At 44.1% G+C, this 63,082-nt stretch overlaps 2 protein-coding genes across 2 annotated transcripts; one reads left to right on the top strand and one right to left on the bottom strand.

Annotated features, from left to right (window-relative positions):
* Window positions 1-2,596: 2,596 nt before the first annotated feature.
* Window positions 2,597-44,262, top strand: Ccdc38 (coiled-coil domain containing 38). Its single transcript, XM_052165508.1, has 16 exons — window positions 2,597-2,633; window positions 6,871-6,971; window positions 7,980-8,145; window positions 13,356-13,420; window positions 22,097-22,260; window positions 22,584-22,664; window positions 25,416-25,567; window positions 27,331-27,423; window positions 29,438-29,440; window positions 30,041-30,095; window positions 31,320-31,392; window positions 34,573-34,724; window positions 36,497-36,632; window positions 41,591-41,796; window positions 43,425-43,518; window positions 44,149-44,262. The coding sequence occupies exons 1-16, from the start codon at window positions 2,597-2,599 to the stop codon at window positions 44,260-44,262; spliced, it is 1,692 nt and encodes a 563-aa protein (XP_052021468.1).
* Window positions 44,263-45,180: 918 nt separating this feature from the next.
* Snrpf (small nuclear ribonucleoprotein polypeptide F) lies at window positions 45,181-51,055 on the bottom strand. The gene is made up of 4 exons (XM_052165511.1): window positions 50,920-51,055; window positions 49,355-49,480; window positions 45,844-45,908; window positions 45,181-45,316 (listed from the first exon to the last, which is right to left on the bottom strand). Exons 1-4 carry the CDS (start codon window positions 50,920-50,922, stop codon window positions 45,250-45,252), a joined length of 261 nt encoding a protein of 86 aa, XP_052021471.1. The 5' UTR covers window positions 50,923-51,055; the 3' UTR covers window positions 45,181-45,249.
* Window positions 51,056-63,082: the final 12,027 nt, after the last annotated feature.

The raw sequence follows: 63,082 nt of genomic DNA, 5'->3' as shown, positions 1-63,082 counted from the left end.
ATTAGGCTGCTCACAAGTACCTGTAACCCTGGAATCAAGACACAGACACTTCACTCATGTATACACACACACACACACACACACACACACACACATGCACCATTGTTTTAAGATTTATTTATTTTATTTATTGTTATATGTAAGTACACTGAAGCTGTCTTCAGACACTCCAGAAGAGGGCATCAGATCTTGTTAGGATGGTTGGGAGCCACCATGTGGTTGCTGGGATTTGAACTCAGTACCTTCGGAAGAGCAGCCAGTGCTCTTAACCACTGAGCCATCTCACCAGCCCCACACACACCATTTTAAAGCACCAAAATTCTTGATACTCTCCAGCAACTCCCTAGTACTGGCTTTACACTCCCACATCACCAGACTCACATCAGGACCCCCCTCCCATCAGCCTCCCTTTTCTTCTTGACCCTTGACCCTCAGTTAAGTTTTTCTTCTTTTCCTTTGGTTTACCAAAGAGGCCATCAGGAACATCAGCAGAAAGGTCCACACACAGTGGCAAGCCTGATGCCAGCGGGGAGAAAAGAGGTCAAGTGGACAGGTGTTTCCTCACCCTTCTGATCGACTTCTGACCTAATAAAAGAGGCGGGCCATAGAGTAGGCCAAGGACCCAGGGGTCCCTGGCTTGTGGGTAAACAACAAACTGCTGACTCAGATAGCTCCACACCGTTGAAGGCCACAGTTCACAGCTTTTCCTCCTAGTATTTGTCCAAGGTGGGTGGAGATGGGGAGAAAAATGGGAGAAGAGCACTGAGGTCAGGGAGAACTGGGCCCTAGAACAGTGTTTCTCTGCCTTCCCAATGCTGAGACCCTCTAGTATCGTCCTTCGTGCATGTTGCAGTGACCTCCAAACATAAACTGATTTCTATTGTTACTTCCTCACTGTAACATTGCCACCATTGTGAACTGTAATGTAACTATTGGAGTTTTCCAATGGTCTTAAGCAACCCCTGCGGAAGAGTCGTTTGCCTCCCCCCCACCCCAAGGGGTCGAGAGCCACAGGTTGAGAATGTCTGCACTAGATGCTGGCTATGAACTGAAAACCTAGCTTTTGTTTAAACACCACCACTGAGGCGGTGTTTTCTTATGCAGAGGGCGTTGCCCAACTGCCTTCTTCTGGAGGGAGCTAGGTGACTCTCTACTCTCTCCCTCTCTTCTTCCACAGACCTCCTTAGTCGGGAGATAAATACAAAAGGAAAGACAGGCATCTCAGGACTCCCAGACTGCAGCATCAGTTCGTCATCAATCTTCCTGTACTAGTGTGGAATTTTTAAAGATTTCACTGACCTGTTATTTACCTTCGCAGCTGAGTTGTTTTCTCAAACTTCTTGTTTTCACTTTATTTTATTCATACACTTTCATTTATTTATTTTGGCAAGTCTTTGAGCTTTACGGCTGAAGTAAGTACGCCACCTCCCAGCCTCACCCCGAGCCTGGCCAAAGAGTGTGCCAAATGTGTGGCTACAGGTGCCAGCCTGCCCACCAGCAGCTTTTGGGAGCCCGGGCATCACATGCCAGTTTCTCTACCCGCACTCTCCCTCCACTTTGGAAATACGTGGATCGATTGGTTGGTTGGTGATTCATTGATCTTGCCTGTGTACACGTGTGGAGGCCAGAGGCTTCCGAGTCATCTCAGCAGCTCTGTTTGTGGTTGTTTTTTTTTTAACTTACAATAAGTGGACACCAGGTAAAGAGTGACCCCAGCATCACCCTAGCACGCTGGCAGTTTCGGGTATGGTGTGCCAAGGCTCACAGTCAGCTCCCAGGTTATTAAACGCCACTGAACGAACACTATTGTGCATACATTTTTTTGCTCTCAGGATTGATTATTTTCTGCAAGTTTGTAGAATTAGAAAAATTGCTGGGTACAGGAGTTTGTGTGCTCCTGGTTTTGTAAAGCCAGAACAGTTGTTGGGAAGTCACTGACAGTTGAATTTGGCCATGTTTGTTTTATATATATATTTGTTTTTTTTTAATTAAAAAAGAATTTATCTTATTTTTCACGCTGAAGAGATGACTCATCCACTAAACGCTAGGCTCACAAGCAAAATGTCAAAAGATTTCTTTTGTTTTTAATTATGTGTATATGTGTGTGTATGTGTATATGTGTACATGTGTATATATGTGTATATGTGTGTGAATATGTATAGATGTATTTGTATATATGCTTGTGTGTATATGTGTATATGTGTATGTATATATGTGTGTATGTATATGTATGTGTGTATGTATATGTATATGTATATATGTGTATATATGTATATATGTGTATGTATATGTATGTGTGTATGTATGTATATATGTGTGTATGTATGTATATATGTGTGTGTATATGTGTGTGTGCCTGTGAATGAAGGTACCTACAGAGGCCAGAAGAGGGTGCTGGAGTTCCCAGAGCTGGAGTTTCAGGTCCTCTGAAAGAGCAAGTTCTCTTGCTCAGTGGATGAGTCGCGTCTCCAGCCCCTCTATACAGTTTGCTTACGGTTTATTCTAGGTATATAGTTACTTTGCACATACTCAACTTGTGTCTACAGGATCTTTGAAAGATGTATTTCCTTTTCTCTGGACAGGACCAGGAGACAAAATGACATCCCAGGTGCACACGTCAAGGAGTTCTGGAGGTAAAAAGCACCCAGCCGATGTATTCTTGCTATGTGCTGGTCTGTTTGGGGACCGTGGTGGCTTTAGGGGGAAAGGTGCACACAAGCATAAAGGACAGAGTGCATCAGCTCGCAACTGTCCGCGGGACTGCTTCAGCTTCTCACAGCTAAGACGTTAACCCAGTTACTGTCGTGATGAAGGACAGGAGGAGCTGAGCTCGGTGGGAATCTGCCAGCTTTCCTCCTCCATTTTCTCCCCTCATCCTCCTGCTTCATGGCAAGACGGGGAATCGCTTGATTTTAAGCTCCCAATCTGACAAAGCTTAACACCTAACGTGGGTCATGGGCGCTAAGTGGGTCATGGGCGCTGAGTGGGTCATGGGCGCTAAGTGGGTCATGGGCGCTCTCTCTGCGTGCTCTTCATTGGAATTAATTGTGTGCAGTGCAGTGGTGGCGCACGCCTTTAATCCCAGCACTTGGGAAGCAGAGGCATGGGGATTTCTGAGTTCAAGGCTAGCCTGGTTTACAGAAATGAGTTCTAGGACAGCCAGGGCTACACAGCGAAACCGTGTCTCAAAAAACCAAACCCAAACAAAAACAAAATAGAAAACAAAACAAAAAAATAGAATTAGCAAGTTTGACTGCAAGTGGCAGATACAGAAAACAGTCAGCTTCAGTGTGATATAGGTTGATTCTCTTAGAGCCAGAGAACTGGGAGAAGGAAAGGAGAGAGGGGGGCAGGGAGGGGAAGAGTGTGGGTGCTTCTGGGAGATGTCCAATAAGCAATCCCTTTTGAAATCCCATTGGCTTCCCCTTCAAAGTAGTCACAGAGCCCAGCCACTTCCCCAAGCTCTGCTCCCATTGTCTGGGCCACTCTGGTTTCGACGCTAGGTCTCCCACTTCTGCTTGCTTCTTACTCACCTACAAAGAAGTCCACTAGCGATCCGTCTTACTGGGAGTCAAGCCATGCGAGCCACTGCTCCTGCCTCGCTACTGCCCCCCACCCCAGGCCCCATGCCGCCTCTCTCTCTTTCCTGCCTCAGGGCCTTTGCACTTACTGTCACAGTCAGAACTGCTCTTCCACAGATCTGTCACTTCGTCGATGGATCTGTCCCTCCACTCAAGTGGGCTCACCCCGACCTCGCCACTGTATTATGAAAATGTTCACTTGCTGTGTTTACTTTTATTATCTGTCACCAGTCCTCCACCTCTGTCCCTTGAGCTCAGTGTAAGGGCAGAGTCTCTGTTTTGTTTATTAATGCATATTGCCTGGTATATAGCTGAGGCCCTCCCTGGGTATTTATTGAATGAGTAAATAAGAACTAGGCAAATAGAAAGGGGTAAAGCTAAGAAAGGAATGAGTCTGTGTGTCACAGGTAGAGTAAGAGTCCCCAAATATATGTACATTATATTCCTTGAAACCTGCAAATATGTTACTTGACGCAAAATAGACTTTTCAAGTGTGATTAAGTTAAAGAGTTTGACATGGGAGGAATACTCTGGATTATCTGATGGGCCTGGGATAACCTAAAAGTCTGCACAAGATGGAGGCAGGTGTGTCTTAGACAGGGAAGCCAGTGTGCCCTTGGAAACAGTGAACGGATTTATTCTGAATATGGATGAAGAGGCTGCAATCCAAGGGCACATAGGCATGCTCTAATAGCAGAGGATGGATGCAGTTTCTACCTAGTGCCACGTAGAAACACCCTTCTTTTGGCCATTGTCCAAAGACTCATTTTCAGGCTCCTGGTCCCTAGAACTTCAAGCCAGGTGGGGCTTGTGGCGCTGTCACAACTTCCACAGGACACTAACGGGATCGCACTGAAAGGTTGCTTATCAGCCACGATGTGAATCTTCAGAGCCCAGAGGGAAATATGGCTGAGCTTGGAGCAACCTTGGTTCAGCCAAGGACTCGTGCCAAACTGGCAAACTGTAGATCTCAGCCCCAAGGTTCGCCTTGCCCTATAGCCTGCAGAAGGATCAGGCAGGAAGTTCAGGGTAGATTCTCGTATACACTGTGAGTATAAGGTGTTATTCAGAGGTACAATGTTAGTATTACCCCCTAAGGATCAGTCTACCCAGAACCTGAAAATAGGAACATATTTTCAAAAAGGGTCTTCATAGAACTAATTAAAGGATCACGGATGTATGATCCATCTTGAATACAACTAGTGGCCATTTGTGGGCTGTGCTCCTTTGATCCCTGCAGAGGCAGGCAAATCTCTGAGTTCAAGGCTAGGCTGGTCTTCATGGTGAGTTCCAGGATATCCAAGGGTTACATAGTAAGACCCTGTCCTCTGAATCAAAACAACACCCCCAGTAAATGCAACTAGTGCTTAAATGCATTGAATGCAACTAGTGCTTAAATGCATTGAATGCAACTAGTGCTTAAATGCATTGAATGCAACTAGTGCTTAAATGCATTGAATGCAATTAGTACTTAAATGCATTGAATGCAACTAGTGTTTAAATGCATTAAATGCAACTAGTGCTTAAATGCACTAAATGCAACTAGTTACAGGAGACTAAAGGAGGAGAGAGGGCATCCCTCTGAGGGTACATCCCTCGGAGACTGTCAGTGGCCTTGTTATCTGGGATAACATTCTCATTTCATGGTAAGGGAGGTAGGATGGATTCAGGCAAAGTCTTAAATCTAGAAAACAGAACCAGTAGTGAAGCTATGTTCTGTGACAAAAGGGCTCATGGGATTATAGAGATAACCCATAAGCTGGAGACTCAGGAAAGCTGGTGCTAGAGTCCAGCCCGGGGCAAAGGCCTGAGCTCAGGGGAGCGGACAGGATCAGCCCCAGTCTGTTGAGCATGGGTAACTATCTGAGAGGAAATGACCCAGCTTACAGCAAGGCACGCATATGGGGGGGGGGGAGGGGGAGGGAGAGGGAGGGGAGATGGAGACAGACAGACAGACAGACAGACAGTGGGGTGCATACTTCTACCCCTCAGCCTATTGTCCTACACAGGCCCTCTGTGGGTTGGTTGATGCCCATGCATATTGGGAGGGGCAGTCTTCTTTACCAGCTCAACCAATTCGAATGCTGAAATCACTTAGAAACCCCCTCACAAACAAGTCCAAAATAACGTCTAATTTTGGCAAACCATAGCCCCAGTCAAGTTCTGACATGAAATTAACCACCACAGCTGCACTCTCTGCTGAGCCCTAACCTGTCGGCCATGTTTCCCCACATCCTTGCTCTCCCCAGGGCCCAGCCTCTGCCATCTAGCTGTCTCTCCTCCATGCATCATGAGCTGCCTGTCCTCCATGCATCATGAGCTGTCTGTCCTCCATGCATCATGAGCTGTCTCTCCTGCATGCATCATGAGCTGTCTCTCCTGCATGCATCATGAGCTGTCTCTCCTGCATGCATCATGAGCCGTCTGTCCTCCATGCATCATGAGCTGTCTGTCCTCCATGCATCATGAGCCGTCTGTCCTCCATGCATCATGAGCTGTCTGTCCTCCATGCATCATGAGCCGTCTGTCCTCCATGCATCATGAGCCGTCTGTCCTCCATGCATCATGAGCCGTCTGTCCTCCATGCATCATGAGCTGTCTCTCCTCCATGCATCATGAGCTGTCTCTCCTCCATGTATCATCACCTGCTTTCATGACATCTTTACACCCCACAGGGCCAACCAAGAATCACCCACAGTCTCCCTGCTTCTCCCCAGACATGGCCCTCCCTGGCTGACACCCCCTTTCCTGGACCAGGCGCATCATATACTCAGCCTTCAATGCATCCACTTACCTATTGCGTGTGGCACTCTATGCTCAACTGTCTAAGGAGCTGGCAGGTGTGTTCTAAAGTGGCCTCACCACATCAGACCTCTGCTACTGATCGCTGGGGCCAGGGTCCTCTCCACATCTCTATATCTCCAAGTGTGACTCCGCAATAACACAGACTCCTTAGCTCTGGTTCATGACTCCTGAGATGCTGAACCCTGAAGTTGTGCCGTAGAGAGTGGGTAGAGAAGACGTGGCTCTTACCCAGGAGATCCAGGAGCTGTATTGCCAGGTTCAACTGGAGGGCAAGTTCCATCTGAAACCCACCTTCTCAGAGAGCCCTGCACCCCACTTCTCTACTCCAGCTGGTGGGGGCTTTATAGTTCTGACCAATAAAGGAACTAAATCACTCCCTCCCTCCCTCCTTGCCTGCCTCCCCTCCTTGCCTCCCTCCCTCCTTGCCTCCCTTCCTCCCTCTCTCCTCCCTTCCTTCCTTTCTTCGTTCCTTCTTTTCTTTTAGATGAAGGAAAAGATGCTGGACTCAAAAAAGAAAGACCCTACAAGATCTTTTTCAAAGATCTCTTCCTTTTCAAAGAAAATGAAATCGCTGCAAGGAAAAAGGTAAGGTTTTCTTAAGATCAGAATCCCCAAAGAGGTTAGACCCGAGTACTTTTAGACACAGATCTCACTAGTTAAGACAAGGTGACAGATACTGACACACCTTGTTCTGGGTTTGGCATCATTCTGGGAAGACAGTACACAGGAACCTTCAGAGACTGCCACCTAGTGGGAGAAGGCCGCTACGCCATCACCAACTAGCTCCACAGATAGTATGTTGTACCTCACCGGCTGAGCCCAAAATATAAATACATCTTATCATGGGTAGGGCAGAGATCTGCTCTGCGGCTGAGAAGAAAGAGTGGGAAGGGGAGTTGAGGAATTCACTGTGGTGACAGGAGTTGAGTCCTTAAGAATAACTCAAAGTGTGTCAAAGTCGTTACAGATAAACGAGTTTGGCGAGAGAGGAGAAGAATGAAGGGCAGTGGTGGCACGGAGAGGCAAGGGGATTATTTTTAGAGTAATTTGAAATTAAAAAAAAATAGCACTAGGCCTGAAATTCAGTTTTTCATCCCAAAGGTAATGGATTAAAGGACTTTTCTGGCTCTTGGTAGGATGAATAAAATAGCTAGAAACGTGAAGTGCTTTCATCCGGGGGTGGCTCTTCTCTGGGCACTGCATGCCTTGCTGAGCCTCACACTTGACGTTACACTGAGAGAAGTTGAAAGCGTCCCAAAGGGTGGGTTTTCGCTGCTTTCTATGGAAGTCTGCCTTCCCGTAAGTTTTCAGCTCCAGTGAGCTAAAAACCGTTGAAATTTCCATATTTTCTCTGCATTTAATCTGGAGAGACATTTTCCCGTCTCCATCTCTGAGACAGTTGATATAAGGCCCACCTTTGAAACATAATCCTTGTCTCCAAAGAAGAAAGAAAAGGATGCTGGGCACATTTCTTCCCGGGTGAGCTCGGAGCTGCTTAAGGCCAAAGGTCTTTGCTATTTACAAGTGAGCATCGTTATAACGATCTAATTTTGGTGCATTGAAATTCTTTTTACGCTTTTGCACCATGGGCAGGAAAGAATGAAGAACCACAACATGAAAATCTACCAAAAGACTACGTTTTCATCCCGAATGAAGAGTCGTTCACACCTTGGCCAGCTAGCTTTTTTCGCTGACGCAGGTGGCAGCTCCTATGAACGTCTGGGGCTAGACCCCACTCTTATTCTCAGACTGACAGAAGGTAAGGGTGATGGTTTGAAAAGATTTAGCCTCTATAGACTCGGGTGTTGGAATGCTTGGTTCATAGGTAGGTAGTGTTACTATTAGGAGGTGTGGCCTCACTAGAGGAGGTGTGGCCTCACTAGAGGAGGTGTGGCCTTACTAGAGGAGGTGTGGCCTTACTAGAGGAGGTGTGGCCTTACTGGAGGAGGTGGGGCCTTACTGGAGGAGGTGGGGCCTTGCTAGAGGAGGTGTGGCCTTACTAGAGAAGGTGCGGTCTTATTAGAGGAAGTTTGTCACTGTGGGGGTGAGCTTTGTCCTCTTAAATGTTTAAACTATGCCCACTGTGAAACAAATCCAGCCTCCTCCTGGCTTCCTGCTAATCAAGGCATAGAACTCTCTGCTCCTCCAGCACCATATCTGCCTGCGCGCTGCCACGCTTCCTGCCTTAATGATAATGGACTGAACCTCTGAAACTATAAGCTGGGCCCAATTCAGTGTTAGAATTTATAGGAGTTGCCTCCCTCTTCTTAGTCATAAGATGTTGTTTTGGATATTTGCTATTCACTGTAGGTTTGGGAGATTTTTCTGGTGCTGAGAGAGACAAAATCAATGCTGCTCTACTGTTGTGGGAGATAAGTCTACCAGAGACCACAACACGAACTACTTGGGTTTTGGTTTTGGTTTTTTTGAAGGTTTATTTATTTATTTAATGTATACACATTACAGATGGTTGTGAGCCACCATGTGGTTGCTGGGATTTGAACTCAGGACCTCTAGAAGAGCAATCAGAGCTCTTAACCACTGAGCCATCTCTCCAGCCCCATGAACTACTTGTTTGATTGTTTATTTTGTTTTTCTGTGTATCCCTGTCTACAATTGTTACAGACCAGGATAGCCTGGAATTCAGAGATCTACCTGCCTCTGCCTCTGTTGAGATTTAAGGCATGTGTCACCACTGCCAGGCCAACACAGACGTTCTTAAAGTCAAAAGGAAAGTCTTTATTGCTGGACAATGGCTACATGCAAAACTTACCCAAATCATGCGGCCCCCCAAGTCTCACAGCCATTTGTTTTTTATGTAAAAAACAAAACAACACACACACACACACACACACACAATCTTGATTGGTATACTTCAGTTAGCAAGATGCAAAACTACAGAAGCCCGAAAAATGAAGAAGAAGAAGAAGGAGGAGGAGGAGGAGGAGGAGGGGGGGGGAGGAGGAGGAGGAGGAGGAGAAAGAAGAAGAAGAAGAGGAAGAAGAAGAAGAAGAAGAAGAAGAAGAAGAAGAAGAAGAAGAAGAAGAAGAAGGGTTAGAGTTAGTATATTTAAGGACTTTTTGTTTGTGGGCTTTTCTAGAACTATGGACTAGGTCTTTTTTTCCCCATTTTGGTAGGGTTTGGGGCCTGTGTGCTTGTTTTTAAGGTCAAAGCGATAGCTCTAACATGGTGTCGTTCATGTTGAGTCCTGGGGCCTGCTACAATATGGCAGCTAAGATCTTTGCCATAGGATTGAGAAGAGTAAGGAGGTAGCTTAAGAAGACACGTTCCCAAGAAGATCCTTACTTCTTCTCCTGCCTTTGAGAAGGAAGGAAGTCAATGCCAAATAAAAGTGGCGACGCTGTCAAAGCCGAGTTATATGACAGTGGTAGCCCTAGCTAGCTGGACTCTTTGATGTATGGAAGTATAGACACTTCCCAGGGTTGGAGGAGCTTCGATGGTTCAAAATCGGACTCAGACATACAGCATCAGGAAGCTGATGGGGTGAATAAGTTTGTCTACCAATGCAAAAAAAAAAACGTGCCTGGTTTAGTGACCTGGTCATCAGAAATGTCATAAGCATTTCCTGGGCATCACAGGTCAAGGCGCACCTGCACATGAAAGTGCTTTGCAGCTAACTAAGGCCAGAATGGCTCCTGAGAAAAGGGACTTTGAGTTCACCAGCTCCCAAAGAGAAAGCAAGCTGGAGACATGGCTTAGTCAAGAGCCCTTTGCTACTCTTGCAGAGGACTGGGGTTTGGTTCCCAGCGTCCTCACAGTGACTCACCGCCAGTTGTAACTCCAGTCTGAAGGGAGGTAGTGCCTTCTGCTGGCTGCCTCTGGCACCAGGCACACAGGTAGTGCATGTACAAATATTCAAAAGCATAAAAATAAATGAATCAATCTTAAGAAAAAGACGGGCTGACTATATAGCTCAGCAAGCAACGGCAATGACTGCTCTTCCAGAACCTTCCGCGTCTGTTCCATGCACCCACGTGGAGGCTCACAACCACCTGTAACTCCTAAAGGATCAGGCTCCCTCTTCTGTCTCCTTCTGGAACAAGGCTCATATGTGGTACTCAGACATACACGCAGGGGAAAACCATGTCATACATAAAAAAAATGAATCTTTCTAAAAACCCTTGGGCTTATTTGTTTTATTGTTTTGTGCATATGAGTGTTTTGCCCCCAAGTGTGTACATGTGTGAGATCCCCTGGGAACTGAGGTTAAGAGTTTTGAGCTGCCAGGTGGGTATTGGGAATTGAACGCGGATCGCCTGAAAAAGGAACAAGTGCTCTTAATCGCTGAACCAACTTTCCAGACCCCGAAAACATCTTTAAAAGGAAGAAGCAAACAGCATTAATGGCTTTAGACCGTCTTCTAGCTGTATACGTGACTGAACAGCAGCAAACGGCAGGCAAGACTTGGGTCCAGCTACAGCACCTGCTCTAGGAGACCCCTGGGTTCCATCTTATGCCTCCACGTTGAGTTCTGGGCCAGCGAGAACATGTAAAGCCACAAGTGGCATGTCTACAGTTCCTTGAAAAAGAGATGACAACCCTTGCCACCCCGGCAGCCCTTGGATAACTAGAAATCACACCTCTGCAGGTGACAGCCCTCCTCTACGTCATTGCTGAGGAGTGAGATAGTTCCGGCCTCTTAAGACTGAACACCATGGCACAGGCTCCTCCAGAGGAAAAGAGTACAACTTTTATGCGTTATCTGAAGCTCTGTCAACAATGTGGCAGGTTGCACAGACACGCGATATGGAATTTTCACTTAAAGGAATCTCCCTCTGATTGCAACTCAAATCAGGAACTGATCTGAGTAAATCTCTTTTCCTCAATCTTACAGTCTAATTTTTAAATACATTTTATATATTTATATTTATATATTTTATAATATATTTATATAAATTACATGATATATTACATATACTAATAGATATATAACACACACACACATACACACACATACGTGTGTGTGTGTGTGTATGTGTGTGTGTGTGTGTGTGTGTAAAATAAGCCAGTGGTCCCACTTGGGGAGTCTCGGTTCTTGTATTTTTGTTTTTTACTAGTGGTGAATGGCTAAGTCACCATCAAAGGAAATTTATAGATACCTAAACGCCAGCGGCAGATTGGTTTCTTAGACCTACTCATTCCCTACACGGCGACAGTGAGATTTTGGCTTTGCTTTTAGAGGACACACCTCTAAATCAGATATGGAGGGTCACTCCTGCAGTGCCAGAACTTAGGAAGCAGAGGCAGGAGAATCAGAGCTCAAGGGCATCCTCTGCTCTAGAACAGCTTTGAGGTCAGCAGCGGTTACAGGAGAGTCTATCAAAAAAGGGGGCGGGGCAACAGTGCTAGCACCGCCCACACCTTTAATCCCAGCACTCAGGAGGCAGAGGCAGGAAGATCCTTGAGTTTGAGGTCAGTTTGGTTTACAGAGCCCAGGACAGCCAGGGCTATGCAGAAAAACCCTGCCTGGAAAAACAAAAACAAAATTAAAGAAACAGAAACAAATATAAACACATTAAGAACTCTGAATACGCTGTGTTGCCGGCTCTATCAGCCCAGATATATCTCACTGTGCTTCAAAACACCAGTGCATGATGGGATGGAGGCGTTTGGGAAGACAAACTCAGGCCGGACAGAAGATGGTGTTAAGGAATTGTTGGTTTGTTGGGGGTGAGGATGGTGCCAACGTTATTGTTTAAACTTTCTGATAAAGTTACACATTAATGCTCAGAGGTCAGCTAGTCCAAGATGTTTTATTGCTTTTTCAGAATATTCTAGTTGGGGGAAAGTTAAGGAGAGGTATCAACAGGCAAGATCTAAAGTACATCAACATGTTCGGGATGCACTGTCATAAACTTCAGGATGCACTGTCATGAATGTTAGTGGTTTCCAGTTTGTGCAGTGTTTAAAGTATTAAAAATATAGCTGTTTCTAAGCGATAATCACTCGGGTGTGTTATATTTGATCTGTAATACAATGCGGTTAGATGTCTTTACCTCCTCTTCGCAGAAGAAAATGGTTCCGAGATGGAGTCATCTCACATCTCTAAGCAAATGCAGAATTCAAGTCAAAGCCTGCCTGACCCCGAGGTTCCCTCGCAATGAACATTTTGTTAATGATTATAACAATTACTGTGGCTTTCATGATTGGTGGTAAAATGAAATGACTCATCCCAAGCGTCTTTGCTTGTAGCAGCTAGCAGTGATTGAGAAACTACTGTGTGTTTTATGTTCTACGGCCTCATTTCCTTCTCCCGGCACCATTGTGAAACAGAGGGATGTTCCTAAGTAGGCTACCTTATGCTTTCATAATAAGCCACATTGTGATGGCAGTGGCTTCCGATCCCAGGGGTTTAAATCAGGTTTGTTGCCTTCCGCTCTGGGCCTCTGCTAAAGGAGCAATCCCTGTCCAGAACATCACAGGGGTTACAGCTAAGGGCTCTTGAAGTTTCTTGGCAGTCACATAGCTCCACATCTGTCCTATGACCAGCGTGTGGACAGCCATGAGCTATGGGTGAGAGAACAGTCTTCACACAGATGGGGAAACTGAGGCACGGAGAGAGCGAGGGTCTCTCTCCCAGCTGGTCTGAGGCAGAAACCCCGTGCATCTACGGGGAGACATGAGCCTCCCGGCGCAGCACAGGCCCTCTGCTTGTTTGGGAAGTAGTATTTCCATTTACGTGGGTAGCGAGAGACTGTACTCTATACCGCACTCTGTCGGTTTCACGCAGAATGAAGAGCGGTTTTTCAAAATGAAGAAAATGTAAATGTTTCTTGGAATCCCCAGTCAGTTTCCTGCAGGGTAAAACTGGTTTACTCCTTTCCAAACTAGTTACTTTACTGGAGGGCACAGCTCTTTTGCTAAGTCTGGATCCACAGTGTACGTGATATCGCTTACTCTTTGAAAGCTAGCAAACTAAACGTACGTCTGTTTCAATGTTTTCTTCAGGTGCGGACAGAAAGAGGACCGTCCATGAGTTTATTAATGACCAAAGAGACAGATTTCTACTTGAGGTATTAAAAGCAATTTATTTCTCCTATTAGCCAAAAGAATTCTTGCATAGTTTTGCCAGGTACTTGCCTCGGCGTTAGATTTTTCCACTAAAGCCCCCAAGTCTATTGCCTGAACAGAGTGTCTCATTCCTGTGTATTCACTTGAACAATATTTATTGAGTACTTATTTTTTTCCTTTTGTATTGAAAAAGGAAGTAAAAACATTTTATGATAAAATTGACGATTTTCATGGAAAATATATCTGACAAAATTGAAAAAATACAAAGAAAAACATGTTAAAATTGACGATATTCATGGAAAATTAAAGAGTAAAATGGTAGACATAAGAACATTGCTAAATTAATTGAAAAAGGAAGTAGAAACATTTTATGAAGGAATGGAAGATTTACGTGGAAAATATTTCTGATAAAATTGTAGAAAAATGTAGAATAACATGTTAAAATTGAAAATTATCATGGAAAATTGCACAGATAAAATGGTAAGCATAAAAGTATTTCTAAGTTGATTGAAAATAGAATTATAAACATTTTCTGATGAGATTGAAGAATTATATGAAAATATTTCTGATAACATTAAAGGAATGTATAGAAAAACATGTTAAAAATGAAGATTATCATGGAAAATTATTCAGATAAAACGGTAGGCATAAAAATATTTCTAAGTTGATTGAAAGTGGAATTTCTGATAAAATTGAAGATTTACATGGAAAATATCTCTGATAAAATTAAAGAAATATGTAGAAAAACGTTAAAATTGACTATTTCATGGAAAATTATACAGATAAAATGGTAGGCATAAAATATTTCTAAGTTGATAGTGGAATTAAAAACATTTTCTGATAAAATTAAAGATCTACATGGAAAATATTTCTGATAAAATTCAAGAAATATATAGAAAAACACGTTAAAATAGACTATTTCATGAAAAATTATACAGATAAAATGGTAGGCATAAAAACATCAAATTAATTGGAAGAGGAATTACAAACATTTTCTGATAAAATTGAAGATTTACATGAAAAATACTTCTATTAGTCTGTGCCTTTTTATTGGGGAATTGAGTCCATTGATGTTAAGAGATATTAAGCAATAGTGATTGTTGCTTCCTGTTATTTTTGGTGTTAATTTTTATGTTTGTGTGGCTTTCTTCTTTTGGGTTTGTTGGAAGAAGATTACTTTCTTGCTTTTTCTAGGATGTAGTTTCCCTCCTCATGTTGGTGTTTTCTATCTATTATCCTTCGTCGAGCTGGATTTGTGGAAAGATATTGTATACATTTGGTTTTATCATGGAATATCTTGGTTTCTCCATCTACAGTGACTGGGAGTTTTGCTGGGTGTATTAGTCTGGTCTGGCATTTGTGTTCTCTTAGGGTATGTATGAGATCTGCCTAGGATCTTCTAGTTGTCATGGCCTCTGGTGAGAAGTCTGGTGTAATTATGATAAGTCTGCCTTTATAAGTTACTTCACATTTTTTCCTTACTGCTTTTAATATTCTTTGTTTAGTGCATCTGGCGTTTTGATTATTATGTGATGGGAGGACTTTCTGGTCTGGTCCAGTCTGTTTGGAGTTCTGTAGGCTTCTTGTATGTTCATGGGCATCTTTTTTCTTTAGGTTAGGTAAGTTTTCTTGTATAATTTTGTTGAAGATATTTACTGGCCCTTTAAGTTGAAAATCTTTACTCTCTTCTCCACCCCCCCCCCCCCCCCATAAAGGGTTTCTCTGTGTAGCCCTGGCTGTCCTGGAACTCGCTCTGTAGACCAGGCTGGCCTCGAACTCAGAAATCCGCCTGCCTCTGCCTCCCAAGTGCTGGGATTACAGGCTTGCACCACCACTGCCTGGCTTCATTAAGTTTATTCTTGTATTCTGTTGTTGATGCTTGCATTTATGACTCCTGATTCTTTCCAAGGTTTTCTATCTCTAGACTTGTCTCCCTTTGTGATTTCTTCATTGTTTCTACTTCCATTTTTTAGATCCTGGATGGTTTTGTTCAGTTCCTTCACGTGGTTGTGCTTTACTGTAATTCTTTAAGGGATTTTTGTGTTTCATTTTTAAGGGCTTCTACCTGTTGACCCATGTTCTCTTGTATTTCTTTAGGGGATTTTTGTGTTTCCTCTTTAAGGGTTTTTACCTGTTGACCCATGTTCTCCTGTATTTATTTAAGAGAGTTATTTATGTCCTTCTTGAAGTCCTCTATCAGCATCATGAGATACAATTTTAAATCCAACTCTTGCTTTTTCAGTGTGTTGGGGTATCTCTGTGGTGGGAGAACTGGATTCTGATGTTGCCAACTAGACTTGGTTTCTGTTGGTATGGTTCTTGTGCTTGCCTTTCACCATCTGGTTATCTCTGGTGTTAGTTTGTCTTGCTGTCTCTGGCTGGAGCTTGTCCCTCCGGTGAGCCTGTAAGCCTGTGTCCATACTCCTGGGAGACCAATGGTCTTCTGGCAGGGTTTATGCACAGAAGGCTGTGGAGCTGCCTGCCTCCCTGGTGCAAATGGCCACCAGAAGACAGCTCCACTGACTGTGTGTCCTGTGTGCTCCTAGCTATTCCCCTTATTGAGTAGTTATTATGTGCCAAGTCAGTACAAAATTCCCTCCCTTTGGAGAACTTACATTCACATAATCTATACCAGTAGTCTGGGAAGTGGTTTGGTTTTTATAGAGGATGACATCCATTGGGCCCAAAGATCCCTATTTTTCCCAAGCATGTCTGCAATAGCCTCAATAGCCCTTGATAAGCCTAACTTAATTTAGATTTTTGCTAATATTCTGGTTGACTGTGGTGGGAGTCAGAACATTCTAGAATCTTCCCACTCCCTCTATAACCACTCAGACCAAAGAGACAAGGAAAGGAAACACTAAAATCAGCCCAAAGCATCTACGAGGCGGAGTTTAGAAGCACTCCAGAGCAGAGCTTCTAGGGCTCCCTTTCCATGGAGTCAGACTGTGACACCATTCCTGTGTCACGATGAACACACAGTACAGCCAACCAGGGGAGATCTTAACACATCTCATAAGATAATAGAAGATTTGTCTTGTCTTCAGGCCATATGACAATATGTTACTTATCCTTGTGTGCATATTAATCTACTATGGATAGAGTAGAGACACTGTGCGTGCAACCCTGGGAGAGCAGTTGCCAAGAGAATCAATTGGCTGCTGTTTATACCTCTGTTGTCAAGTCCTAATCACTTAAAGACAGTCTGTTTCTGTTGGGTTCTCGAATGCCAGCAAGTCAATGAAAATGTATTCGCTCTTTCCTCATCTTATAGCACACATTTTGGAATACAGGCCAAAGTTAATGTTTGCCCTCGAGGTCAGCTCCATCCAACAAGAAAGAACTCAGATCAACCCCACCATACAGTTGTAAATAGATCCTCGTGCCTTTGCCTGCTAATATTATTAGATCCTGGGTGTGATTTTGGCCTTTACTGCGGAACCTTGCTGATGTAACTAATGTCTTGGCTAGGAGAAGGTAGTTCTTGGCAGATTCTGTGGGATTTGAATGCATTTGAAGGAAATGTCATTCTCCCCTCTGGTATTTTTCCAGTCCCCCCCAAGCAGGTTGATATCATGTCCCAAATGATATAATTAAGTCAATTTATCACTAAAAACCAGAAAAATTGACCTTGCCCAAAACAGTGCCTGGCTCTGGCCTTGCCTTCTAGAAGGCGACCTATGTCTCAGTTCATAAGGATGTCTTCAAGGTGAGGCTGACCGTGCCTGCCAGTCTCAGTATGGCCATGTCAGAAAAATCACTAGTGTGGCAGTTTGGGGGGTACGGGGGTCATACTGAGAGCTTCAGGGACTGAAGAGGTGTCAACTAATCGTGTCTACAAAATGAAGCTTCATTGGTAATTCTGGCCAGTGAACCTCAGTTGATCCCATGGTTGTCTACACTGTGTGTTTACTGTTACAGATGCAGGAATGGAACCATGGGCTGACTCCATGGGGAGGGAGTCCCAGAAACTTTGCATCTGGAGAGCAGATAAGCAGGACTAGTGGCTCTCAACCTGTGGGTCTCGACCCCTGTGGGGGTGGCCTATCAGAGGGCCTGTATGTCAGGGTGTTTATATCACGATTCATAGCAGTAGCAAAATTGCAGTTATGAAGTAGCAACAAATTTTTTTTTTATGGTTGGGGCAGGGTCACTACAGCGTGAGGAACTGGATTACAGGGTTGAACATTAGGAAGGTTGAGAACCACTGCTCTAAACCCTGCCTCCTGGGGCTCTTCTGGCTGACTTTAATGTTTCTTTTCCTTGGGATAATCTGTACCCAGGAGTTTTGTGAGACCTGCAGAAACCTGCAGCTGTTTGGGGTGGTCATCAAATTTGCCCGTGGTGTCCGTGTAAGGGCAGATGTGGGATGAGTCCCTCAAATTTTGCAACTTGAGTAACTTAATTTTTTTTTTAAACCTACTTGGTCTCATAGTACCCTGCCTTGTTTCCTTCACCCCTTTTGTTTCTCTGCTCCCCCACCCCTTTCTTTTTAAAAGTTTTATTTGTGTTTTATGTGTGGGATGTGAAATTCTCACCTAAAATGTAAATGTATTGTGAGTTTAATACCATGAACCATTTTTTATGCCAATAATTTGACACAGATAGAAGGAATTTCTGGAAAGTTACAAACTATTGAAGCTGATCCTAGAAGAAAGCACATAATAGCTTTATATCACTGTATAAACTGAGCTTTATACAGTGGAAAAAAATCCACATCCACTTGTTACTTGTAGCAGACATGTGAAGAGAAAACCATTCTAATCTTACATAACCCGTTAACACCAAGAATGTTGTCCTGATCTCTGAGTAACATACAGGTTTTAGAAGGAAAGAAAGCACAGACCCTACGAGATGACTTCGTGGGTAGAGCCACACGGCTCCAGGCCTTATATACGAGTTCAATATCTGAGACCAACATGGTGGAAGGAGAGAACAGACTATAAGTTATCCTCTGATGCTGGGCGGTGGTGGCACACGCCTTTAATCCCAGCACTTGGGAGGCAGAGGCAGGCAGATTTCTGAGTTCAAGGCCAGCCTGGTCTACTGAGTGAGTTCCAGGACAGCCAGGGCTACACAGAGAAACCCTGTCTCAAAAAAACAAAAAATAAAGCAAAACAAAACAACAACAACAAAAAAGTTATCCTCTGACCTTGTGTCCCTGCCCAATTGATGATAGCTGGGACACGCACTGCACTAACTAACAAGCTAACTAAAATAAATCTTTAAAGAAGAGAGTGAGAAGCAAGCATTCCAAACAATTTTTAACAAATCAAATAAATTTCAACAAATCAAATATGATAATACACGAAAAGGACAACCCATTTCGGCTAACTGGGGCTTATTCTACACATGCGAAAGCAGCTTAGCGTTTGAAACCGGGGAAGCACAACGCACACCAACAGATTAGAAACGAAAAGCCGTGTAATCATCTCAACCGATTCAGGAAGAGCATCCGTCTCTTTTTAATAGTATTATTTTTATCCTTTCATAATTTCACACACAAGCCAACTCATTCCAGATCAACCACTTACCTGCTCTTACCCAGCCACTGTCTTTTCTTTACTAGCAATGTATTGTATATTTAAATACATTTTTAAAAACTTTTTATTTATTCTTTGTGAATTTAACATCATGCACGCCAATCCCGCTCCTCTCCTCCTCATCCCTCAGAATCCACCCTCTGCCCTTGCAACCTCCCCCCCTCCCCCCACCAAGGAAACAAAAATATAAATATCACAAAACAAGATGAAAATCTTTTTGTTTGTTTGTTTGTTTTTGTTTGTTTTGGTTTTGTTTTTTTGAGACAGGATTTCTCTGTGTAGCCCTGGCTGTCCTGGAACTCACTCTGTATGTAGACCAGGCTGGCCTCGAACTCAGAAATCCGCCTGCCTCTGCCTCCCAGAGTGCTGGGATTACAGGCGTGCGCCACCACTGCCCGGCCTTTTTTTTTTTTTTTTTTTTTTTTTTTTTTTTTGTAAGATGAAAATCTTATCGTGGAGACTGCAGCGTGTCCCGCAGTATACCCTTGTGTTCATACATGGTTACTTGCAAATGTTTATTGCAGCGAGTCATCGGTCTGGTTTGAGACCTCTGGCTTCTGCTACAGCATCAATACTGGAACTCCTCTCAGTTACCCTATTGTTGCCCTGTGTCGTGGAGATCCTGCAGCTTTGATTCTGTAGGACCAGCCCCTTTCACTTTCTCTCCAGCACTTCATAGATGAAGTAGATGTTGGGTTGGGCCAACACAAAGCCCCGGGAATGGGCGGTAGCTGTGTTGGTCAGTCTGCCAGCTCTCCTGCGCCCTCACCATTATGGCTTCCTCTCCAGCACTGCCCTGGATACCTCACCAAATGCTGCAGCCTGCAGCCCACAAGGGTCAGGGCCAGCTCTTCCTCCCCTCCTCCCTCTCCCTTTCCTTCACCCGCCCCCCCAGCCAACTCACCAGTGCCCCCACCACCAGGGCCAGCTCTACTGCCTAGGAGAGGTACTAGAGTCATCAGAGAGAAAAAAAGCTTGCATCAGGTCTAGCTGTAGGCAAGTCTGTGGGAATGGTTTCTTTATTAGCGATTGATGTGGGAGGGCCTGGCCTGTGGTGGGCGGGACTACTGTGGAGCTGGCGGTCCTGGGTTTTAAAGAAAGCAGGCTGAGTAAGTCTCTAAGCAGCCTTCCCCCGTGGAATCTGCACAAGTTTCTGAGTCCAGGTTCCTGCCTTACTTACGTTTCTGCCTTCTCTGCTTTTGATGATGAACTGTTGATGGAACTGTGAGTGGAATAAACCCTTTCCTCCCCAGGTTGCTTTGGGTCATGATGCTTCATCACAGCAATAGTAATCTTAAGACAAGAGTGGTTCTAATGCTATGCCCACTTAGTAGAATACTAGCCATAGGTTCTCCACTAGGGTCCAGGGCCCACCTAGCCACAAATTGTTGACCCTAATACAGCGCTAGGTTCTACCCTGTGGATCAGTATGTGGTTGTCTTTATTGCACCATTGAGCATATCTTGCCAGGCCGGTCATTATTGTAGCTCACAGAGTTCCCAGTTGGATGAAAGTGACGACTACCTCTCTGCCCGTAGTATGAACAGCGCTTGGCAGCGCTGTGAAAGCTATTCGGTGGGGGCGAAGCTTCTGGGTCGGCGTCACCTTAATTTCTCCATGATCTATGATTCAATATGTGGTGTCTTCAGCAATACATTGTCTCAGTTAGGCTTCTAGTGCTGTGGTAAAATTCCATGACCAAAAGAAAGGAGAGGGGCATATTTCATCTCACGCTTCGAGCTATTGGTCTGTCACTGTGCACGGAGGGAAATTAGGTTGGAAACTGAAGTAAGGCTGGAACCTGGAGACAAGAACTGAAGCAGAAGTCATGTAGAGGGGCTGCTTCCTGGCTTGCTCCCCTTGGTTTGCTCAGCATGTTTTTTAATATCATCCATGACCACTTACTCCAGGGGTAGCACCACCCACAGTCGGCTGGCACCACCCACAATCAGCTGGACCCACCCATAGTCAGCTGGCACCACCCACAGTCAGCTGGACCCACCCACAATCAGCTGGACCCACCCACAGTCAGCTGGACCCACCCATAGTCAGATGGCTCCGCCCACAGTCAGATGGAACCACCCACAGTTAGATGGCCCCGCCTACAGTCAGATGGCCCCGCCCACATCAATTAATCAAGAAAGTGCCTTACAGGCTTGCCGATAAGCCAATGTTATGGAGGCATTTTTTCCAGTTGAGACTCCCACCTCTCGATGACTCTAGCTTGTTCCAAATTGATAAAAAAAAAAAAAAAACAAGCCAACCCAAGGTCTGAGTGTTGAGTTTTGGAGGGTGGCCAACAGCGATGTCAATAGCCAATAATGTTTGGAGGTCAATGGAACTCCACTCATCAACAACTCAAAAAGAGCCGTGTATTCTTGGCACTGGGCTTTTATTTTCTAGCATGGGGTGTCTAGTTGGGGGCCTTTCGAGGAAGTCATGCCGAAAACTGCTCCCGTAGAAGCTACCCTATATACCTGCACACACGGGAGGTGATGAGGCAGAGAAACAAACGCATGTGCTCTCAGATCTCATATTCTGCCCTAAAAAAAAAAATAGGTACTTGTCAAAGTCACATTTGAGGATCTAAACAGATCTCTGGGTTTGGTTAAATAACCCACACCCTCAGGCCAACCTGGAGAAATCCACTACTGCACCCAGAGTTGAAACTGATTTCTATCAGAGGAGAAGATGGGAGGCTTGGTAGCTACAGTCAGAAAACCAGAGTGCATCATGGGTAACAGGCCTTTTCTTTTTTCTCTTTATTTCTTCCTTCCTTCCTTCCTTCCTTCCTTCCTTCCTTCCTTCCTTCCTTCCTTCCTTCCTCCCTCCCTCCCTCCCTCCCTCCCTCCCTCCCTCCCTCTCTCTCTCTCTCTCTCTCTCTCTCTCTCTCTCTTTCTTTCTTTCTTTCTTTCTTTCTTTCTTTCTTCTTTCTTTCTTTAGTAGGGAGCAACCATTTTAGAAGAAAGCTAGCGGGAGAAGTGGGAGACGGCGTCACTTCCCTGCTGAGTGTCCCCTGTATCATGAGATCCCCCTGCTGCAGGACTCAATCCCCTCTATGGTGATTCCGTTGAAACCTCCTGGTGACGCACTAGGGAATGTTCTTGACCCATTCTTGTTCTCAATGCTCCCTAGTACGCGGTGTCGACCAAGAAAAACACAATCAAAAGGTTTGAAAGACTCATAGCCATGAAAGAAAATCAACTCAAAAAAGCGGAGAAAAAGCTCCAAGATGACGCCTTGTCCTTTGAAGAGTTCCTGCGAGAAAATGACCAGAGATCTGTGGATGCTCTCAAAATGTCAGTGTCACGCTTACCACTGTCTCTCTTCCCTTCTCTGATCCTTCTCTCCCCATTCTCCGCTCCCCTCTCTCTCCATGTATTCATGGCCAACCTATACTCCTCTCCCCCCTTTCTCTATCTCTACTCCCTCAACTCCCTTTCCCATGCCCTAAATAAACTCTATTCCATTATATATATATATATATATATATATATATATATATATATATATATAAAGAATGTTAGAGTCTCTATTCTGGTCATACCTTTCCCCCCAAGTCTTTGCTTGCTTGTTTTAGTTTCTTGGAAAAACAAACTAACTGATCCTTGTTCCTTTTTAGGGCAGCACAAGAAACAATAAACAAACTCCAAATGACGTCCGAGCTCAAGAAAGCAAGCATGGAAGTTCAAGCAATAAAGAGGTGAGGGGAATTGAATTCCTCTGCCAGTTCCCACACCCCATTAGGACTTTTATGCCCAGCAAAGTGTGGTGGGAATAGCTTTAGCATCCTGGTGCCTTACCGTGAAAGGCTTTACAACCAGTAACCGGTCTATCAACTGTGTCCGCCTGGATATCAGAACATACGGATCTCAACTGGGATGCATTTGATGCTCGCCTTACATTCATCATCGGCAGATGTTGTATTCAAGCCCCTTAGCAGAATCTCACGTCATTGTTAAAATTAAGATCTATACTGAGAAAAATCACAGGAGCGGGGATGGGTTCATATTATGACCTCATCAATCACCCCTTTCCCACACCTGTGTGCTCCTTCTGTGTTCAAAGCGACTCAGTTGAATGACTTTCCGTGTCTAAAATGGAAAGGAGCAGCTTTCCATGAGGCACTACCTTCATAATCCAAAATATGAGTTTCAAACAGATTCTTAGCTTCCTCTATTTAAAAGTCTAAGACTGAAGATACTTCAAAATAGGAACTCCCCTCCCCCCCACCCCCATAACGAAATTCTTGGCTACATCCCCAGCATGTTTTACTTTTGATTTTTTTTAAAAAAATATTTATTTTATGTATACGAATGCTCTGTGTTCATGCACACCAGAGGAAGAAATCCAATTCCACTACAGTTGGTTGTGAGCTAATGTGGTTGCTGGGAACTAAACTCAGGTCCTCAAGAAGAACAGCCAGTGTGCTAAGCCACTGAGCCATCTCTCCAGCCCTGACTTTTAATTTATAGATGGTGCTTTGCTATATTACCCGGGCTGGGTTTGAACTCACTCTGAAGCTTAAGCATCTTGCCTCAGTTTCCCAACTAGCTGGGAAGGCTACAGGTGTGCATGACCATGTCTCTCTAGAGCAGCGGTTCTCAACCTTTCTAACACTGCGACCCTTCAATACAGTTCCTCGTGTTGTGGCGACCCCCCCCAACCATAAAATTATTTTGTTGCCACTTTTGCAATTTTGCTAATTATGAATCATAACGTAAATATTGGATATCCAGGATATCTGAGATGTGGCCCTCACAGGGGTCGCGACCCAAGCGTTGAGAACCACTGCTCCTGTCTGTCTGCTTCCATGTATGAGCAGAGCAGTGGACCTGGGGCTTGCATTCATGACTATTCTCTGCCCAGTGTCCACTTGGTGACACCGCTACACAGCCTTGATCATTGCTTATGTGCCTCACCAGTCTGGAAGGGTCAGTGAGACAACGGAGTGCATGCTTGTGTAGAGCCAGGGAAGGGGCACCTCTTCCCTTTGTGGTAAGACGGCTCGAGAATGTATTTGAAAAGGAGAAATGACTTTCTCTGGAAACCTTTCCGAGGAAGCCTTGAATTCGACTTACCTCGTGGTTTCTGTGACACATCTGGGAGGTGGAATGAGGGGCTTCCACCATCTCCCAACCACTGAACATGAAGAACTGTGTACTGACCCCTTGTGTTGGTTTTGTGTGACAACTTGACACAGGCTGGAGTTATCACAGAGAAAGGAGCTTAAGTTGAGGAAATGCCTCCATGAGATCCAGCTGTGGGGCATTTTCTCAATTAGTGATCAAGGGAGGAGGGCCCCTTGTGGGTGGTGCCATCCCTGGGCTGGTAGTCTTGGGTTCTATAAAGAGAGCAGGCTGAGCAAGCCAGGGGAAGCAAGCCAGTAAGAAACATCCCTCCATGGCCTCTGCATCAGCTCCTGCTTCCTGACCTGCTTGGGTTCCAGTCCTGACTTCCTTTGATGATGAACAGCAGTGTGGAAGTGTAAGCAGAATAAACCCTTTCCTCCCCAACTTGCTTCTTGGTCATGATGTTTGTGCAGGAACAGAAACCCTGACTAAGACACCCCCTGAAGACCATTCATACTGGGTTCCAATTTAAGGGATTTAGGCTGAGCACTTGAGGTGGTACAGCAGTGGTCAGGCTACTAACGAGGTTCTGACTGAGGAAGACAGGCCTGGGCCTTCCTATTCTGTTTTCAGCTTGCTAATGGGTCTGTTTGAAACATGGTTGGGATAAACCAACATGAAACCAGGGAAAAAACATTCAGCTCAAGTCTCTAGGTATTGTTGGTGAAAACAAAGGCATCTGTCTAAGGTCCTCCAAAAGAGGGGAATAAGAACATCTACGGTTTCAAGATTTATATGTAATTATGTGTGTCTGTGGATATGCACACTGGTTCAAGTGCCTGCTGGGGTTAGAGGCATCGGATCTCCCTGGTGGTTGTGAGCTACTTGACTTGGGCGGTAGGAGTTTAACTCGGGTCCTCTGCCGGAGCAGTATGTATTCTTAGGCTCTGATCCATCTCTCCAGCCCCAAGGACACCTATTTTTAAATGCTGGACTGAGTGAGCAGGCATGTGGGCTTTCTGCACACTGCTCACACGTGTCCGTCCTTTGTGACATGGTCGCTCCCGTTCTTTCCCTCGTATACCTACCATCCTTCTTACCTTTTAGATTCTTCATATGCCCAGAGCTTAATGGAATATAAGGTTTCTGATAGAAATAAACTAGCTGAGTAAGTCTGTCAGCAGCCCATGGTATGTGAGCACGCCACTGGGTCTGCTTACTCAAAGGACAGCCTCTGGGTGTGGTGTGTTCTGCTCGTATCTTTCAGAAGTGTGTAGTCTTGTGGTTGTGTTTGCGAGTTTGACTAGGTGTGCCTCTGTGTGAGCAAATGGTGGAGACAAGGCGTTCACAGCGGTGTAATTACATCCTTATTTCTTTTGAAGTGAAATAGCAAAAACAGAGTACCTCCTCAAGGAGTACATGAAATATGGGTTTTTCCTGCTGAAGTTGTCTCCAAAACCATGGCAAATCCAGCAATCGCAAAAAAGAGCCCAGTCATCCAAAAGTAACCACATTCTTCCAAAAATCTTGGAAAGTAAGTCATGGGTCGTAAGTCAAGTTAAGCAATACCCCTGGTTATCTAGAGTGTTCTTCTCAAAGTTTGCTATCTATGACAACAGTCAGAATGCTTTTTAATTGCATGTGCATTGGTGTTTTGCCTGTATGTGTATCTGTGTGAGGGTGTCGGATCCCCTGGAACTGGAGTCACAGATAGTCGTGAGCCACCATGTGGGTGCTGGAAATTGAACCCTGGGTCCTCTGGAAGAACAAACAGCCAGTACTCTTAACCACTGAGTCATCTCTCCAGTCCACTTCCTACCTTCGTTATCATATATTATTAATTTGGAAAGCCAGGTTAATTTCAGATATAAGCAATAAAAATGAACACATCAACAAATAAAAATACATTATTTATAGATGATATAGTAGCATCTCAGAAACTATTATTAAAGGCCTCTAAAGTATGATCAATGGATACAAAATCAATTGTACTTTGTTAACCTAATACACTAATTTAATAAATTAAATTTATTCGTTGGGAATGGTACAAATACTTTGAAGCTGGGAAAAGAACAACTTCAATGTGTATGACCTGGGGGCTGACAAGTAGAAGAATATGTTTGTAGACCATATCAGAAGAATCGATTCTGTAAAGTTAACAATTTTCTTAAAGTGTATTTGGTAAAATTATAATAAAAATCCTGTTACTAAGGGATTTTCAGGAGTTGAGTATCAGAGTGGAGAGAACTTTGTACCTGATCCTGAGGCCCACATAGAAAAATAAACACTTTTAGCTTAAGAAGGTGATGGGGGTGGATGGGTCACTAACAGTACTGTAAGTATTCTATATTTAAATATGTCATAATCTTATATGTAATTATATGGTTGACTATTTAATCAGATAGTCTCAATAAGTAGAACAGTGCTGTGCTGGTGTCAGTGTGTCAGTTATAGAGCAGAGATAGAGCCTATTATGTAAGCATTTCATATATGATCCAAGTGGTGCCATCAAAACAGAAGATTTTATTCCCAGCAACACTGGAATAGCTAGGCCCCGGCTCACTTCCTCCTTGAAGAGAATTCTGAAACACTGGATAGGTGGACATTGGTCGACAAACACATAACAGAGTTAACCCCCTAGGAGCCGGCAAAGCAATCAGGTGAGAGCCAAGATTCTCAGCTACTTCCTGAAGCACTTCCAGGATTCCATACAAGGGCAGGGAGTCTAGAGGGAGCCCAGCTGATCCAAGCATTTACACTACAGAGACTGGCAAAATAAAGAGCAGGGAGACCTTGTCTTGCGGGGAGCTCGTTGTCAGGGACATCGGTGGTGGCACTTGGTCAAGGCTCACTAAACGATGTTGAGCAAGAGAGAAAATGGAAGTAAAGCTGAGATGTATTTTCATAAGAGAGTTTCAGATTTAGTTTTTCCTAGACTCCTCACCTAAACGAGGATACTCAGGAACCCGTAGGCTCTCAGAAGACGAGTATCGATTGCTACAGCAGGGTTTCAGGAACTGTGATAGGCTGATGTTGGAAATGGAGATCTCCTTGGCCATAAAGAGTTTGTTCTCATCTCTTCTCCCTGTGTCCACGAGCAGTCCTCACCGTTGCATAGTTTTCTTTGCGGGCTGCAGGGTCTCCGCTCCACGTCTCCATCCCCGGACCCTTTGACAGTAACTCTGCCTTCACGCTGAGGCAAAAAGCTCTCGCTCTCAGAAATGTATCCCCGCCCCACCCCTCCTCCCCCTCCCACAAACTCTCACTCTTCCTCTCCTCTTCATTTCCCATGTTTAGAATTCTCGATAAACACCGGTAAAAGAGATAACAGCATCGACTCGGACGGGTTGTCGTTTTCAGAAGATCGCAGTTCAAAGCGAGGAAGCCAGGGTGAGGCCTGGGAGTGCACTGACCAGAGCCTCCCAAGGGAAGATGTGCTTCTCAGGCTGCTCTGCTGGAAAACCAGGGGTGATGCCCACATCACCACTGACCCCGGGGAGCTAGGCATTCTCTCTCTTTTTACTTTGTGATATTATTACGATGTCCAAGGGGCCAAGAATCTCGCTCTAAATGTCCACCTAGATGGGCTCCCTTGTCCTTTGGTTCAAGTCTGCCTTCTGAAATGACAGTCCCCTACCTAGCCTGAGACACGAGAGCAAGTGTGGACGCTCTACCAAAGTCAGCCACTGGATTCTCTATCACCACGGTAGACCAGGGATTACAGTGTTAGTTAACATTGTTGGAAATCAACACTTAAAAACCATTAGATGCCATGAAAATATCTGAATCCATCTTCTCTTGAAAAGTCATTGGGCCTGAGGTCCTGGCTTTAAGGCTTCCTGTGCAGACAGTCTTCCCACAGGACCTGAAGTCCTGGCTGTAAGGAAGTTTCTTGTGGGGACAGTCTTCCCACAGGACCTGAAGTCCCGGCTGTAAGGAAGTTTCTTGTGGGGACAGTCTTTCTACAGGGCCTGAAGTCCTGGCTGTAAGGAAGTTTCCTGTGGGGACAGTCTTCCCACAGGACCTAAAGTCCTGGTTTTAAGGATGTTTCCCATGGGGACAGTCTTCCCACAGGACCTGAAGTCCTGGTTTTAAGGAAGTTTCCCGTGGGGACAGTCTTCCCACAGGGCCTGAAATCCTGGTTTTAAGGAAGTTTCCTGTGGGGACAGTTTTTCCACAGGACCTGAAGTCCTGGCTTTAAGGACAGTCTTCCCACAGGACCTGAAGTCCTGATTTTAAGTATGTTTCCCGTGGGGACAGTCTTTCTACAGGACCTGAAGTCCTGGTTTTAAGGAAGTTTCCCGTGGGGACAGTCTTCCCACAGGACCTGAAGTCCTGGCTTTAAGGACACCCTGTGGGACAGTCTTCCCACAGGACCTGAAGTCCTGGTTTTAAGGAAGTTTCCCGTGGGGACAGTCTTCCCACAGGACCTGAAGTCCTGGTTTTAAGGAAGTTTCCTGTGGGGACAGTTTTTCCACAGGACCTGAAGTCCTGGCTTTAAGGACACCCTGTGGGGCAGTCTTCCCACAGGACCTGAAGTCCTGGTTTTAAGGATGTTTCCCGTGGGGACAGTCTTCCCACAGGACCTGAAGTCCTGGCTTTAAGGACTCCCTGTGGGACAGTCTTCCCCATTAGGTGATCCCAGTCCCCATCAGGCCGCCTTCCCTCCAGTGCCCAGCACCACCCAGTGGTCATTCGAGTTTGTGATTCTCCCAGTACAGGTTGATTCTTGGGACCCCTCGCTTTCATTTTGCCACTAAGCAGCAGGTATATTTTGGGATTGGGGGAGAAAGTATCAGTTTTCCCAGAACTGACCATAATATATGAGCTTCCTGCCTGGCGGTTCAGCCAGCTAATTAAAAGTGGATGCTTTCTATTTTTCACACTTAAGAGTCAATCAGTTGGAGCCTAGACAGCACATCTTACTTTGCCCATTGGGACATCTGTGGTAGCAGGTAGAGATGGAAGGAAGAATAGGTAGGTGTCAGTAGTGTTTTCTGAAATGAAGCATTGCTCGATTTAAATAGCACCTCTTATAAATAAATGGTTTCAGTAATATGCACTCATCTTAAAAGCAAAGACAGTTTTGTACGAGTCGCTCCATCCTTTCTCTCCCCCTCCCTTTACTCTTTCCTTCACTCAGTTCATATTTATCAAAGGCATACAATGCATTTCAGGCACCTTTGACGACTAGGGGTACACAAAGACAACTGGACCCCAGTTCTGCACCCCAGTGTTACACAGGACAATGAAGAGAGAGCACCAGAATGGGGACAGGCAGGGAGGGCTCTGTGGAAAAGGCCCAGCACGTGACCTCTATCTGATGCATTTACAGGAATCTCTGTAAGCCAGGTCACAGTGAGGCAGGGTTTTGAAGACTGCATAGGAACCTGCTAGGTAGAAGGGGGTGGCAAAGGTGTGGGTTCAAAGTAGACTAGAACAAATGGCGGAGAACCATAAAGGTGCTGGTGTGAGCTGGGCAGGTGGATAAGGACTCTCAGGGCCAGCATTGGTCCAATGGTTAGTTTCAGGCCAGGGTTGGACCTGATCTTGATGAGCGCACAGATGCAGAGAAGTTAGGACAAAAGGCCCCCAGCTGGAAAGCAGGGCTCTCCGTGTACTGTTAAGAACGGAGGCAGCCATTACCTTTGTTTTCTACCTTAATTCTTTTGAACCTGTGATAGAGATGCTGATACGGGAAAATCCGAGCCATGGCTCGAGCGCATCTCATCATCTTTACCCGTCATACCTGAGTCTCGGGACCACATCCCTCTCCACGGACACTTAGGCGTGGCGTCCAATTTCAGTGGAATGACAGGGCCCCGCGTTCCATATGATCCCTATTTTGATAATAAAACTGTGTTGCTGTTTTTTTTTTTAAACAAACAAACGAAAAAGATCAGGCACATAGTAGCTGACATGGAGCGACAAGGCCTCACGTCTAATTGTGTTCTCCATTTCCTCTCCCACCACGCATGGCCTGGGCCTCGCCTGGACATCGGAACAGGAAGACACAGGAAATCTGTTTCCGGCCAAGACTCTAGGAAGTCATCTGTGATCGCGTATGATACAAACTTACTGAATTCTGATGAAAATCATGAATGGGTTTTTAGAAAATAAGTCTTTTTAGCTTTCGGTCAGCATAAAGACCTCACCTCCAAGCCCGTTGTCACACACAGTGGAGTATGTGGTAACCCAAGGGTGTTCACTCCCGGGATGCCCCAGAATCCTGCTCTCTTTGTAAGGACCCACCGCCCCCAGTCACTAGAACCACCAGATCCCAGACCCCTGGGGTCCCCTCCTAGCTGTTCCTATAGCCCGTGCACCCACAGACTCACCCCCTCATTTACCTATTGCAGTCGGACCATAAAGCATTTTTTTATTTACTTTTTTGCTTCTTCCCTAACTTGATTACGAATTCATTATTTTTATAAACTGTTCATCATCAATCCTAGCTACCCAGAGGTGCTTTGAGAAGATATGCGACTGTCTGGGTCAGGCATGACAGCCTGAAGCTCAGACTGTCATATCCTGTAACAGTCGTCCCATGCCAAACCATAATGCAATGCCTCAGTCAGGGATATCAACCTCAGCCCAAGCGAGTGCAAAATGTCACCCCTGGGTTCTTCATGACCCTTAATGGTCATCCAATTCCTCCTTTCCCTGCCTGGCCCTACTCTGTTCATTTCTCTGATTTTGTCATTTCAAGAATGCAATATAAGTAGAATTATGCAGTATGTAATCTTTGGGTTTTAATGATAATTCCCAAGAGATCCATCCACATTAGACCGTGAGAAGTTGGTCCTTTTGTAGAGCTCTGTGGTCTGAATGCTGTGTCCTTGAACCCACTACTATGGCCCTGGTTTCTAGTGTGGGGCTATAATGAATAAAGGCACTGTAAGTATATTTGTTAGACTTGAAAAATGTTTTATGTATCTGGGTGTTTGGCCTGCATGCACGGTGAACTCTGTAATAGGGGCTGGTGGCATGGCTCAGGGGTTAGATCACCATTAGCTGCCCATGCAGAGGATGTGGGTTCGATTCCCAGCATCCACCACGTTTGCCCACTACTCAAGAGGATCTCATCTCCTCTTCTGTCTTCCACGAACATCAAACATGCACACGGTGTATTGACATACATGCAGACAAAACACTCGTTGCATAAATAAAAATTAAATGAAAAAAAAAAAAGAACTTGGTGATAGGGTTCTATATAGGAGCAAAGACAAACATGTTAACAGAAAGTTGCTCAGAGATGACTTTCTTTCGCTGTTTTTCTCTTACAGTCGGCCCGAAAGCATGGCCTCAGAGGACAGTTTGGAGTACTTTCTAGAGGACGAGATCGTGGAGTTTGATCTGGTAACCAGATTGTTTCTTGATTCTGGCTATATGTGGTACACGCGTTCATTCATTTCTTCTGCAGTATCCTATTCCAAACACATCACACACTTTCCGGAAGGAAATATGATCTAATGCTGTCCTTAAATCCTGTCGATTACCAATACTTGTCACCAAGCCATCTATAAAAAACAAATGTATAGGGTGCCGGGCAGTGTGGCACACACCTTTAATCCCAGTACTTGGGAGGCAGAGGTAGGCAGATTTCTGAGTTTAAGCCAGCCTGGTCTATAGAAGTGAGTTCCAAGACAGTCAGGGCTACACAGAGAAACCCTGTCTCGGAAACCACCCCCCCAAAACAAAAACAAACAAACAAAAACCCAAACGTGTAAGAAGATAATATGTCAGCCCTTTTGAGGATGAAGCAGAACCACAGATTTCAGACCAAGAAGCTAGATATGCAAAGCAAGCCTGTAATCCTGGCCCTTGGGAGGCGGAGGCAGGAGGGCTGAGGGCCCAGGTCATCTTCAGATATTTAGCAAGTGGGAGGCCAGGGTGCCTACAAGAGAATCCTGATTCAAGAAAACCAAACCGAATCAAAAACAGCAACAGCAAAAACAAAACTCAAGGTCAGCTTGGGCTATATAGTGAGTTCTAAGCCAGGCTGCAGTACCTAGTGAGCCCCTGTCTCAAAAACAAAAACAAAAACAAAACAAAACAGAACATAAAACAAAAGGAAGGTATTTGGAGAAGATACATACTCTACAACCAGACTATAAACATTGTTAGTCTTATGTTGTTGTTGTTGGTGGTGGTGTGTGTGGTGTGTGTGTGTATAGGTTTGCATGTATGTGAACACGTGTGCCTATACACGCTGAGGGCAGAGTTGACACTGGGTGTATCCCATAATTGCATTCCATTTTCTTTCCAGAAACCAGGCTCCTCCTTGCTGAGTCTGGAGCGCTCTGATTTTGGCTGCCTAGCCAGCGTGCCCTGGGAATCTCCTCTCTCTATCTCCTAACCACTGGGGTGATGGGGGGGGGGGGGTTGGGGGTCTGGCCCACCCTCACCCAGCCTGTCCATGTTTCCTTCACACTCTGACCCTCAGCCTTGCACAGGAAGTGCTTCAGCCACTGAGCCAGGCCAGGATTTATTTTCCCTTTCCTGGGTAGTAGAACCACAGATATTCCTCCTGTAAAATACCCATTACAGCTGCAGAACGGATTGTAGGCTCCCCTCTAAACGCAATCACAGAGGCTTGGAAGTGATTTTAAAGAGAAACAGAACAACCCCACCACACCCCATTCATTATCACACGGGACATAGCTTTCCCGGGTCATCCTGCTTTTAAACATGTGCTCAAACACATGGCTGGCCAACTTCACATTTACGGTGTGCACTGTATAGCAGATTCAACACCATCTTCATCTCGCAAACATGAAGCACTGTGCCACTCCTCCAGTCCCTGGCAAGCATCTTTCTACTTTGTTTCTAAGAGGCTGGCTATTTAAATATGTATTTAAATATTTAAATAAGTATCTTGTGCACTATTGATCCTCCCCACCCCCTCCACCCCGTCCCACCCACAAGGTGACTGGGCTCATACACTTAGCATAATGGTCCTCATTTAAATTATACCCCGACGGGGCTAGGAATCAAGCAGATAGATACAGCACTTGCCTCACGAGATGGCTTGATCAGGAGTGGCCCCATAGGGGCAAATGCTTGGCCCATAAGAAGTGGCACTATTAGGAGGTGTGGCCTTGTTGGAGGAAGTGTACTAATATGGGTGGGCTTTGAGGTTTTAGTAAGCTGGCCACTGTGCCTCAGTCTCTTGCTGCTGCCTGTGGATCAAGATGTAGAACTCTCAGCTCCTTCTCCAGCACCGTGTCTGCCTGCAAGCCGCCATGTTTCCCTCCATGAGGATAATGGACTGAACCTCAGGAACTGTAAGCCAGCCCCAATTAAATGTTGGCCTTATAAGACTTGCCATGATCATGGTGTCTCTTCAGAGCAATAAAACTAAGACACCTTGCAAGTATGAATACCGGATTTCCATCCCCAGAACCCATTAAAAAAAAAAAAAGTCTGGCATGGTGCTGCAAAGCTTATAATCCTAACACCTGGGGAACAGAGGCATATAGGTCCCTGGGAGATGCTGGCCAGTCAGCCTGCCCTGCTTGGAGAGTGTCAGGCTTGCCCAAGATTCTGTCTCAATCAATCAATCAATCAATCATCAATCAATCAATCAATAAGGAAGGACAGAAGAAATAAAGAGATAGAGATATAAGAAAAAGAACAGATAGCAGTGTCTGAGAAAGCACACCTGAGGCTCTCCTACAGCCCCGACAGTGCGGCATGTGCACACACACCTGTACACACATGGGCAGAACCACACGAATGAACTGAAGAAGAGAATGTCTCTTTGACGGAGTAATAGTCCATCGTGAGCCTGTGTACTGTATTTCCTTTATTCACCTATTTACGAATATTTCGGTTGCATCTGTATCCGTGGCTGCTATAAATAATAATGATCACATGCATTAATAATATATGTCATCTTTGAAAATGCTTACTTAAGGTAATATTCTTAAAAAGCCAGGACGTATCAAATAATTAGCCTTGGGAGGAAATGGCCCTCCATCAGGCTCCTATCTCCCCCTCTCATCTTTCCTCCCCCCCTTCCTGCCCTCCACTTCTAATAAAGCCCTTCTCCTTTCTCCCCTTCCTCTTTTCCTCTTTGGTATCCCCATCTTTCCCCATACCCCAAACCATTCCTTTCAATTTCCCATCCCTCCCTGGGAACAAGGTTTCCTCACAATTCTCTCTGCCTCCCTCATCCTCCAAACTGTTGTGTAGACTCGCAACATTTCCAAAACCTCTTGTGTTCCAAGTGTGGTCCCCAGCTACTGCTGGGAGGGTGGGGTCACCGCTGCAGACCTCGTGACATCTGCAGACCCCTGGTGTCTTCTCTTTACCTCTTGGTTATAGTGAAGTGGCCTCCATCATGTGATCCCGACACCAGGTACTCTGCCACTGTACACCTCCTATAGTCCCAAGGCGATAACAAATAGTCCCTCCTTAAAAGTTGACCTCAAGTAGCCTGCCACATGGGTGGAGAGTGGATGAGTGACAGCTCCCTACCTCTACTGTCTAGACAAGTCACGTGAACGTATTTTCTCTTCACTGTTGATTGACTAGATGCCAGAGATTTATTTCAAGGAGCCAGAGGAGTTACTTCAGGTCCTCACGGAGCTGGAAGAGCAGAACCTCACCTTGGTCCAGTATTCCCAAGACGTGGATGAGAATCTCGAAGATGTCAACAAAAGAGAAAGATTCATACAGGACAAGATGTGAGTGGGGCAACTGACTCCTAGGCAACAGTCACTAACCAGAGAACCGAATCTAACCACTCGTGATGGCTCCTCTCTGGGTGCAGGCTGGGGTTTTAATTAATAACGATTTGCATGATGGATACAAAGGAAGAATTCACGTCTGGACAGACTAGCTTGGTTTGAGTTTAACGTTCCTCCTGCTTCCTCTTGCTCTTGAAGCACTCTCCTAGCTGGACGGGTTAACATGACACCTTTTGCTTCCTTTGGCTCTGGGACAGGCATTGCCCAGCTGTCACTTACGTACCTGTCACTTACCTAGATCGAAGGGTCACGAAGGCAATCTCCGTGGGTGTGAATCTCAGCAAAGTGTCTCTCTGTGATTTAAAATACTGCACCGGTCTGTAATGTATCGGCACAGCAGGGCTAGCGCAGAGGGGACCAGAGTCACAGGTTACCTCTGTCCTGAGATTACAGTTTTGAGGAGAGCTTCAGGTTATAAAGAATACAGCTGTGTATTTATCTGTTTATAAACTGTAGGCTTCTTTGGAACAGTTGTCTGGGTCAAAAGATGGCAACCTTTTTAAGCAATTAGGTTAAACTACAGTTAAACTTCAGAACCAATGAATTTGCCCAGAAGGCAAGTTCCTGATTTCTTCACAGGAATCTGTGTTCCTGAGTGTGTGGTGGCCAGGCCATGATCCTCTAGACAGGGTGGACATGTTAGACGGGAAAGCGATCCATGTCCAAATCTCTCCCTGGAGGACTTTTTAAGACAAGAATCTGAAGACAGCAAGCTAGGCAGGCACATCCATTTTCCCTGAACCTGAGGCTATTGTGGTGATCAGCCAGATCTGAGGACACTTCCACTAGAGCCACACAGCTTGGGGTCCTGATGGGCTACACTTGACTACTTTCTGTTTAGAGTCTTTGTTCTAATGGAAATTAAAACCTGCATTTTATTTGACTTGACCTTGGCCTGAGAGCTGCCTCAGGGGATAAAACAATTATAGACCAAGCAGGAAGACTTGAGTTTGAATCCCAGAACCTGCACAAAAGCCAGACACAGTAGTGCACACCTGTAAGCCCAGTGCTCCTAATAGGAGGCAGAGACAAGAGACTGTCCAGGTCACTGGTCAGACAGTCTGGCATTAGCCAAAACAGAACCCCAGGCCACTGAAATGCTTCAGTGGGGAAAGGATCTGGCTGCCAAGGTAGAGTTCAGTCCCTGGGATCTTCACGGTAGCAGGAGAGATCCAAGTCCTCCAAGCTGTGACTTCCACATAGGCCATAGCATCCACCCCTCCAAGCCCCCCCCCCCCCCACACACACAAACACACAAACATTTTGGAAGAAGGAAGAACATTTTCACCTTTCTCAAACAAGGTGAAAAATGAGGATTGAAACCTGAAGTTGTTCTCTTGATCTGTTTGCTTGCATGGTGAGCAGAGGCCCTCTTCCTCCCCTTCTTTCTCCCTCTCTTCCTTTTTCTCTCCGTCCCTCTCCCTCCGTCTTCCCCTCACTCCCACCTCTCCCTCCCTCTCCCTCCGTCTTCCCCTCACTCCCACCTCCCCCTCCCTCTCCCTCCGTCTTCCCCTCACTCCCACCTCCCCCTACCTCTCCACCTGCCTTCTCTCACGCGTGACAAATGCATGTGTGCACTTTGGCCATGTTATCACACGCTGACTCGCTTTGTGGCTGCTGGGTGTCAGGTACTGTCGTGTGCCCAGCACGAGGGCTGAGGGCCTCAGCTCGGAGTTACAGACAAGGGTCCCTTCCTTCCTTTGCAATAGAAACAACAACATCTCCTTCCTGCTGGAGCACAAGCACATGCTCAGAGTGAGCTGTGAGCGAGAGGAGGAGAAGGCAGCGGAGTTGGAGCTGAGGTCCAGGCTCTTCAGTTTTGGAGAATTCAATTCCGACGCTCAGGTACATCCTCGGCCTGTGGTAACTTTGCTTTGTCTCCTGGTAATGATCTGGTCTCCCTGGGTGCTGAGCACTTGACACGGGGAGAGTTAGGGCAATCCATACATTGTTGACAGGGTGTGGAAAACCAGTGTGGAATTATTTTGTCAATATGAAAGAGTATGAAAGAATCAATTTCCTAGAGATTTAGATTGACTTTGGGGTTCAGGTGAAATGTTCTAGTTATTTCAAATGGCCCTTCTTTGTTGATGTGTGATGTGTGATATAGTTCACGGCCTTTAATCGGTTTGGTGGCAATTCATGTGACCACTCAATAACAGAACATGCAGTGAACATACACACTTACCACTGAATGGAAAATTGGCCCAAGTACTGAGTCTAGAATATGTATCAATTTCTTTGGGCCTAAATAGATTGGCTTGTCTCCTAACAAGCACCCGTGACACATCCTAATACCCTTATTTTATTGACAGGTTCGCTTCTCCTAGCTGCATCCACACAGGGACCATCCTAACTTCTTGTTAGTGAGCTCAGTTCAGTGCTCCCTTGAGTGTCAGTGCTCAATAAATGTTTGTTGAATGAATGATCAGGTTAGTTTTCAGATCCACAAGAAACTCCAACCACCACTGGTTTCTTGGAAAAACCTCAAGTGGAATGCGAATCCAAAGCCACCATGTTGGGGCTAACATCACATTTATGGCTGGGAACTTGACTTTTAGACAGAGGCTGCGTTAGGAAGCAGATGACCATCCTTCCCTACCTACAGACAGGCAGAGTTACTAAAAGCAAAAGCTGTGGCAGGAAATGTGTGGATTGTAACAGTTCAGTTCTTCGTTTTTGTTTTTAACCAACCGTTTCTTTTAAGCAACGGTACACTACACAAGAACTCTACCATCTAACCATCCCGAGTGTGCAATTCAATGGTATTAAGCATCTTCACGTAGCACAACTGCCAGCAGGGTCTATTGCCAGAACTCTTCCATCACCGCTTAAGCATAAAGTTGAACATCTTAACCATTTTTATTTGAATGTACAGTTTGGTGGTGTTAAATATGTTTACATTCTTTTGCAACCAAATTTCATCTTGTACAAGAAGAGCCACCCGCTCACTTAACACAAACTCCCTGTCTCTTCACTGCTCAGTATCTGCTCTTTGTCTGAGTTCACCTCTTAGTTCTGCATAGCTCATATAAGTAGACTTGAGCACTATGCATCTTTTAATGTCTAGCTTATGTCACAAAGCATAATGTTCTTTGGGTTCATTTAGGCCATGGCGTGTATTTTTTTTTGGCGTAAATTTTTGTTGAATCATATCCCATTCGTACTTTGTTTACTGACTCATTGACATGCATCTGATGGACACTTGTATTGTTTCTATCCAACTCTTAAATAATTCTGAAGCTGGCCACCCTGTCAAATAAAAGATAAATTATCTTTGTTATCTAATGGTATCCACACCACAACCAAACCACTCTAATCTCAGTTTTAGGGCAAGTATGGGGGGGAGGGCATCTTCATTACTTTTAAACTTTGAGTCAACCAAGAGAAGGGAGAATATAGTTTGTGAAAGGCCCAGGGCTCAATGCCCAGAGAACACAGAATTGATTAAAAAATTCCTTAAGATTTCCATAAACTAATGATCACATGTATAAATTTGTACAAGTTGCAGGCACACTCTAGAGCATGGGGTTAATAACCTTTGTTTTTCTAAGAACATGAAGAATGGCATATGGAGGGAGGAAAAAAATGGAAAAACAACAAGTGTTTTCTTTGAGGGTTATTGCTGTTGGGCAGAACCTCATTATCCAAAGCTGGCTTCAAACTCACTATGTAGCTGAGGATGACCTTGACGATCTCCTGCACCTCCTGTCTGAGGCTGGGATCACAAGCACATACTACCACACCCAGTTCCATGCAGTTCTGGGCTGGCTCAAGGCACGCCAGACAAGCACTAAAGCAGTGGTCCCCAACCTTCCTGGTGCTGTGACCCATTAATACAGCTCCTCATGGTGTGGTGCTCCCTAACCAGAAGCTATTCCCGTTGCTACTTCCTAACTGGAATTTTGCTGTTTTGAATCGTAATGGAAAGATCAACACGTGGTGACAAACGTACATCCAGCCAACCCTCTAGTTTGAAATACTGCTCTGGTCCCATCAGGTCCCGCGCAGTGTTGACAGACACCTAAGTTACCCTGGTACCCAATCTTGGATTCATCTTCCTGCCCACTGGCCCTGGTGAACTCAGCCTGCTGTGGTCTGAGCCGTCCTCTAGTGGCAGCTTAAAGGACCCCATCTGCACACCTGTCCTGTCTCAGGTTGGCCTTATTCTGGAATTCTTTGCCCTTTAGCTGTCTTAGACTAGGAACTCAAACTCATTTTCCTAGAATGCTATCACTTCCTTCTTAGTTCACAATCTTAAAATTTTCAGCTTGCAGCTCTCTCTCTTGTTTGATGAGGGATCTTAAAAGACAAAAAAGAAAAATACACCATCTAAAGTCTCCATCTGTCCATCCCTAACTCTGTGTTCAAGTCTTTTCCCATCAAAAAAGACATGTTCCTACCAGTTTTTCCTTTTTTTTGGATTTTTTTTCGAGACAGGGTTTCTCTGTGTAGCCCTGACTGTCCTGGAACTCTGTAGACCAGGCTGGCCTCAAACTCAGAAATCCACCTGCCTCTGCCTCCCAGAGTGCTGGGATTACAGGCGTGCACCACCACCGCCCAGCACTACCAGTTCTTCTTAAAGCAAGTATTAAATACTTGAAATTCCCATGCACTTTAGGGCAAGATAACTTTTCTTCTTTCCAGAAAAAAATATAACCCAGTTGGCCTATCCCAAGCTGTCCCACACTTGTGACGATCACTGTCCCAGCCCATGTGCTAGAATTTTTTTTTATAATTTAAAATTTTCTATATTCTTTGTTTACATTCCAAATCATTTTCTCTTTCCCGGTTTCCCCCCTCCCCAAAGGTCCCATAAGCCTTCTTCCCTCTGCCCGTTCTCCAATCAACCCCCTCCTACTTCTCTGTCTGGGTAATCCCCTACAATGCTGGATCAAGCCTTTCCAGGACCAGGGCCCTCTCCTTCCTTCTTCTTGTGAATCATTTGATATGTGAATTGTGTCTTGGGTATTCAGAGCTTCTGAGCTAATATCCACTTAATCAGTGACTGTGTTCCATGTATGTTCTTTTGTGATTGGGTTACCTCACTTAGGATATTTTCCAGATCCAACCATTTGCCTAAGAATTTCATGAATTCATTGTTTTTAATTGCTGAGTAGTATTCCATTGTGTAAATATACCACATTTTCTGTATCCATTCCTCCATTGAGGGACATCTGGGTTCTTTCCAGCTTCTGGCTGTTATAAATAGGGCTGCTATGAACATAGTGGAGCATGTGTCCTTACTGCATGCTGGGGAATCCTCTGGGTATATGCCCAGGAGTGGTATTGCAGGGTCCTCTGGGATTATAGACATGAGCCACACTTCTACCGAGACTCTGATTCTCTTCTTCTCTTTACCGTGCCGTGTGCTGCCCCCTGGTGGTGTGCGTCCACTTTTTCCCTTTTCATGTCTGCCCTTTAGCTGTCTCTAGGAAGAAATGTGGGGTCTATGAATAGGAAACAAAACAAGCGCTGTGCTGGAGACCTCACAGCGAGCTTATGGTTTCCTTTTGAATTGTTTTATATTTCTCTAAGTTTTAGTTTTTTAAAGAAAAGGACTGTTCTTTTAATATAAATGAAAATTAAAGTAAGTATTTAGAAAGTGAGAAAGTAGGAGCTTTGTATTAAACAGGATCTTTGGAACATCTGCTAAAGCACATGGTGGGGCGACAAGCCGAGGACCTTGGTTGGCTTTGAGTGATGGCGGCCAGAGGCCTCTATGGTTCCAGGATGGATCTCCCAGTGGAGTCACATCGATCGGCCTTGGGTGGGTTTTTCTTGACTTGATGGTGATTCTCATCTTCTTGAGCAGAAGCAGTTTATCATGAGGCAGGAGCCTTCATGGAAATCGATTTACTTTGCTGAGAAGTTTATTGAGTTCCTCTTGTCGAATATCAGACAGCCAAAGGCGAAATCGGATGACCCCTTTCATCTCCCGAAATACATAATCTACCAGCTCAAGAGACTGCAAAATCAAGTAAAACATCGAAGTGTCGAGGTACAGGGATTGGCGGACGTCGGCCTAAGTTTTCCTTAGATTAGATTTACATCGATGGCTCCCCCATGGAGATCTCAAAAAAATCAAACTCCTAAAAGGCTGCTTGGTCAGCCTAGGAATCTGTTTGCTTGTACACACATTTCTCTGAAAGAAGGCACTCATTTATTCAGCAAACATTTATTAAGTGTGTAGCTGTGTGTAAGGCACTGTTTTAGGTGTGCACAGTAACATAAGCAGTAGTCCCTGCCCTCTAGTCCCCTCTCAAGGGGACTTGGCACATATGCAAATACTATCATGTAGCATTATAGGCTTTTCAACAATAAATATGGGGTGGGGGAGCACACATTATGCCATTGGTGGTGCAAAGTGATTTGAAACGTGTATGCTGTCTACACTTGGAACATTTAGAGAATCTGGTCAACAAAACCATTCAAGCCAAAAGATACTGTCTTATAATTACTTTTATACACATGTTTATGTATACTGTATATATTTGAATACAATCCAAGGTGTCACTATAATAATGATCTGACTATAAATTACAAAGCAAATATCCCCTGCTACCCATTCTCAGTGATGTCATTTGAAGCATTTAAGGAGCAGGTGGGGTATAGCCCAGTGGCAGAATATTTGCTTACCATGCATTAGGTCCTGGGTTCTATCCCCAGCACTAGATGACGATGATGAAGATGATGATGCTTAAAGAGCTTTGCTCTGTAACAGTAGAATGGAATTTTGCATTTACTGACAGTGAGCCCCCATATAGTGATGGAATATTTTCTGCTTTTTTTCTTGCACTCAGGAAAAGCTGATAGACTCACTTAGCAGAAAAATTAATCAAGTATACAGAGTCTGCATTGGAGATGCTGAGGTCGGCAGCTTGAATGCAGTTCAAAAACTGGTCAAAGTAGAGTCCCGCCTGGTGGAGCTGAGTGACCTCATTGAATCTATTCCCAAAGAAAATGTGGAAGCGATTGAAAGGATCAAACAGAAGGAGCGACGGCAAAAGTACTGTGACAGTCTCCTCAGTCTCCTAGTGAAATGCTTAGTGGCTTAGTCTGCATAAATCCCACTCAACTGTTAGCCATCACTGTGTGGCAAGCAGCGCAGAATGGGGATGCAGTGGAGGAGTCCACTCAGCCCGCCCTCCCAGAGAGGATGTCCTGAGGAAATAAGTGTTATTGTTACTGTAGGTAACGGGCACTGTGACCCAATTAGGATGGCTGAGGGGGAAGAAGGAGTGGTCTCAAGCCATATGAACATTTCTTAGGGGTTGTCATGTAAAGGAACTGCTCTGTGAAGGGCCTGTCCTTAGATGACCATGGGTGACTCGGTCTATAAAGGAATGGCAACACTTAGGCGACACTACGTGACATTTAGCTAGTACTCACACCTCCACTCATTTATTTCCTCAGATCTTACATGACTGTCATCCCTGAAACCTCACCCCTGCAGATTTCTCCAAGTGACCTCTTTATAGGCATTTTGTCTGGAACGATTATCACTATGACATGGTTGCTGCTACCACATGACATGTGGGCAAAGCTTATAAGTGATGTTCATGTTCTCTCTTGTGAAGCGAACTAGAGAGGCAGATGAGCACTGTGGCTCCGGGCGTGGCCATGAAGCCTACCTGCCTGCCCTTCCGCTACAGCTACTGCCACCTGGAGGGAGGGGCCACCTGTCTAGTCTATTTCACTATGTTTAAAAAAAAGTCACAAGATACAATTACTTTATAGGAATGATGTATTAAATTAACAATGTAAAATCACTGAACATGCTTGAAAGATAGTAGCCATTAATATTGTTACATTACTGATGCAGGGAAGATATTATTTCTCATGTAAAAATGAAGGTCACTCAGACAGCTCTTATAGAACATTGAGCAGACTTATCTAAGCCAAGGATGACTCCTTCCAAATGACCTCAGGTTTCTTACAGTACCAGAGAGTGCAATTATTATTTGTTTTCAACAGTAATATGTATCCAGTTAGTTTTTAGAGGAACTTTTTCCTCCCAGGTTTGGAACAGTGGTTCTAAACTTTCCTAATGATCCAAGCCTTTATAGTTTTTCACATTGTGGTGTCCCCAACCATAAAATATTTTTATTGCTACTTTATAACTGTAACTTTGCTAGTTAAGTATCTGATATGATGCAGGACATCTGATATGTGAGCCTTGTGAAAAGGTCATTTGACCATAAAGGGGTCGTGACCCACAGATTAACTGCTTGGTTTAATGGTACCTAACAAAGCACCCAGTTATGCACAAAAAGGGTTCAGGAGATACTACTACTCCTTGAAAACACTGGGACGCAGCTACATGGGTCCGTAAGTCATCACTGCCTTGTGTGTGCCAGTGCTTACACTAAAAGACAGAAATGGCTTGCACTGCTCTTAAGTTGAAGACATAATTCAAAATGATCTCAGTAGTCTGTGTCAATCCACTAAGGCGATGTGTATACTTCGGCAGCTCAAGGAGGTGGCTGAGAACTGAAATCAAATGTCTCACCATTGGCCAAATATTCAAAAGCCATCATCATCAAGGAGATCTTATATTTGGATAGTTCATTTCCAAACAATCACCATGTAGATGACTACAGAACTTCTGATAACTTCCCTCTTCACCTCTGACAGGCTGCGTGAAGAGAAGATGAAGGAGAAGCAGAGACACCAGGAGGAGCGGCTAAAAGCTGCTCTGGAAAGAGCAGTGGCCCAGCCCAAGAAGAAGGTTTGTGTTCTACATGAACAGGTCCCTGTTCCAGTCCCACAAGAGAACTGTCCTCCCAGAGAGGCTGTGTCCCTTCTGAGGCACTCATGACAAAAGAATACAGTACTTCCCTTATCCACATGCCTAAGTTACAAAAACTTTACCTGTAACTGCCAAACAGAAAGCGAAGGGAGAATCCCCTGCGTGGAAGGGACAGGTATGAATTACAGGTTTCTGGACCTTCCTGATGCAAACACTTCCAAAATCCAAGAACACTGAGGTTTAAAATGGTTTTCTCAAAATTGGCTCAACAAAGCACCCTCTTGTAATCCTGGGAGAAAGCTCAGGCACAGCACTGAGAAATGCAATGTTAGCATCCAATGCTACGTACTGGGACAACCATATCACGAGCCACATGCTGCTTAGTGACTTTGTGCAAATCTTTCCACTAACCACAAAAGCTAGCTGCTGCCTCCTATATACGATGGGGAACTTGCCAAGCGTGTTGGACATCTACTAGGATATAACTACCTCCTGTAACTGTATTTACCAGTTTAAAACATTTGATTCATGTAAAAATTCTAGTAAATATTGACATACATACAGTTAAAGAAAAGTTAAGCTAAAGAACATTATTTTTTCTCATTTCAGTTGGGAAGACGACTTATCTACCGTTCGAAACCTCAATCTGCTAACAAGCATGAGCTCCTTTTAGTCGGTGATACAAGAGCAAAATCACAGGAGGAAGAGTATTTTTTTAGTTGAAAAGGATCGTGAAGATCAGCAAATGTTTTATAAGGATGTTGGCTTTCAGTGATACAATACTGTCCTAACAAATTCCAGGAACGCAGTAGACCTTTAGAATGGCAACTGTTTTCTGCTAAAACTCTTTATTACTCATTAGTGCCATTCCATGAGCTAAGCAATATTGTACTTTAGGTGGTCTCTGTTGGAGACATATATCCAAAGTCAATCTATTGGTATAACATGAAACAGGACTTACAGTAGAATGTCCTCCCTCTAAGCATGAGAATTTTAATCATATTTTCTAAAGCAATAAGGAAGTTCACAGCTTTGAACATACATTTTTAAAATGTATTATTCTTAAAATATGGATAGGCTTAAAACTTAAAAACTAGTAAGTCTATGGTCTCAGAACAATCATGAGACTGATTTTATTTCACATTAAGCTCTGAAAACCTTATCAGAAAACTTTTAAGTGAACAAGACCATATATCTTCAGCCTAAATATCAATTTGTATTATGCTCTATCTCCATAATTATTTCAATTTTCATGTTTTGACTTAGCTACAATATACACATTATTTAGTCTATATCAATATAGAAATAACATAATTTATTAATATATATTAATACTAAGAAAATGTTTAACTTTATGCATGTTAAAAGTGTTTTGGAAACTTTAAACAACACAGCTGCTTTTAAGAGGTCTCAGTTAATATAATTACAAGAGCTGAAACTCACCTTAAGAAAAATTCTAAAGCGTAGAATCATCCTTTATAGAAAAAATTAAATAAGCCAGCAGTGGGATTACAAAAAACGAGTCCTCTTTAATGAAATTGGGTGGCTTTTAATTAAAACATTAGTTCTAAGAATTATCTATCCATTGTTTCAACATTCGCACTTTGCATATGTCTGCATATAAATAGTCCACAAGTCAAGTTGAAAAAAAAAACCCAAATCTTTATTGTATAGAAATACATATATATAAAAAAAAAAACCCTCAAGATGCTATTCTCTCATTTCCCCATCTTCCTCCTCCTCTTCAACACCTCTGATATAGAGGACATTATTACACCTGTAACAGAAAACACAGTCCATTCTGAGCTGCACTCAGAACCCATGCACAATCAAATCATCACTGCTCCACTGTCAGACTGGGCGCTGAACTCAGCCCACCGCTCTTCCCGTTAGTCCCATACAGATGCTCTAAAAGCACACTGCACACATTTACCACCATCAGCACAATCCATTTCTAGGATATCTTAGAATGTAGGTGGTTGCTGACACTGGACAGTGAATACAACAGAAATCCTTAGCAGCTGGACTCAACTAAAATTCAAATCAGGGTTAGTCCCTGTAACCCAGGACACTGAAATAGCTTACAGCTGAGAGCCAGGAAATATAGATCAACAGTAGGAAAACCTCAAACATACACTGAAATCTTCCAGCACATTAGCGATTTAAAAGGCTTCTGAGCCTAATTGTAGAGTACTGCTAAATATTTTTTTTAAAGTAACCCCCCAAACTAAAGGACTAATTTATTTCACCAGATATTTTTGAGGTTGCTTAGTAACTCCTTTCACACACACAAAAAAGTGTTACCTTATTAGAACTTCACCCAGATGTCCAGACAATGCCCCATCGATGTATTCTTCTGTATTTGCAAGCTTTAGATAAAAAGAAAGATATTAGTGTAAGTGCACAGGAGGGAAGAGTGCAGCATCCGCACTCGGGGAGAGCCCAGCAACTGAGGCTGCTCCTCACCAACACCTCACGCTGGACCCTAAATAGTAATGACAAGAGTAGCTTTCTATCAGTCTTGTATCTTGGGTTTCATATATTCATTAAGACGTGCATTGGCATAGAACTAATGTATAATAAAGCTCATTTCAAAATTGTTAAGCCTTCTAGATGTTATTTCTATCTGATATCAAAGTGTCTCGAAGAAGAAAGCCTGTTTATGAGTAAGCTATAATTCTTAAGTTTTCTGAAAATTCAATTCTAAAGAACGATACATTAACTTTTCTTAGAGCAAAACATTATGTATCGCATTAACTTGTTCAAATGGGTGTACAAAAGCTATGGATAATACATATTAGCCAACAACCACACCAAAAAAGTAAGATTTTTAAAAATCTCATGTACTCAATGGGGGCTTGGGGGGAATCAAGAACGATTAGGGTTACTTAGGGTTACTTTGGCGAACTCTATTCGAAGTTTAAATTAAAAATCTTTAGCTATCATTCTTATAATTAAAATATCTCCACAAGTGCCATATGGGGTCACCAAAGGAAGAACAAGATAAGAAAGCTTCTTTCATAAGCAGGCAGTGGACAAGAAAAAGAAAGGTGGGGTGGCTGCCTGGCATAAAGCAGTTAAGACATACGAGCTGTTGTTTCTCCGGAAGAAAACAAAGGTACCAGAGAACATGTCATTAGAACAAATGTTTGTGAGATTACTTTGTATATAATTCCTATCAGAAGTAATGTACTTGTGTGTGTGCGGGTATATATATATATATATTTTCCTTTCTTTCTTTTTCTTTTCTTTTTTTTTTGAGAAAGGGTTTCTCTGTGTAGCCCTGGCTGTCCTAGAACTCTGAGATTCGCCTGCCTCTGCTCCTGATTGCTGGGATTTACGGTGTGTATCATCACCACCCAGCATAAGTAATTAATTTTGACATGTCCCTAACACTTAAATGGCTTCTAAGTTTTATCTACACTAATGCCCCAAAGCTTAGTGCTTACTAAATTCAAAGGCCTCCTTACTGCTGAAAGGCTCTCAGTGCCTGCCATTCCAAACCTCCTACTCTGGCCTTCTTGCTGTACCTCAAGTCAAGCACACCCTGTGGACAAAGCTTTGCATCTGCTGTTCCTTCCAATGGAGATGATTTTGCCCTATACGCCCAAGGTCTCTTTGGGGGCTAGGCTGTTCAGTACTGCACACCATAACCTTGGTTTTGCTTTACTGCTGTACTGTGCATTATCCCTAATTATCTGTAACCATCTCCCACCCCTGGAACAAGCTCAAGGATATAGATGTTGTTTTGTTCACTGTTATATTCATGGTACCAAACAGACAATACATTTTGGCTGACTGAAGCAATTCAGAAACTGGGCTCACTTGGAGATGCATTTTATACCTCAGGGACGCTACATTAACTGCAAGATCAACTATTAGGTGGTTTATTTTCCTCTACAGGGTTTCATGTATTCCACGCTGGCTTGCAATTCCCTGCGAAATGAGGGCAGTGTTTTAATTTCTGATCTTTTTACCTCTATCACACCAAGTGACAGGGATGGAACAAAACTTAAATCACACGTTCTGTGGCTTTCGGTGTATTCATAAAATTGAACTCTCATCACTAATCCACATTATATTCACCACCACAGGGAGTTTCCAGACTTTTCTATAGCCTTTGTAAATAACTTGTTTCAAGAATTTCCCACACCAAATCTCTCAGTATTCTCATTAGCTGGATTTCTGGTTGATCTATCCACCAAAGTAACCTTTAATACCTGAGCAGAAACTACAACTAAACACAAAATTAATAACAGGCAAAGTGGCACATGCCTTTAATCCAAACACCTAGGAGGCAGAGGCAGGTGGATCTGAGTATGTACACTGACATACTTGCTGGCAAGACAGCCAAAAATAAAATTAAACACTAGAAATAAAAATGAATGAACAAGCTGACAATGTAGCTCAGTGGTAGACTGCTTGCATATGGCATGCACAAAGCTCTGGGCTTGATCTTTAGAAGTTAAGAAACTGGGCTGACGGGTTGGAGAGGTAGCTCAGTGATTAAAACTACTGACTACTCGTCTAGAAGTCCAGAGTTCAATTCCAAGCAAGCACATGGTGGCTCACAATTATCTGTAATGAGATCTGATGCCATCTTCTGTGTGCCTAAGGAGAGTGACAGTGTACTCACATATGTAAAACAATGTTAAAACAGACAAACAAAAAACCAAAACAACTGAACAGACTAAAGTGTGTTATAGTCATATAACAGGATACTATTCAGTCCTGAAAAAGAAATAACTTCTGATACTTTATAATATCAATGAATCCTGAAAATGAAACCAGACAGCAGGACAAAAAGCTGATCCCAAGGTATTCATGGGGGTTTGCTCCTCCAGGGCCTCTCGGAGGACCAAGGAGTTGGAGCTCCCTGTTTCCAATAGCAGAGTATCTGTATAGAGCCTAATGTCCTTCACCTAATTTCCAGACTAATCATAACCCAGTATGGTGGAGAAAACCAAAGGTTTGTATATCTTGAGCATAGATATAATTTCTCTTAAAAATTTTTGATCTGAGCTGGGCGGTGGTGGTGCACGCCTTTAATCCCAGCACTTGGGAGGCAGAGGCAGGCGGATTTCTAAGTTCGAGACCAGCCTGGTCTACAGAGTGAGTTCTCGAAAAAAGTGAAAAGAATTTTTGATCTGAAGTTAGCTGAATCTCTAATACATTTACATGATGTTCCAAGAATAGATGAACTCAGAGCGACACACCACTCAAGCGTGGGACTGGATTACACGTGTCCAGGTAATAGGCACATTTTTTAATAGGTTCAGAGTTCCGCTTGTGAGCACGAACGCCACTGCAGCACAGTGCTATTGCCTACACAGACACACTCTAGGTCACCTTCTATTACAAAGGAAAAGACTGACTCAAGGAAGCTCAGAGACATAGTCCATCATCAGTCCTCTTGGTCTGCTCTACGGAAAAACGCTTATAGTGAATTACTTTCATGATGCGTCTTTAAATTCATTAAAACATTTTAAAATTTCCCCTTGAAAAAGATCTTTGAAGAAGGAAGCGCTGGGAAGTTTTGTGTTCTGTTATAAACTAGTTTTCCCTTCTGGTCTTAGAGACCAAATGTCAAGGCGCCCTCTTTGGTTGCCACAGTGAAGTCGACTGGTTTCTGGGGTAAGTACTCTGAAGAACATGATGTTTCAGCATCCCCCCCTGGTTCACACTTTAATCCTGACCCCGCTTTCTGTTGTCAGTTTAACTGTGTGTGTTCTCACCAGTCACAGTAGACTTCTGAGGAGTAAGGTGACAGCAGAAACCGAGCTTTACGGCTCCTGACCTATGCTCCTTAGCTTACCTGCATGTTCATGTAGCCATCAACGGAGACCAGGTAGCCCTTGTACTCCATGCCCCACTTAAGTTTCACCATCACCGGCTTTCCTGTCAGTCCATTGAGAAAAGGCTTGGGATTGAGGGGTAAACTCTGCATAAAAAACAAAGGCAGCATTTAATTTTTGCTTAGCTCAGCTCCTACCACCCACACTCTACTGAAACACCAATCAAGAATTTATGGCATCAAAGTAGGGTAAACTATGATTCATCGTCACTTCCTAACTTGGAGAGTGTCTGAGAGGAATCTAAATACCCATTCAGTCAACTTCATAGGCCAGTGACGGAAACAAAAATATGAATTATGCGATTGAACACTGAGTGACAGTGGGGGTGGGGCAAGCGTGTAGCACAATGGCAGAGCACTGGCCCAGGATGCTTAAATCACTGGTTTGATCTCATGCACTGCCCAAACGACAAAAGCCCCACATACCTACATCGTACTCGCTATCCAAGTTCTAAAGGAATAAGGTAAAGGTACAAGGTGATCTCTGCAGACATAAAATAGAATTCAGTATTGTCAGCGAAAGGGCCTCTTAATGCAATCATATCGAGTTTATTCTGCAAAAAAGTATTCCCTTTAAATTCATAACTTCCCCCACACCCCAGTCTACCCATATTTCACCCAAAGAATCTTAGGGTCTAAAGAATCACAGGGTCTAAACGAGAAGCCAAATTTACACCGCCTATAATTTATCATCCACAAAGCAACCACTATTTGTAAAGCACTTATCAAGTCATGTAATAGCTTGGCTTAAAAGAAGGCTCCAATGGTCTCTAACTGCACTTAACAAAGCCTTATACTTCCTAAGAGGCGCTGAGGTCCCAGGCTTATTCCACAACCAGTATTCTTGCAAGTAGCGATGAATTCTTGTCATTTCCAACTGGACAAACCTACTTTCTAGTTAAGAGCTCGTGTGCGAAATACTCTTCCACCTGCTCTGTCACCTAGATTTCTGGTTAAATGCCACCTTCCGGAGAAGGGCGCTCCTCCACAGCGTTATAACTCATCAATGCGCCTCTCGGTGCATGCTGTCAGCTTCCCGCTTGGCAATCACCACTACTTGCAATTGCTTATTTTTGTTGTTATCTGACTGTGGCCTACATCCCACACCTGAGAAAATGCAGGGTCTGCATTAGCACCCCACCTTCCTGGCGCCTAAAAACACTGTTAAATGAATGGAAGGGTTGCCTGGGCTTTCTGTTCCAGAAACTGATTGTCAACATCAAGGAAGGAAGGCGCACTGTGGAGCGTGCTAAGCAGAAAGTGAAAACTCGCTTCGGTTTACCCCTACCCTGTGGTCCCAAACTAGGCTACACTTCAGGCTCCGGGACAAACAAAACGGGGAAAGGCGGCTGGAGATCGCGGGGAAGGGAAGGGCTCCAATGCGCGCGCCGCAAGGCCTCCGAAACCGGGAGGAGGAGCGAGCCGCCAGCCGCGCGGTGCCTCTTGTGGATGAATGGAAGGCGCAGCGGGCGGCAAGCCCCGCGAGGCAACCCGTCCTCTAGCCCCGCGGTGCTCATCCTCCTTACCATCGCGAACACCCGCGAGCGCTGCACCCCAGTAGCCGCCGACCCCGCCGCTGCCCGCCCCTCGTGACTGGAGCAGCTGCCGCGACACTGAACCGACCGGCGCTGAAAGAAATGGCCGCCAAAAGGTGGCGTGACCTTTCACCTCCCGCCTAGGTGTCTCGACTTCTGGGATTGGCCACCAAAGACGCGCTTGCTGATTGGAGGAGATGGCGGTACCGTCTCCTAGTAACGAGAGGTCAGGCGCTTGTGCTTGTGCCTACTGCGCAAGTTCGAACTGGGAGCTATTGAGCCACCCCATTTCTTTGCTTCCGGACAAGAAGAAGCTAAGTTCCCCTGAGAACAGACATGTTCTTTAGCCAGTGAAGGTTTAGTCTGTCCTTCATCTGAGAGAACGAGATCGGGTTCTGGAGATCCCTGCTCATCCTCTCATAGATCCAGCACTTGGGGAGCACTTCTGGCACGGCCCCCTTTTACGGCTGTTTTTCTTCTTTCTTTCTTTCTTTCTTTCTTTCTTTCTTTCTTTCTTTCTTTCTTTCTTTCTTTCTTTCTTTCTTTCTTTCTTTCTTTCTTTCCTTCCTTCCTTCCTTCCTTCCTTCCTTCCTTCCTTCCTTCCTTCCTTCCTTCTTTCTTTTCTTTCTTTCTTTTTTTTTTTTTTCAAGGAAACTGGGGGAAGCAGGACTACGTGAGTGCTAGTGAAAAGCACCCAAGTGGATCTTAATGAAGTTGAAAGTCAGTTGAGTTTGGGATATGGTAGTTCTAACCCCATATGAATTTAACTTTTTTTTTAAACTTGGGGCATGGACTCCCCAAGTAACTGGAGATTTGAGGTTGGCTTAGGCTTAAAGACTGTTGTTTATATTATTGAAGTAGGCCGACACTTTCTGGGGTGTTGGCTCAGTGGAGGAGAGGACTTCTTGCTCGTGCAAAGATCTAGTTCGAATCTCATCCCCACATGGTGATTCACAACCATCCAAAACTTCATGTGCGGGAGATCCACCTCTCTCTCTTGACTTCTGTGGGCACTAGGCTCTCCCGTGGTGTACATACACACATGCAGACAAAACATGATAAAGTAAAATCTAAAACATGAGAAAAAGTATGTCTCTAGTCTCAGATACATTTTGATCAGACCACAATCTTAGCTTTGATTTTTCCATGGTACTGGTCCTGGCACTCAAATATGCTCTACTTATTCAGTCAGCATTGATAAATTCATACATTTTAAATTCACAACTCTGGGGATACCTAGTCTGACATCTAAAGACTGTAGGTGATGAAATACCAGGAATTAGACTCCAAGCAGATTCATGTTAGTATTTTTCTGCTTTTAATGAGCTATTTGCTGTATTCTGCAAAGGACCAAGAGTGCCTTGTAAAATGCACAAGGAGAGATAAGTAATAAAACCAAGACAGACTGAACATTTGTCTCCCAGCTTTATGGGGGAAACCAAAAGTTACAAGATTCAGCAATGTACCAGTAGCAAGGTCCAAAATCTCTACAATACTTCTACAAGTCCAAACACACAGAAGAGGTGTTTCAGTTCCCCTGATCTATAGTTCCCCAACTTCTAAGCCCCAGCATCTTTAGAAAACAGACTCTAAAGCACAGGTCTCAACCTGTGGATTGCCACAGCATAGTTCAAGCTGTGGGTCACCACCCCTTAGGACCCTTTCCCAGGGGTCATATAGCAGATATCCTGCATATGAGATATTTTGCATTATGGTTCACAACAAGGCAAGGTGATGGTTACAAAGCAGCAACAAAAATAATTTTATGACTGGAGGTCTCACAACACGAGGAACTGTCTTAAAGAGTCACAGCGATTTGGAAGGTTGAGAACCATTGCTCTAAAGAAAGATTTAAGTGAAAACACTTTATTGGCAGATAGAATCTCCGGGTGATGAATGAGGCATAAAGACAAGGGAGAAGGAGACACAGATGCTACAGGGTTTGTGGTTTTGAGTGAGAGGAAGGAGATTCATATGGTATAGGGTTTATGGTTCTGAATGAGAGACATATATGCATATGCTATATGGTTTTGAGCCTGTCCTGCTACTTCACAGAGACAAAACTAGTTGCATAGTGATATGTGACAATATCTGCACAGGCTTTGTGGAACAGGTAGTGGAGAGCATCAGAGAGAGAGACCGACAGACAGAGACAGACAGAGACAGACAGAGACAGAGAGAGATTGGGGGGTTGTTTGCCTGCACATCAGTCCCCTTCTTGCCTCCTAATGCCCTGTGGAGAGTTCCCACCTCATTACTAAGGTGGCAACTCAGAAATCAGACCCCACATTTACAGTTTAGCAGGAGTGCCCTGATGTGGCAGAAGGAGCCTTGGGGGTCAGGTTCAGGAGGAGGAACTTGAGACCTCACTGAATAAGCCGGTCACTGAAGAGGATTCTGCTGTCCCATTTGTAACCAAGATCTAGGAGACAGACGAGACTGCGAAGACCTGAGGTGACACACAATTTGTGCTTAGATGCAAAGGTCATAGAAAAAGCAGTGTATGAGGGAGCAAAAGATGATATGAAAGAACACAGTTATAAGGTACTTAATAGGACATGTGACTGTTGCTGTGGCTTTCCACCATTTCGACAAAATAAACTTTTAAAGCACAGAGCAAAGGTTTATTTTGGCTCACAGCTTTCAGAATTTCAGTCCACAGTCAGTCAGCTTTTTCCATCCTTTAGGCCTCTGCAGTAAGGTACACTTCATGGCACCAAGAGTGTATGGTGAAAGACGTTTCTCACCTCGTGCCAGCCATGAAGCTGAGAGATATAGAAAGTGCTAGGGACAAAATACACAGTCCCAAGGCCTGACCTCAAGGATCTAGTTCCTGTACCTAGGACCCTTGACCGGCATGATCAGCAATGCCACCTCAAGTAGAAGCTTCCCACATTGGGCCAGCTCCTGTGTGCATACCATGCCTGCCTTGCTCAAGCATTGGAATATCACACTGCACTGGGCTGCCTCCCGAGAGCCCGTTCAGCTGTGAAATCGCCAGGATGTACCTGTGTTAGCACCAATCTGAGCCACCTTGCAGTCTAACGTGGTTGGTAGCTCATTGTGGTTTTGCCTCAAGCCTGCCTAACAAGCAGCACTGTTCTGCGTCCCTTCTCACATTTGCTGACCATCGGGGCAGTGGTTCTTTGAAGAAATACCCACTCAGTTCTTGCATACATTTTTGTATGTTGTGTCTCTGGAACCTTTGAAGATAGAGTTAATAAACTAAAATCTAAGAAGTCATCTCACTCCTTCAAGTCTCATTTGCTTCACTCACACAGTGGAAAGGTTAGACTAGATCATGGTTTTCAACCTCTTTGTATTATTTTGAGTCAAGTAGTTTAGTGTGTGTGTGTGTACCCATGTGTATGTACACACGTGTATTATGGATTTAGGGGTATGTGTGTGTAGTGCGTGTATGTGTCTATGTTATGGGTTATTTGTGTGTATGTGTATTTGTGTGTGTATTTGTATATATGTGTTATGGGTTAAGGTGTGTGTTATGGATTTAGGTATCTGTATGTGTTATTGTTTTTGGTGTGTGGCTCTGTGTTTAGGCATGTGTGTGTATGCTTTGGGTTTGGGGTGTGTGTTTGTGTGTCATGGGTTGAGGTACATGTGTATGTGTGGGTGCTAGCACACACATATGGAGACAAGAAAAGGGTCATTTGGGAATCCTGCTCTGTCACTTTCCACCCGTTCCTTTGAGACAGAGTCCCTCACTGAGCTGGGAGCTAGGCTAGGGGACCAGTAAGGCCCCGTGGTCCTCCAGTCTCCACAGCCCTGGGGTTACAGGCATGCACAGCCGTACCTGGCTATTTACATGGGTGCTGAAGATTTCTGGTGAGCCATCCCTGTCTTCCCCTCAAGATTCTTATTGTGAGTGTTGTCTACTCTTCAGCGGTGTCCCCAACCTCCCTCTGTCTAGTAGTTGCTAGAAGCAACTTCTTTCCCTATTGTGAAAAGCAAAAAAAAAAAAAAAAAAAAGGAAGGAAGGAAGGAAGGAAGGAAGGAAGGAAGGAAGGAAGGAAGGAAGAAGAAGAAGAAGAAGAAGAAGAAGAAGAAGCCAGGTATTCCCTAAGGGATTCAGTTCAGTTGTCTTAACACAGACAGGAGACTGTTTATAACAAAGACCCTGATCCTCAACCACCTTGCTGGTTGTATTGAAGCCTTGAAACTATTTTCATTTTTAACAAGCAAAAATATGGCACACTGTGCATTTATTTTAATAGAGACTGTATACACTCCTGATGCTTCTTTGCTTTTTATTAGAATAAAATCAGCTCAAAATGTAAATGCTGGTTGGTTATTATAGGTCTGGTCAGAAGTTTTGAGTAGCACGTATCTTGATTTATAAAAATGGGAGAACAAATTATCAATAAATTGATTTTATTTTCTAAGTTAGAGTTGGGTTTAGGAAGATGATAACTAACACAAACCTTTGATGGTAAAGAGACCCTGAACCAACTTAGCTGACATTCTGACCTTAAACTCAGTTGGGTTCTTTGTCGTGTATCCACACGGTGGCGGTGCTGAGTTTGTAGTAAAATGATACTGGGTTCTCAGTTAAGTAACCCTCCAACTGAGAATCTGTCCTGCACAGCTGCACTTGAAGCCCAACACAACATAACACAACGAGTTCTCCCACAATCCCCTGCACCACACGGTCTCCCCACCTCAAGTGTCTCCAGTGAATACAGTTTTCAAAACTGAAGCTTTCTACTCAAGTTCTTCATCTCCTCTTGTCGCAGATATCTGTCATCTCCTGGACGGCAAGACAAAATGAGGATCTATACCAAGTCGGATGTTGATGCTTAGTAACTCCGGTTGACCACCCATCGCCAGCATCCTGAAACGAGTTGTTGTAGTGTTTCCTCCTGCCCCGTGGACCACCGAACTCCATCCAGGAGAAGATTTTGTTCATGAATTCTTTTGTGCCTGGTACTAGACATTCCGCAACACCTAGCAGAATATTCTCCCCACCCACATCCCAACTTTCCTCTCTCTTAGTACATAGACCAGGATGGCATCCAATTCTTGCCTCGGCCTTCCGGGCGCTAGATTACACTCTTTCCCACGGTATAGCGTTATCTTAATGGTTGAATAATATTTGTTATTAGGATTATACCTTACTTGTTGAACACTCAGGTTGTGTCTTGGTTTACTACTTTCAATACCAGTCTGGAAAGATTAAATATGTGTATATACATTTCCTGTTCATCCATATCTGTGTGCGGCTTTCAGAAGCACGCATGCCTGTGTTCTATTAAAGGTGGTTGAATGTCATGGGTAAGTGTAGGACCCCAGATCCATGGCTCTGGGCTTTCTGACTGAATTCCTCATTCATAAACATAGGCTAACAATCTACCACCCAAAGTCTAGAGCAGTGGTTCTCAACCTTCCTAATGCTGTGACCCTTTAATGCATTTCCTCATGTTGTGGTGACCCCCAACCATGAAATTATTTCATTGCTACTTCATAAGTATAATTTGGCTAGTTATGAATCATAATGTAAATATCTGATATGCAGGACATCTGATATGTGATCCTGTGGAGTTGTAGTCCTCAGGTTTCGAACCACTGGTCTAGTCAGATTTAGTCAGTTGAAACATATTTATTATTTACTTGGGACTTTTTTCAAGCCAGAGTTTCTCTGTGTAGCATGTGTTTGCTTGTTTGTTTGGGTTTTTTTTGGATTGTTTGTTTCAAGATAAGGTTTCTCTGTGTAGCCTTGGCTGTATTCAAACTCACTCTGTAGATCAGACTGGCCTTGCAACTCACAGAAATCTACCTGCCTGACTCCCAGATGCTGGGATTAAAGGTGTATAAACATTCATATTTTGAAACACCAAAAGAAGCTGTTTTTCTCCTTAATTTTTTATGTATTCATCAAGTGTTATTCCCCCAGTCCTGCCTGCCATTATAAGGGCTATTCATAAAAGTTCCAAGAGGAAGGAATGATGCATGAATGAATGATGCACCTTGACTGACCACGGCGAGGCAAACAGGAATGTCTGCTGGTTGACCCTTCTAGAGCTCTGTGGGTGTCTTGGCAACTAACTGGCTGGGCCTGGTGGCTTCTTCTTGTCCCCTCTCCAAGGACTTGCAGTTCTGGGCAGCTGTTGTCCCCTGCACTGGAATGTGACCTGGATGAGTAACTGGCGCCCACGTGCAGACTAATCCCGCTCCATCCACAAGACTCTTCCCAACGTGGTAGAAGCAGGCAAGGCTGCTTCTAGAGCAGAGTTTGAAGTTCGTGCCACCCCAAGGTAAACGTGTCCTGGAGGTACCAGGCCTGTGGAGGACTTGTCTGCCTGTAGACTCCTGCCAGGTTTGTGTGGCCCTCTGCTCGCTTGTGGGTCTAGCCAAGGGAATGTGTTACACTTACCAATATGGAGTGACTGGGTAAACATGTAAAAAAAGAGAAAGGAATAATTAGGTTCAGCTCTGATCTAGAGAATTCTATATAGACATGCTAAAGAGTAGAGCATATAAGTGGAAAAAGCAAAGCACTTCCATCTTGGGGCCGGAGAGATGGGTCAGTGGATAAGAGCACTGACTGCTCTTCTAGAAGTCCCGAGTTCAAATCCCAGCAACCACATGGTGGCTCACAAACATCTGTAATAAGATCTGACGCCCTCTTCTGGAGTGTCTAAAGACAGCTAAAGTGTACTTACATATAATAAATAAATAAAATCTTTTTTTTAAAAAAAAAAACACTTCTATCTTAATAATAGGTTTTATCCTACAACAAAATAAGTCTATTCAAGATAAATTAAAAATACAAAGGCAGGTTTATTGGGGGTAGCTGGAGGGGGTTCATTATTTCCAAGGAACAGGACTAGGGAAATTGCCATGGGGGGGCATGCACATAGAGAGAGAGGGAGAGAGGGAGGGAGGGAGGGAGGGAGAGAGAGACACACACACACACACACAGAGAGAGACAGAGAGAGACAGAGAGAGACAGAGAGAGACAGAGAGAGACAGAGAGACAGAGAGACAGAGAGAGAAATGTCTGATTATACAGGGAAGAGCTTCTGGGAAAGGGGAAGCCCCCAGCCCTTGGGCTGGAGAGTTCAGGGTAGAGCTCAGGGTATGCAAGCCATGTCTGTAACAGGTAGGGCCTGAAGGATGCTGGGAGAACCCAGAGGCCAGGTCTTCTTTGGTATGTTAAATAGGCGTCTCAGCTGCTTGTCCCAGGTCTGAACCCCAACACTTAGCACATCTCTTCTTGCAATCCAGGGACTTAAGAACTGGTTCTGCCATTCGCTGGACACCACAGTCATTTGCTGTGTTGCTGTCATGAACACTGGCCATCCTTTTGGGGGGGACCCAGGTTCGAGTCCCAGTTCCTATGAGAACATGAGTTTCCCCATCAGAGACTGCTGCTAACTCAAGACAGATGAGGACGTGGTTGGTGACTCACTGTTCATCGGATTAGGCAATGTTGGAGCCATTGGTCATTTTCCTAAGAGCATTCCAGCAAAGGGTTGGTACTGAAGGCTTCATTAATCAATTTGCTTTGAGTGTGACCATGGGGACAGGCAGAGAAAGGAACAAGTGAAAGAGGAGTTGAAAGTATTTTGCATCAGGTGTACTGATGCAAAAGTTAAGATAATTTCAGATGGCAATACACTACAAAGAAAACTGTCCCCAGGATTTCATGTAGCCTTCAAACTCAAGTCTTCACACACAGGCTTTGAGCCTGTGGAAGCCAGAAGAGGGTGTCAGATTCTCTTTTCCTCAAAGTTACACACAGTTGTGAGGTAACATGTCGTCCTGGGAATCAGACCCAGGTCCCCTGGAAGAGCTGTCAGTGCTCTCAGCCACGGAGTCATCTTTCCAGCCAAAGCACTCTTATTTTATTCAATATCATTAGGATCCTGTTATGTATTTTGGTGTCATATCTTTTTCATGAAATTAAAACTATCTGCAAATATGTTAAAAATGGCTTGTAATGTATCACATACAAGTATTATTTCATAGAGGTATTCCTTAGCCAATCTATCATTACTATCAATGTGGTTGTGTTCATATGTAGTCTTAGAAGAACCTAAAATTGAGGGAAGGAAAATACGTCCTGTAAAACTTGATAAAGCATTGCTTTGTTTAGAGTCTTATCAGTTCAGCCACATAGGGCTAATGACATTTTGATAACTGTGGACCACAGTTATGGAAGGAATCCTTTGAGATTACAATAGAGAAATATTCCTATTGCCTAGAAAATTCACGCTCCCCCTCCTATGTTTAGATTGTGTCCCAGTTGTCCAGACTTTGGTCCAAGAACATCGCATATAGGTTTAAGCTTGGTAATCTCAGGATGAAGTAGGTACAGTCTAGGATTACACGAGGATACTCTATAATGTTTGTATTTTTCTTTCTTTTGCTGTGTGTTTCATTTTTATTGGATATTTTATTTATTTACATTTCAAATGGTACCCCCTTTCCCAATTTCTTCCCTAGAAACCCCCATCCCATCTCCCCTCCTCCTGTTTCTATGAGGGTGTGCCCCCACCCACTCACCCACTCCTGCCTCCCTGCTCTTGCATTCCCCTACACTGGGGCATCGAACATTCACAGGACCAAGGGCCTCTCCTCCCATTGATGCCCGACAAGGCCATCCTCTGCTACATATATGGCTTGAGCCATGGGTCCCTCCATGTGTACTCCTTGGTTGGTGGTTTAGTACCTGGGAGCTTGGGGGGGGGGTCTGGTTGTTTGATAGTGTTGTTCTTTCTATAGAGTTGCAAACCCCTTCAGCTCCTTCAGTCCTTTCTCTAAGGAGTCCCTGTGTTCAGTTCAATGGTTAGCTGTGAGCATCCACCTCTGCATATGTCAGGCTCTATTATTCCTTTCTACTAGTTTCCAGGCAATATTTTTTTATTAGCTTTTAAGGCAGCATACAAAGTGGTGGGTTTCCTTTTGACGTGCTCATAAATACTTTGGTGGGTTGGGTTGGTTTTGTTGTTGTTTGTTTTGTTTTTAGTTTTTTTTCATTTTTTTAATGTGTAAATGTCTATGTGCCCCATATATGCCATGAATGTTCAGGTTCCCATGGAGCCAGACAAAGGTATCAGATCCCCTGGAGATGTAGTTCCAGGCTGTTGTGAGTCACCTGATATGGGTGATAGAAACCAAACCCAGGAGCTATACAAGAGCAGCCACGCTCTTAACCACTGAGCCATCTTCCCACATACCTTGTCTTTAGTCAGCCCTTCCCCCAACTCCCTCCTCCTGACTTTCTGGTCAGGAAGACCAGAAATTGGACCTCTCTCTAACAGACCCCACTTCTCTCTAATGACACGCATTCCATCATCTTCCTGTTCTCTTTATTATAATTACAGCAATTCTGGGGACAATTAAACTCTGACTGTTGCATCTTTATTAAGTCCTTCTCCTCCCCAGGACTTTGGTATTGGCCAAGTGAAAGGATGACTTATATAATCCTAGAACTCTTTCCAGCTTTAGTATAATAGTATTCCAGATCATCTAAATTAATAACCGGAAAAAAAAAGATTTAAATGAAAAACTTCCATGGCTTTCTTAGCCATGCTTTTAATTATATAAATAGCTTATACAAAGGCCCTAAAATAAGCTAACATTTCAGTTAAAGTAGTGAGATTCTTTTTGTTTTCCTTTTTTGTTTTTGTTTTTGTTTTGACAGATAATCCTTTATTTTCTACACCTGCATAAGGTAGGGAGGGTAGACACTGTTTTTTTCACACTGTATGCAATGCAGCAGGGTTTACAACCTTGTCAGGCATGCATGCATGCAGTTGAAGAACTGGAAATATAGTACATCAAGGATGCCAACAAGAACTGATCAAGATTAACTGATTATATATCTGATCACATTGTCCTCGCGTGCATGTGTTTGCGCGCGCGCACACACACACACACACACACACACACACACAGAGCAGTCTAGATGATGTCATTATAAAAGATAATGTTGTATAAGATTTTATTTGTAGTTCCTTGATCGGTGATTATTTGAATTTAATGAAAGCTCTCATCTCCATACAGGCACACCTCTGGGGGAAGGCCGGGCTGCTCTTGGAAGGACAATATTCACATGAGCATCTATCTCCGCAGTGGATTGTACGGGTACTTCACATCCCCTCATTTGATCCTCACAGCCAGACTGTGAGGTTGGAGATATTGTCTACAATCTCTAAATAACTCTCCCAAAGGTCCATCGGGGACAAGCTACAAAACCCGGGTCTGTCTGTCCCCAAATGCTATTCCTTAGCCCTTGAACACAAACTGGAAGAACTTCATCCTCACTCTAAACCTCTAATTCTCCATTTCACATACAAACAAATAGCCTCGAGAAAACAATGGGACCCCATGTGACAGCCCAACTTCAGATTACTTTGAAATACGCGGCAGTAGGCAACAGCGCCCACACACGTGACCTTCTTCTCTACAGTATCTACAGTATCAATGCGTCTTCACATCTCAAGATTCAGATCATTGAAACTGAGTCTGCCAGGCTTTACCTCACTGCAAGCGCCCAGGGCCCCACCGAAGCCCCTGGAGCTTAAAGGGGAACAAGACTCTCTGAGCTTCGGGCAAGCCGCCCCCTCTTTTAAAGGTCAGCTGTCAAGGAGGCTTGAAGAATGGACTTTGTCCTACGGCCCCCTGCTGATTCAGAAAGTGCAGATTCCCTGCCTCCTACCTTCCAGTGAATTTGTTGACTCTCCCTATCCTTACTAACCTCTGACAGCCCCTTAAGGAAGGCTGCCATTTTAATGTGGCCTAACAGCAGTTTTGTCCTGTTAGAACAAGGAAAGGGTCCTGCTAACTGTATGTAGCCTTTGGTCCAAAATAGTCTGTTTTCACTAGTCTCCAGAAATGAGCTAATAAAGGCTCATTGTATAGACTATCGGTAGCACACACCTTTTACCACGCGTTTTCTTGGCATTGACTGTCTTCCCTGTCTCCCTTCCCTACCTTACCAGGACCAGCCCAGAAGGGACATCCAACAAAAAGCCTATCTCCCGTGAAATCGCTCCTTTCCCTGGGCGCCAACACTTTTTTGCCCACAAAGTATGCATATCATAATGTACTTTTGGCTAAGGGCACTGTGTGAAACACATAAAGGTGTTTATCAAACCTTTACATTATGATCATAGGAGCTGGAGACAAGACCGTGTGGTTTAACAGTGTTTGTTGATCTCACAGAAGATGTGCTTTGTTTCCCAGAACCAACACAACGGCTCTAATCTGTTAACTTCAGTTCCAGGAGTATCTGGTGTCCTCTTGTGGTGTCTTGTTGGTACTGCATCCATATGGTGCACATACATGCATGCAGGCAAACACAAACGTAACACAAATGTGATGACAATAACAGTGTGACAGATGTGGTATGGTCCCTTAGATGTACTGTGGCATTTAATCCTCACAGAGAGCCTGAAGATATTGCTACCATCTCCACCTTATTGGGGCCAAGAGATATCATGAAACGTATGATCGCATGCTTGAAAATGACTTGGCCAGAATTTGATCCAGTCATCAGAAGCCAGAGTTGGGTCTCTAATTGATCTTGAAACTGAAAATAATTTTCTTGGGGGTTGAATAAATGGATGAAATTTCATGTTCAGAAATTTTATTTCTATCAGTATTCTATACTGATAGGGAAAGAAAATGTCTGCATCTTCAAGTGCCTTCCTAAAAGAGAGACTAACTACTACAGTGCCTATGAGATTTATTTCATTCTATTTCAAAGGTGAACTGTTGTTTTAGGTCTTAATTATGTGTTGATTTTAATTGCAGACACTAACAATTACAAAATCCCAAATTTTAGAGATAATAAAATGTGTGCTTTAGAATAGATATATGTGTAAGGCGAGAATATACAGATTTTCCATATGGCGGTATTTATTTTTCTTCAGGTTCTAAGTCTACTGCAGTGGTTAAGCACACAGACTAGAGAGACAGTTTTCCTTAATACCAAGAAGCACTGGGGAAATCAGTTGCTTTGGTTTTAGATATCTCATCTCCAAAATGGGAACAGTAGTAACATGCTTATCAGAACCAATCAAAGTATACTCAGAAAACCTAGCTATATATTTTAATTCAATTTCTAGATCCCATCAAATATATTGTTTAAAACATCTATCAGTTGCAGATACAATTCAGCTCAGTGGTA

The sequence above is a fragment of the Apodemus sylvaticus genome, chromosome 20 (assembly GCF_947179515.1).
Source record: "Apodemus sylvaticus chromosome 20, mApoSyl1.1, whole genome shotgun sequence".
NCBI classification, from domain to species: Eukaryota; Metazoa; Chordata; class Mammalia; order Rodentia; family Muridae; genus Apodemus; species Apodemus sylvaticus.
Note: the sequence above shows the minus strand (reverse complement) of the source record. Positions and strands in the feature narration are given on the sequence as shown.

Coding starts and splice junctions, on each gene's coding strand:
- Ccdc38 (XM_052165508.1), top strand. CDS start 2,597: ATGACATCCCAGGTGCACACGTCAAGGAGTTCTGGAG. Junction 31,393..34,572: donor AGATCGTGGAGTTTGATCTG/GTAACCAGATTG, acceptor TTGATTGACTAG/ATGCCAGAGATTTATTTCAA. Junction 41,797..43,424: donor CAGAAGGAGCGACGGCAAAA/GTACTGTGACAG, acceptor CACCTCTGACAG/GCTGCGTGAAGAGAAGATGA.
- Snrpf (XM_052165511.1), bottom strand. Junction 45,909..49,354: donor ATGGCTACATGAACATGCAG/GTAAGCTAAGGA, acceptor TTTTATCTAAAG/CTTGCAAATACAGAAGAATA. Junction 45,317..45,843: donor CTGGGTGAAGTTCTAATAAG/GTAACACTTTTT, acceptor TTTCTGTTACAG/GTGTAATAATGTCCTCTATA.